The sequence below is a fragment of the Amblyomma maculatum genome, chromosome 3 (assembly GCF_055883805.1).
Source record: "Amblyomma maculatum isolate TAMU_Amacu chromosome 3, ASM5588380v1, whole genome shotgun sequence".
Classification (NCBI taxonomy): Eukaryota; Metazoa; Arthropoda; class Arachnida; order Ixodida; family Ixodidae; genus Amblyomma; species Amblyomma maculatum.
Genome location: NC_139346.1, coordinates 204,018,804 through 204,071,952, shown reverse-complemented (window position 1 = coordinate 204,071,952; position 53,149 = coordinate 204,018,804). Strand labels below are relative to the sequence as shown.

The 53,149-nt window shown below is 45.1% G+C and overlaps 3 protein-coding genes across 3 annotated transcripts; 2 read left to right on the top strand and 1 right to left on the bottom strand.

The window, feature by feature from the left end:
• Positions 1 to 7,867: 7,867 nt before the first annotated feature.
• On the bottom strand, positions 7,868 to 19,844 carry Arpc3A (Actin-related protein 2/3 complex, subunit 3A). Its single transcript, XM_084599312.1, has 7 exons — positions 19,709 to 19,844; positions 16,477 to 16,576; positions 15,894 to 15,970; positions 13,000 to 13,068; positions 10,394 to 10,520; positions 8,104 to 8,198; positions 7,868 to 7,978 (listed from the first exon to the last, which is right to left on the bottom strand). The coding sequence occupies exons 1-7, from the start codon at positions 19,712 to 19,714 to the stop codon at positions 7,907 to 7,909; spliced, it is 546 nt and encodes a 181-aa protein (XP_084455438.1). The 5' UTR covers positions 19,715 to 19,844; the 3' UTR covers positions 7,868 to 7,906.
• Positions 19,845 to 35,993: 16,149 nt separating this feature from the next.
• Positions 35,994 to 44,829, top strand: LOC146197477 (uncharacterized). The gene is made up of 6 exons (XM_084597188.1): positions 35,994 to 36,332; positions 36,899 to 37,059; positions 39,674 to 39,938; positions 41,393 to 41,601; positions 44,399 to 44,756; positions 44,812 to 44,829. Exons 1-6 carry the CDS (start codon positions 35,994 to 35,996, stop codon positions 44,827 to 44,829), a joined length of 1,350 nt encoding a protein of 449 aa, XP_084453314.1.
• A 692-nt stretch (positions 44,830 to 45,521) lies between these two features.
• Positions 45,522 to 47,942, top strand: LOC146197476 (uncharacterized). Its single transcript, XM_084599311.1, has 2 exons — positions 45,522 to 46,110; positions 47,204 to 47,942. The coding sequence occupies exons 1-2, from the start codon at positions 45,644 to 45,646 to the stop codon at positions 47,574 to 47,576; spliced, it is 840 nt and encodes a 279-aa protein (XP_084455437.1). The 5' UTR covers positions 45,522 to 45,643; the 3' UTR covers positions 47,577 to 47,942.
• The last annotated feature ends 5,207 nt before the right edge of the window (positions 47,943 to 53,149 follow it).

Here is a 53,149-nt window from a genome sequence, read left to right as displayed (position 1 = left end):
GAAGGCATCCAATCTTCCAAGGCGGGCAGCGCTAAGTATTGGAGCGAAGCAAACTCGAACCAAGTGCGTTGACCATATACTACCAGCAATACTAGTCACAACTGCGCTAGCAAAGCTGGTCAACATGGAAGCCTCATGCCACATGGAGCACAGCATAAACCTCTGGGTAGTGAGGGAGACGGCCAACTTCAGGCCGACATGAAATGACTTGTAGCATTTGAGTGCCTGAATCGCATCTTTGTTTCCATCATTTCTAACATATTTCTCAGATCCCTTTAATAGGCACCTCACAGATGGCTATATAAAGCAAGCAAACCAGAAACAGATATGATGCACTACACATTAATAGTAGTAAGGAACTTTATTTTGGACACAAATTAAGCGTCCAGCAGATAGGAGGCTAGTTGGTCCTTTGGTGAAAATTCTAGCCAGGCACGCCAGAAGACAGGTGGGGGTAGGAATAGTGTAAGGATTGTATGGCGGCAGGACAGAACAAAAAACAGTGTTCCAAGATTCGCATAGATGGAGGGGCAGTTGAGGCACGAGAGGTTGGCTCACATGTAATAAATCTAGAGGGGCGCTGAAAACATTTGATTGAATTTTGCGGAGGGCACAGGAAGACGGGCAAAATCTTCCTTTAGCTGCGTATAGTGCTGTTTCAGGGTGTGCTCCTCGTCACTTGGTCGGTGAGCTGACCCAGTGGATCACCGGAGCCCGGTTATGGAAATCGCGGGCAATCTGGTTACACAGCTTATTTTTGGCGATCCCTGAATGACCAGGGATCCACTTTCGAGTGACTGCCTGGACCTAAGGTGAAAAGGGCCCTATCGAGACTATCTCGTAAGTCAGCAGGTATGGTGCAGTTGTGGATGGATCGAAGAGCATTTTGCGAGTCCATGCATGTGATGTTTGTGGAGGGCATTTGCATGAATGTCTGAGCGGCGTGCATGATGGGCGCGATCTCAAGCGTGGTCAAGTGTGAAGAGTTGCTAAAAGGTCCACATGTATGGCATATGGAGTCCGGAAGATGTGGGGAATGAATGACATCGCACATCTTTAACGTGCACTGACATCGCACAGCACACGGGCGCCTGGCTTTCTGCCACCATCGAAAAGCGGCCGCCACAGTCGGGGTTCGATTGCGCATCCTTGGGCACAGCAGTCGAGCGCCCTACCACTGTGCTACCATGGTGGGGCATGTTTAACTTCCTAAAACTGGGCACTCAATTGTGAAGGTTGCAGCTCCAACACTTTTAGAGCTCGATTTTTCTTTTTTTTTTTCTTATGCTATCGAAAAAGGCTCATTTCAACCTTTGATATATCAATTTTACACTCCGCTAAAATTTTTCCAAGTATGTTTTGGCCTAAAAAGATCTTTATATAAAACAGTACTTGCAACGATAATAATCAGTTGTCTAATATAGCTTTGGAAAAGCCAAAAGATTACACAACCACACTGCCGCGACCTCAACTTCAAAGGCATTTCAAAAATTGCTGCAGACCGGAAAAGGTGCTAAATTCTAACAAAATAAAAATATTTCTGAACAACAAACTCTATAGTGCAGGAACTCCAGAACAGTGCCGGTGACATTAAACTTGAACTTCGAATTCGTTGATTGCCGGTGATCGAATCCAAGTGGAGTGGTTGAAAGAGCTAAATGGCAGAGCCTATGCATAGCTCAAAGCAGTGAGAATAGAAGCAACCAGCTCCTAAAGCTGAGGCAGGTGCTCTACCTTGAGGCCAAGGGTGACAGTGACATACAGTGCTGCCATTGTGGAGATGAGGTGAAAAGCAGCGCATTTATTGTGCTCTATGAGCAACTGCTTTAACTTTTTTTGTTTTATGTGTGTGTATGCGTGCATGTGTGTATGGATCTAAAGTTCTGCAAAACATTGTCTTTTATAATTGTGGGCAGGCATCACACATGGCTAGCATCAAGTTCTTAAAAGCACTTGCACTTCTTTTACTGCTTATTGTCATTGGGCTGGGCATGAAACAATGTGCTTATAGTGTAAGCAATGTGCTGTGTTGTCATTATTGACACAGAGGCACTTCTTTTCAGCAATGTGAGAGCTGTCTAGTTCCCTTGTCATTGATATAGTACCTAAGCTTGTGGTTTGTCTCCCAGGTCATCCCGAAGCTTTTTAAACAGATTTTGGCTCAGGGCCATTTAAAAGAATGCAAAATGTGTGTGTGTGTGTGTGTGTGTGTGTGTGTGTGTGTGTGTGTGTGTGTGTGTGTGTGTGTGTGTGTGTGTGTGTGTGTGTGTGTGTGTGTGTGTGTGTGTGTGTGTGTGTGTGTGTGTGTGTGTGTGTGTGTGTGTGTGTGTGTGTGTGTGTGTGGAGGGGGGGGCGGGGTCTTTACAAGAAGGATCCTTGTACAAAGCCTTCAAGCTTAAATGATGCAAAGTGCATGCTCAGGAGAATACTACCATTCCATTTTCACAAATGATGGACACAGTGGTATAAATGGCTTTGCTACTGAGTGGCTTTTGTCAACCTGCTGTGGTAATTTAGCATCTCTGTTGGATAGCATGCTTACAGTATAATTATTTATCCACCTCATGTAAAACATGCTGTGGAATCATTTGAAGGCACTGAAGTCTACCAAGTAGCCCGTGTACCCATTTTTCAATCCGAACACTATGGCCAAAAAGTGTGCAATGTCATGTTTGTCCACCCATTACTTTTTTGTGTGTGTGTGTGCATGAGAGAGAGTTGTGCGGCTAAGTTTAGAGCATCTTGCAGCTGGACTTCTTGGAAGCCAAGTCTTGCTATGTGGTAAGCATCCACAGACTGAAAATGGGTGCATTTAAGAGGCCTCTGAGTCAGCTCAGAGTTTGGAGTTCCTGTAAATGAATTGAAATGATGGATCACAAAAATCTACCCAATGCCATTACATACGTGAACTTTTTTTGGTTACTCTGTCTCTGCCTGTATACTGTGATACTGTGCGCTGATGTGAGCAAAAAAAAAGAAAAATTGACTTCTAGGTGCACAGGTACATGATTGATGCACACATTGAAATACAGACCAGAAGAGTGCACAGTATTTTTGGGTCAAACGAAAGTGTAGAGCATTTTGCCAATACCAGTGGTAATATTTAGTCAGCCGACTACAAGTATGCTGCCAGCATTCATAAGAACCACATTTACATTCATCTCTGCACTACATGCTATGATCAAGAAGCATGGAAATGCATTGTGCTACATAGCATGAAGGCTGCAGTCTGTACATTGGACTAATAAATTATCAATACAAAAGCATCAAAAAGAGTGTTATTTCCCACTGGATTTTTTTTCTTGCAATAATAAATTCAAAATGGTTAGCATTCTTATTTAAGTGTTTTAGAAAACACCGATTGCAGTGGCAAGTCACTGCAGTATACATTCTGTGTGCAGTTCAGAAGTTTTCTTCAGGTGTGGCTAGCAGCTGGCAAACAGCTACCTGTCCAAACTACAGTCATTCCATTCTTCATGCCCACTGATCAGCTTTTTATAGGCTCATTATTCACACTTTCATTTCATAATGAAAATCCTGAAGGCATCCAATCTTCCAAGGCGGGCAGCGCTAAGTATTGGAGCGAAGCAAACTCGAACCAAGTGCGTTGACCATATACTACCAGCAATACTAGTCACAACTGCGCTAGCAAAGCTGGTCAACATGGAAGCCTCATGCCACATGGAGCACAGCATAAACCTCTGGGTAGTGAGGGAGACGGCCAACTTCAGGCCGACATGAAATGACTTGTAGCATTTGAGTGCCTGAATCGCATCTTTGTTTCCATCATTTCTAACATATTTCTCAGATCCCTTTAATAGGCACCTCACAGATGGCTATATAAAGCAAGCAAACCAGAAACAGATATGATGCACTACACATTAATAGTAGTAAGGAACTTTATTTTGGACACAAATTAAGCGTCCAGCAGATAGGAGGCTAGTTGGTCCTTTGGTGAAAATTCTAGCCAGGCACGCCAGAAGACAGGTGGGGGTAGGAATAGTGTAAGGATTGTATGGCGGCAGGACAGAACAAAAAACAGTGTTCCAAGATTCGCATAGATGGAGGGGCAGTTGAGGCACGAGAGGTTGGCTCACATGTAATAAATCTAGAGGGGCGCTGAAAACATTTGATTGAATTTTGCGGAGGGCACAGGAAGACGGGCAAAATCTTCCTTTAGCTGCGTATAGTGCTGTTTCAGGGTGTGCTCCTCGTCACTTGGTCGGTGAGCTGACCCAGTGGATCACCGGAGCCCGGTTATGGAAATCGCGGGCAATCTGGTTACACAGCTTATTTTTGGCGATCCCTGAATGACCAGGGATCCACTTTCGAGTGACTGCCTGGACCTAAGGTGAAAAGGGCCCTATCGAGACTATCTCGTAAGTCAGCAGGTATGGTGCAGTTGTGGATGGATCGAAGAGCATTTTGCGAGTCCATGCATGTGATGTTTGTGGAGGGCATTTGCATGAATGTCTGAGCGGCGTGCATGATGGGCGCGATCTCAAGCGTGGTCAAGTGTGAAGAGTTGCTAAAAGGTCCACATGTATGGCATATGGAGTCCGGAAGATGTGGGGAATGAATGACATATGCACCGGTGCCATTATCTGAAAGGCCTGAGGCGTCTATGTACGTAACTGTACGAGTGGAGAAAGGAGGGTTGTGGTGGACAGCCTGGATTTGTCGAAAACCGTCACGAAGCACCGGCTGCATGTACCGAAGGATGGGTGTAATGCGGAGGTTAGAAGGGAGTGCATGACCGGGTAAGTGGAGAGGAAGATCAATTGGAGGTATTCCAGCCTGCCGCAGAATTCATCGACCCTGATGCGTGGCAGACAAGCATGCTATCCGGCGCTCCCAGTGGAGGTTGATGAATGCAGGAAGAGGCAGGAAAAGGTCGGTTTCATAGAGGCCTTGATTGGACATGTGAACTGGAAGAGGCAGTGCAGCTTGGCACTGAGTTTGGTAAAGTGTTGCTGCATAAGTGTAAGGTAAGGTATGTAGTAAAGGATTTTGTTTTAGACTAAGGCATGTGCTAGCAATGTGGAACGTGACTCATTTACTCCAGCATGACGCCTAATACGACGTGGTAATGGCTTGGAACGGAGGGCGTGCTTTTGTTTCGTGCGAAGGTGCATGCCGAGAATCCGGCATGAATTGTAGTGATAGGAGTGACTGGGTGGGTATTGCGTGTGCACAAGGAGGAAGAGTTCAGATTTTTCTGCTGCTGGCTGAAGTGGTTGAAGTCCGGTGCGAGAGAGAAATGAGATGAGGCAATGCCTTGCTGTAGTGTGTTCTCGACATCTCCGGGGGACCCACGGGTGCACCAGAGTGTGATGTCATCTACACAAAATATATGATGCAGGTTGGGGATGGAGGCGAGCTTTCTGGCGAAAGCAGTCATGCCAGTGTTGAAGAGGGTGGGGGAGAGCATGGCACATTGCGGAGTGCCACGTGTTAGGGTGACTGGTTCAATAAGAGTATCTTGTAGTCGAAATTGGCAGTCCCGCCAAGCAAAAAGTTATGAAGGTAAGTATATGTCCTGTGTCCGCAGTTAGTGCACTGAATGGAGTCAAGCTTGCGATTATGACCAATGCTGTCGAACGCCTTGCGAACATCAATTATGTCTAGGGCATGTACCAGAGCTGAGGGGGGCTGGAGAAATGTGTGTTCGAGGAGGAGGAAAAGGTCTGGCATCGAGACGTGAGAACAGAACCAGATTAGAGTGTGAGGGAAGAAGTCAATGGCGTCGAGATGCTCCTAAAAGCAGCTCAAAACCATCCATTCCATAGTCCTTCCCACAGATGAAGTAAGGGATGGGACGAAAGTTATGGAGAGTAGACGGCTTACCTGGTTTTGGAATAAGAACAATGGTCGAGGATTTCCACTCGTCGGGAAAATTGCCCACAGACCAGTGTTCATTGACGTAAGAAAGAAGAGTTTCTTTGTAGAGGCTGGGTAGGTTTCGAAGAAGAGTCTAAATGATGAGGTCCTCACCTGGTGTCGTGGAGCGGGAATTTCGTGCAAAAGCAAAATCAAGTTCGTTGAGAGAGAAGGGTTTGTCGAGATCTGGTTGAGAGGTGCCTGTGTTAGCTGGAGGATAGGTTTATAGAAGAGGTGGAGGAATGTAGAGGTTCAAAAGTCTGCTGTAGTTAAGCGGAGCCCTGCAGGTATAAATTTATCGATAGTGGGGGTGGGGTGTGGTTAGGGACCGAGAAGTGAGCGGAGGAGATGGCAGGTGGATTTTCGGTAGAGGGTGCTATTGATACGGTTACAAACTTTATTCCAATTAGATGTTTCAGTGGTTGAACAGTAGTGTGTTATGTCAGAGTGTAGTCAGTCAAGCATTTAAGCTGGAGGTTGTGTGGCTGTTGAATCGTTCTTCTGAGGAGTCGCTTGCAATGCTTCCACGGAGGGATTAGGTGTGGGTCAGGAGTGGGTGCAGAAGACTTTTCTGTCGTAGTTGCAGACTGCTGTGCCGAAAGAAGAGGTTGGAGCCAATCTGAATACGATTGAGTTTGGGATGAGTTGGAAGTGTGGATTTTGCGGAACACTTCCCAGTTTGTAAGGTGTCGGGTACTTTTCTGGTGGCGGGGAGAAAGGTGGAGAGATAAGAGCATGATATAGTGATCGCTGAGGGACTCTGTGTCCGTGCTGTGCCAGGTGGTGTGTGTGGAGCCTAGAAAGAACGCAAGGTCTGGTGTGGACAGTTTTTGTGTCATTGTGGCTGCGCATGTGGGTGTCAGGAGTGTGGAGTACGGTGAAGTGATGCTGCGTAATAGTGTGTGCAGGATGCGGCCAGGCTGTAATGTAGTCAGGTAGCCCCAGCTGACTTGCGAAGCATTGAAATTTCTTGCCAGTAGATGCTTATGCATGGGAGATAGTGATTCAGTGAAAGAGATAAGGGGTTTGAAAAGGCAGTATTCGGTGGGTCTGTTGTAGAGATTGTGGAAGCATATAGGGGCGTAGTTTTGGTGAGGGGTAAAATTTGAAAGCAATGAGATAGGGTTGTAGCACTGTTGGGGTTCGAACTTGAGATCTCTACAGATGGAGGAGGAAACGAGGGGTTTGGTTGTGTTGCGGGTGTGCAGCGCATGGTATCCAGGGATGTTATGAGCGTGGCGTGTTTCTTGAAGTAAAAGGAAAGCCGATAAAGGGATAGTGAGAAGCCATTGATAGAGGGGAGTTTTGTTCTGAGGCTGCAGCAGTTCCATTGCACAATTTGGGGTGCCATTGTATTAGCCATTACAGAGCGCTAGAGGTGGGAGAGAACAATGAAGACGGCGGGGTTGAGGTAGAGGACCTACCCCAGGCGCTGGAGTTGGGTGTATATGTTTGAGAGATTGGGAGGTGGCTTGCATAGGGGTGGGAGTGTTGAGGTGGAGGTTTTTTTTGAGGGAGACGACGCTGTTGGTGAGCTCCTCGATGCGGGAGACTATGCACTACACAAACAGTCCACCAACATGCCGTCATGTCTGTTCTTCACAGTGCGCGGGTCAATGCGGACCTGTGCCTTCCCCACCTAATGGGGAGGCAGGGGGTAACATAAATGGCACAAGAGAAATGAGATTCAGCTGTTGCTGTCCTTATCTGCTATCATACCATATAAATAGACTAGACTGCCTTCTTCCCAACCATGTTTAATTTTAGGCAAAGTTTCCTGAATTATATGACATTCAATTATTTCTAATTTCTTGATTCCCACTTGTGACAGATGAAAGAATGCCCAGAACTTAGAATTTCAATCTGAATATACACATTATTTGATGTCGCAACTTAATAATGCAACCAAAATAAAGTGGGTTCTCTCTTTTTACCCATCTCAAGAAATATTTTTACACACACTACTGAGGAGTCAAATATTTATGCATTCGTGGTTGATTACATTTTATTCTTGGAACCATGCATGTCACTGGTAGGCAGAACCAAAGCCAGACAGGCTCTTGTCCATGAATTTCCTCTTCGCAAAGCATAACCACCACTGCAAAGAGAAACCATACCATTAACCTCCTGGAAAAATTTGGCTCTCCAAGCCAAGGCCTGCTTCAGCACATGCATTCACTCAAATTTTCAGGCGAAATAGCACTGAAAAATTTTAACACATACTTTGCTCGGCTTTCCAGTCTCGCTGTCAAAAACCTTGTCACACAGACGTTGCCCACATTCTTGCCGCAGCTGTGTAAGGTATGCCCTCATGGTCTCTGATATGAAATAAGCAGTTTAATCGCTTTAAAACATCTGACAAATAAGATACTAATATATAAAGTATGTGCACTGCACGCTAACTAGAAGCTGCAACGATGAGGATGGCAGATAAATCAATTTATTTTTTTTGCAGTGACAATAGGACAGTACCCACTTGTACAGAACAGAAACATTCCCCCCCCCCTTCGAAATGAAAACTTTGATACAGAAAGTTGCCTTGTAACACTCGGCTGTTCAGTAGCATATCACAATAGAAGCCACAATCAAATTTCTTCAATGGCAAAAAAATAAATTCACAGTCATCATCACTGCCACCTGCTCATAGAAAGCAGTGAGCATTTTTCAGAGGAGGTCGCACGTGCGTCATATATGAAACTTATCAGGCTCAGGCATCGAGAAAACATATAATGAATGTCAATAGAAAACTCATTCCTGTGAAGGTGCACACAAAAACGTTTTGCTGTTGAGAAGAAATGAAATCTTTTCAACCTTATCAGCATCAATAATTTCATTGAGCATTTACTGGCATTTGCTACTGACAAAAAATTGTGTCTAGAACGTCATATTCACTGGATTTTGTAGTAGTGGGGTTCAGCTGCAAACACCAAATGAGGAAGCACATACTCAATTTGAGACCATCTAACGGAAAACTTGGGGAACAATTAGTCTGCATTTTTAAAGGTCAAGTCCGGTGGTTTTTTCATCATTTTGTGTTTTTGGTTGAATGACATTCCTCTGCACGTCCTGACTCCAACACAAAAAACCGTTTTTCGAAATTCCAATTAGAAGTGTTTTTAAAAAGGAAAAAGAGCAAATCGAAATCGAAACTGCTTTCACAGCCAGAAACAAAGTCCCACTTGACGAAATGATGACGTCACACTCAGTATTAGAAAAACACACGTACGTGCGTTGGATGGTGAAAATAACGTATGGAAATTATGAAGCATTGTATAAAATGTCTGAGGTAGTTCAATATAAGCCTCACAATTTCATAATCATGCGGGAAGTGGACAGTAACGCCGGTATACTGTTTGTGACGTCAGCAACTCAGTGTTGCTGGCAGAAATAGTCTCAACTTATGCCATGAAAACAGCATATTTTAAAGTCGTGTTGCGCGCGAACGGATTATTGTACGGCGCCCAAATTTTGTAGAATACGTCAGGACGGAGAGGAGAATCTACAGTAAAATTTTTATTTGAATATTCGAATGTCAAAAAACCTCCGGAGTTGCCCTTTAGGGCTTTTTGAGATGACAGTGTTAAGGATTCACTTCAGCGGCTTCCATTACGAACCCTTGCCTGCATACATGCAGTACTATGCCACTCGCTTAACCACTGATCCCTTAATTTGCGCCTCTATTATCTCACATATGCTCATTAGCATACTGCAATAACCTAGTACATTAGGTGAAAGACCATCTGACATAGATGCAAAGCCCCGCTTTAACCAAGTTGTATGAATGGTGGCCCAAGTGCAGCATGTCTTTCCCATCTCCCCACAGCTATCCGAGCTGGCAGCTTCTGCCAGCTTGAAGTCACGGTCTCATGACGTCACACAACCTACCGAACAATCAGCACCTGGTTACAGTTGCTCAGAAATAGGCAAGGGAAAAAAAATGTGTACAAGAACTAAATGCCCAACATACCAATGTTTACAAAACTCTGCCACATGGATCTTGCTCACATTGAAGTGAGCGACACTACAGTGGAAGAAAGTTGGAGCCAGGCAGTACTACTAACATACACTAGTACTAACTTATAGATTTGAAAAGAAGAGGTAACATCATCACATGCTAACTGACATGTATTGTCCATAATCAAGTGTGGTGAATTCTTCACCATCAATCCTGGGCACTGTTATGTATATGACCCTGTTTATATACACAAATGTTGCTAGGTTCTATGCTGCTTGCACCATTCATGTTGATTGGGAACACAGCACACAATGTTTTTAATCAAGCATTAAATGATAGCGAACCTCCAAAACTTATCCTGCTAGCCTGATTACCTTCATCAACACTACTTAAGCACATACCAAATGGAAAAGAGCCATAAACCATGACTGTACAAGAAGCTCAGCAATTCAAACATTTGGAAGTGCAGCTTGAGAGCTAACTTATGCATCAACGAGGCTTACTGAGGCATACAGTGCACGAATGGGCAAAATCCACTAGTATAACAAGTGACCTCACCTGCTTCTGCTGGGGATGAAGGCTTAGCATAGACGGGATTCAAAGGGAACCCTGCCTCTCCTGGAATGTCAAACTTGGAAATGGCCAATGCTTTCATGTCTTGGACACCCTGGTTTTTGTTGGAACACTGTTGCATATTAACGAAAATAAGAAGTCAAAATAGAATACAAGTGAAAGTTTATACCAGACAGAGACAAATGAAAAACTATAAGCCAGTACCAGAAAATAGCTAATGGCTACTGATATGTTTCAGCGCAAAAGCACTATTCACGGGGAAAATCGAAAAAATACGAGGTATCTGGAAAATGTCCACCTTATAACTTCCCGCCCCCCAAAAAATCTATCAGAACTGATTCGAATCCAGGATTTTCTTTTGGGAAGCAAGCAAAAAGCCTCAGAGCTATCACCAGATTCTATCATCCCATATTTTTATTGCCAGTCTCTCGCACTGAACTGCATGTTATGTTCCGCATGTTCCATTGGTGTGCGATATGTTCAAGCACTCAATGCAGTGCCTTTTTAAAGGGATAGAACACTGCACCTTCGCCGTCAATTGTTTTTTCAGCGCAACGGAAAGCTTCCTGTCTCGAGTTGTCGATTCCGTAATGGTTTGATCAGACATGCTGTAGATAAATTGTACCGAAAATTCTTTTATCAGTGCATGTGCTCGTTTCTATGTAGTCCAATGCTGGGAACCATTAGTAGCGAATCCAATGATGACTGCTGTCAACAAAAGTGAGGTACCAAAAACTAATATAAATCTCACCTGCCAGACCGTAATTAGACATTTTGTTTTTTAGTATACCGTAGCATCCGTTTTAATTTCTACACCCAAGGTCCCTATGGCACAGGAGCATACGCCTCATTAACGGATGGTTTACTGAGCCACGGTCACCACTTCATCCAAGGAATTCAAGACTCTGCTGCACATCTAGTAACAAACTCTAAAAGCACATCATAAGCGATGTGAAAGGGTTGTTTTTGCTGACAGGAACACCGGATAGAGTGCAAAATATAGTTAAACAAGGCATGCCCTCTTCAAGAAAATACATAGAGAACACTGAGGAATTACAAAATCAGCGACATTTTCCTGTGATGCGGCCACATGGGTTACTAGAGATAATTGTGGCATTTCCACCGCAAGAGCCACTTCACTTGTCTTTATGCGATTGCCAGTGCCAAATTAAAATTACAAATCCTCGTTCCTTGAATATTGTAGCTCTCATTCTATATTGTACAAGCAATTTTACTTTCACAATAATTCCACTACATATTTTGGTCAGTGCTGTATCCCTTTAAGATGCATTAACAAAAGTTGTTGTCGGTCTAGTTGGCTTGAATCTTGTTATGCCATGAAAGGTTGTGATAACCACAAAAAGGATGACATGAAGACAGGAGACAAAGCAGGAAGAGCGCAAAATAACAATTAGTTTATTCACAAGTTCACACCTAAAAATAAGGCAAGTAAGTGCATGCGTGGTGGGTACCCCCATAGCATGCCTGGTAAATGTGAAGTAGCTGCATATCATACCCTACAAGACAGATTTTAACAATGCTGACTCACTTTTGGATAAGGCGAGCGACGTACCGCTAACGCAATTTTGTGCGCTCCTTATAAAAAAAGATTCCTTTATTTTGCGTGGCCCGGCGTTGCCGCCCCGGTCAAGAATCTTGATCTCATTCAGTCGCAGCCGGCATTTGCATTTTCGGCAACATTCAGTCAAATTCGTGCTACTTGTCCTATCTTCAAACGTGCATTCATGTAACTCTGCATGACCATTAATGCATTGTTTATGAAATTCCATTAACATATAAACAAGACCCCGTGTTAATGATCCTGCAGAAGAGCATGAGCGCATATTAAACGATAGGGAAAGTAGTACGAATTTGACCAAACAATGGCAAAAATGCAAATGCCGGCCGCGACACTCAATGAGATCAAGATTGTTAGCCAGGGCAGCAACGCCATGGTGCACAAAATAATTGAATCCTTTTTGAAGACGAGCATGCAGAAGTGCATTAAGCGGTCCCGAAATTTTATACCATGCTACCGCAAAGTTCCCCAGTCACCGACATTGCCAATCTTTTCCTGAAGCTCAAGCTTCAAACAGTAGCCTCAGACAGAAAGCAAAATAAACATAACCTCCTTTTGCACATACTTTGCATCTTGCCAACTTAGCTAAATAAATTGCAATGTATATAATATAAAGTGACCTTTATGTCTAGTCATCATCAAAAATATAAAGTGTAGTTTGACTCACAAAGCTTCAGTAAGAAAATCTTTCCGATTATTCACAAGGAAGCTAGCGTTTGTGATGAACTCCTTCATATATAGAAGCATAAGTAAGCATTCATTCTGTCAGCAGCATTAGTCTGAACAGTGCTTTCTGAGCTAGCAATTTTCAATGTATTTCATTACAGCGACATGTTTTTCCACTGTCCCTACTGCAATCAAAAGCAGCTGCCAACATTATATATGCACTAACACCTTTAAGGGCAAGCTTTTGTCTCTTTCCCGCTATTTGTCCTCACGCTTAGCGAATCGAATGACATGAGCAGTATGAGCTAGTAGAAGTGCAAAAACATTTAAAACAGTTCACACTTGCCTTCTGAAGCTTTTTCAAACATTCGGAAATGTACAGTGTCAAGTATATCAGCACACGATCAGCTTCATTCTGAAACCATGGAAAAGGCAATTTTACTAACTATTACAGCAGCTATGTACTGTACACTGCCAGCACAACATAATAATAAGTAGGAAAAAACAAACAGTAAGCGAAACCTCAAATAATGACGTAAATACTCTTTACAGCTACCTAAATCAAACCAATACAAGAGACTGCCTTTACTATAGTTACACAGTTGTAAGTCAGTGTCTCTTCATTTATTTTAAAATATGCAGTGGGCGGACCAACTTACAGCCGAAACCAAAGCATGGCACCACCAATAGAGACGAGGTACCAGGTATGCTACAGTGCAGTTACAATTTGAAGTTTTTGCTATGCGCTCCCTATAGCATTTAGCCATCTCGTGCATTTGTTCAAAACAAATTTTTTTTTTTTTTTTTTTTTTTTTACTTTTGTTGTGCGCAGTGTTCACAGGAGTATTGATAATTGATGGAAGGGCCAAAACCACTTGCATGTCTCTTGGTTTTGTTTTACCCTTGACAAGCTTGACTAGTGCTTTTACTGTGCGCACACCAGCTCTGTTTTTAAACCACTATGAGTGTGTAAGGTCCAATATAAATTCAGCTCTCATTCGCAGCAACATCTAAGGGTGCCGTCATTGTTTACGTAAAAAAATTTCAAACAATCAATGAAGTTCATGAAACACATAATCGAAAGCATTTTTTTTTTCCTACAGTATGGTACATGACTCTATTGTGTTCAGAGAAGGAGGCATTCCTATAGAAAAAAGTGTCTGATGACAATGTCGACTGTTTGAAAGCTCACAGCTTCAAAAAATCATGAGCATGACTCTGGCAGGTGGCAGCTGACACAGGTGGACACCGATTGGTCGAACGTTTTCTAAAACAAAATTACCACACACAATGATTTCTCACTAAGCATTAATGTCCTTTAGATATGTTTTTGTTTTACACAGACAACAACATAATGACTTGGCATGCTGTAGAAAGCTAGTGCTCACGTGTATATGCTGCGTGCATCTCAATGATTGTCTATAAATTTTCTTCATTGTGGAATAAGGCTGTGATAATAGCCTTTATTTTTTTCAATGTGATTACAACGGGGGTCGACTTTCAATTTTAGTCGACTAACAGTCGTGTAAATACAGTATTCTGTTCTCTTGTTTGCACAATTCTGCGAACAATTGTTACAACTGACTAGAAACTAGAAAGTCTCGTGTAGATTCATTCAAATAACCACACTGCATTTCCCCTGGATATATATGTTAAAACTAAACCCAGAAATTTAAGAAAATAGTAAAATAGGGTAAGCAATACAGGCATTTAAGGCATGCAAGCACATCTAGAGAGAGACAGCAACTTATCTGTTGCTGACTCCCATAAACAGACAGCAAGATATTGCCTATTGAGAGACATGCCGTGGACACGATATGGACATACGGCAAACAAGCCTGGCACCTCATAACACTTTGTTGCAGCTGTGTGTCATTAACTGCTCCCAAATGAGGTGGGCAAGGTGAACAATTTTTTTCCCTTTGTAAAGATCATTTGTCTGGTTCTGTGAGTATGCTGATGTCTGTGCAGCAGCAAAAAGTAAATTTTATTGCCGAAAAACTGAGTTTATACATTTTCCCAACCCACAATTCAAGCTTGTACTGTGCAATATCAGCGCAAGTTAAACAAACATGGGCATTCAAAATAATTCCTGAGGTCTCCTTTATGGCATGATAGCCCGTGTCACTTCGGGATGTTAAATCCTATACAGTATATACCAAACTAAGATCCAAAGTCGTGACATACAGACAGAAGAGAAGCCCATAATCACTGTTTGGAAGTTAACTGAATGGTGGTGTAGCCCAGCCTCCAGGAGCTGTCTTTACACTGCAACTCGCTTTCAATAACTGGCAGCGGTGGAAACACTTACACGTATTTAAACACTAGCGTATACAGCTTGTTCAGCTGAAAAGTGGCCGACAGCAGCTTGACATCGGAAAAAATATACACGTGGTTTCTTATCAAAATTATGATGCAACTATTCTTTGTGCATTGTTCAGGGTGCTGTCATACCATTTTGTTTCACATTTAGCATTCATCTGCTAGTCACCTTGGAGACCAGTTCGTAACAGGAATTCGAAACAACAGCATATGCACATTCCTTTCCCCAGAAATCAAATCAACTAAAAAAAAACACCAATCGCAGAATGAAAATGATGTGTTATAGGTGCTCTTGCATCTACTTTTAACTTAAAGCCTAAGTGTCGTCTTAATTTTTTTTTACCCCGTCTAGCTTATGCAAGCCCATTTTCCAAAGAAAGTGGTGTATCTTTTTAATTCAAATGTGGTAATCCATTAATACACGCCAACTTCAACTTGCCCTCAGTGTTCCTTTACAGGGCAACTCTGGTCATTTCTGACCTCCATACATTTCACAGAAATTTCTGCGGAGGTTCTCTGGAGTCTTCCCATCTTTTGTCTTCTGATACCTCAGCTATCATATGGCATCTCTCATTATACATGTATCGCTTTGGAACACTGAACTCTACAATTTAGAATTTAGTACCTATAATAAAAAAATATGGCAAAATTCTGTTTCAGTTCCATAGTTTTAATGTTTATATGATCCTTTATACCAATACCTTTAAAACCTATCCAATAAAACTATGACAAAAGAAGTACAAGAAATATAAAGCAATGCTAAATTTGAAATGTTAAAAATCCCCCGGAGCTGTACTTTAAACACACAGTAGACGTGAGAAGGCACACTTTTTGTTTTCACACTAACGAGTACAGCAGGCAGAAAGTAGAAGATTTCCGAATAAATATAAATAGTTTGGCAAATGCCGATCTACTTACCTTTATTTCATATGTTCGGAAGAACACATTGGCTTTGAAATAGTAGAGTGCTTCATCAATGATATCGGTTTCATCAGCTGAAAACGAAGTTCCATTTCGATGAGCATTCGATTTTACTTGCAGAATTAGTTAAGTAAAACATATTCCCAACACTTGAGCATTTTCAAGATGTTAAATTCATCCTGTACCAAGTCAGCACTCCAAGTGCTCATAATAAGTGTCATGCATATCCTGTGTGTACGGTCGCATTACTGCTCACATCTGACAGTTACAGCAACAGTCAACTTCAAGCAATGTTACAAAAGCTCAATTATTTTAGTTCCTGCCCTTTTCATTGCACAATGATTAAGTCTTCAGAGCTGTCACCACTGCTTGCACTGCATCTCCTGATTTGACACCAGTGCAGTGACCTTGCTTTTGCAAAGGATTACACCAGCTGTTGTAACAAAAACTTCAGAATAACCAGGTTGGATTAGTTAAAGAAAAATTTGTGCCGAAGGCATAGCAAATACAGCATGCAAACTGCGTTCGACCTTAAAATTCGTAATTACAGTCAACTCTTTGTGAGGCTGGAAATACCCACTGCTTTTTGGAGCTGGGCCCCTGTACTGGGACCTGATAGGGAGGATGACCATATTGCCCACAGACCCAGCCGAGCCATTTGTGAATTGGGAGTGGTAGGCCTGCAAAATGAAGCAGCACACATAACATGAAAACAGTGTTTAGTTTAGAAAACAGTGGCTAGCTGGCCCAGACTCTATGCAAGTAATAAAAGAACTTCAGCATTTTGACATGGTGTCCTTGTGTCCCATGTCGGCACACTGCTATGTCTTCGTGTGCACAGACGACACCTCTAGCGATGTACACCAGCGACACTCAATAAAAGTCATATATGCATATGTGAATATATTATAAAACTAAAATCTTGCGCAAAAACATCATGCCATCAGAGAATACTCTTTAATGATGTTGCCATCGAAAGGATGTTTGACAATACTGCTGATGCAATGGAAAGAACATGCGCAAGATAATGGTGCATGTATTAAAAGTACTATATGTAAGCCTGGAACGGAGCCATTATAGTTGAAAGTCGGACCTTCTAGTTTTTATTTTTTGAAAATTTGACAGACTTTTCTGGTGTTTATTTCACTGTTTCCCTTTTCTTGATGATTATCATATTTGACAAGATTAATTGCAGGCCTTTTCCAGTGATTTCATGTGGCAAATCGATATCGTATTTTTCTCTAACATGGCTAACAAACAATAATGAACATGCCCGGGTTCTCAACAGCCATCAATTGCAGCAGCTTAAAAAAGAAAGCAAAAGGGCGATAATTCTGCAAAATATTGTAAAGAATTCGACCATCTTCAAAATTGTTGAAAAATTTTCAACTGAAATGAAATCCACTCTTCCACAAACTGAAACTAGAATCCACTTTTGTCTGCTCATGTCACTAATTTATTTATTGTTAAAACCACTTGTCTTTCGCGGGTTATATTTGAGGACGTGCTGCTATCTGAAGGTCACTGACATAGACTGAATACATAATAGATTATGGTGTAGGTTGGTTTGTGGGGTTTAACGTCCCAAAGCGACTCAGGCTATGAGAGACGCCGTAGTGGAGGACTCCGGAAATTTCAACCACCTGGGGTTCTTTAATGTGCGCTGACATCGCACAGCAAACGGGCGCCTTGCTTTTCGTCTCCGCATCCTTGGGCAGAGTAGCCGAGCGCCGTAGCCACTGCGCCACCCCGGCGGGGTATAGATTATGATGTAGCTTTGCTAATGAAATTTATTTGCAGAATAAAAAGTGTTGTGCTTAAAACACAGCCTTGAGGAACGCCGTTTTCCTGAATAAAGGTTTTCGTCAGGACTGAACCATGATATAGGTGGACAAAAAATTTCTCAAAATACGGTGTAGCTTTGCTAATGAAGTTTATTTGCAGAATAAAAAGTGTTGTGCTTAGAACACAGCCTTGAGGAACGCAGTTTTCCTGAATAAAGGTTTTCGTCAGGACTGAACCATGATGAACTTTAAATGTATAGCTGGACAGAAAATTGCTCAAAATTTTCACCGTCCTGCCACATATGCTAAGTCACGCAGAACTCCAAATCTCCAAGTTGTGTTTTATGCAGTTTTTAGGTCGAAGAAGACAGCAAGACAGTGTTGTTTGTATATGAATGTGTCTGTTTTTTCACGCCGAACCAGCTGGTCTGTAGTTGAGCATGCTTTTTCTTAAACCATAACGATGAGCATAGAGAAGTTGATAATTCTAGGACAAAGGTTAGTCTGATGTGTAAAACACTTTAAAAAGATTTTTTTAGACAGGTGGTGATAGCTATGAGGCTGTAATTATAAGGGGAGGTAGGAGGCTTTTCAAGTTTCAGGAGAGGTGCAATTAGCTCAAATTAGGTGCAACAGCTTGAAGAACTAGTCCATCACAAAAACTGGATCACCTGGCACCTTCTAAAGAAGATCCTAATGAAAGTGCAACAATTCACCTTAGACTCTCAAATACTGATATTGGGTGCAAACTTGTGCTCCAACAAATAAGTGTGGATGGCATTTTCAGACAAATTATGATGCTGGCCGGCATTATTCATAACGGTCCATTTATGGTTGCCATGGAAAAGTTTGATAGTACTGATAACATATATGAGTACCTAGGAGTTGACCCAGCAGATGCTGTTCTAACCTGTTTTTTTTTTTTTTCTTTTTTTCCCAAGATCGTAAGCCATCACTAATACGCAAGTGCCATTCAAAACGCTTGTTAAATCATTCGAAGCGTCTCTGCTCGTGATTCATCACGGCATATAATTAGCGCTTTCCTTTGCAGTGCAGCACATGCATAAAGTGCAAGTGCACACACAGACATGGACTCCAGATATAAAACGCCAGCCAATGTCCACAGAAGGACACCTTTGCACAATCGCTAATGTGGTTTGGTGCCTGCAAGACCTCCCTGAACTTGGCAACTACCACAAATCTAAAGAACAACAAAACTAGTCTTCACCTTTCTCAATACATACGATTAATCCATTGACTCTTGTAAGCAAACAGCTGCAAAGTAATTCGTACGAAGTCATTATATGGCAGAAAGTACAAACACATTGAGGACCATATGCGAAAATTCCAAGCATCTGCGGAAAAAATAAAAGCGAAAAGCTCTCATTTTAAGTGCTTTTTAGAGTGGTGACAATCAAGAGGATGGTCAAACGCACCTTAGTGGACTTGGTCCAGCGTTCCACATCCATCGACATGACTAACACGTTAACAAACTGCTACTACTTTTGGCGTTATTTCCCAGTGTTCATTCGCCGGTAAGCCGTCTGCAACTGAGGTGCGCAAGGCTCGCACAGAGCGCTACGCAGAATGAGTAATCGCTTATTCACTCAACCGAGTCCAGACTTCGGCCTTCGCACGGGTCACTTGATGCGATCCGCACCACGCTTCACGGGCGCTGCTAGTTTAGAAAACACTTCGCAAATGCAAGATCTCGCTACGTTTGTTTAGAGAGTTAGCTGAAGTGGGCAGCCGGCGCAGCTACGGAACGATGACGCATTAAGGTGTGGCTTCCAAGCTCACATCGCCACACGAAAACAAAATACTTATGTAGATTCGTCATCCCACGCCTAGTAAAAAGAAAATTAAACCACAAAGTAAGAACGGTACACAATGCATGCCACAAAATAGCAGCAACGTTCACTGCAGGACCGGCAGGAAACTGCCAGTACATCCGAGTGCAGTACTGCGCACCTGTAAACACCCACTGGCAGCAGATAACTGGAAATCACGTAAACATCGTTACCTTACCGGCATGCCTGTATTCGTTTGAAGAGGCGAAAGGCAGATCCTTGTTTAAAGCGGGTTGTGCCGTTCCCACCCACAGACCGCACAGGAAACTACTCGCAGATTGATAACAATTCCGGATTGGATTGAGTTGGATAGCCCTGCCAGCTCTGCCTCTGTGCGATTCTGCCGAATTCTGGCTTGGTAGTGGCGGAACATTCAAATTTGGAATAGTAGCCCACCCATAGAGTTTCTAAATATCAATAAACGCTATGAGGCCACTGACTTACGGCAGTGGGAGTGGTACCCCCCCCCCCCCCCCCCTAAAAAAAAAAAAAAAAAACATTCTCTATGCTTTCCTTTGTGTCGGTGGGTGCTGACCCCCTTGTCTATTGCATAATGAAGCTGTCTAGTTTCCTTGCACTTGTTCACATGGCTTGAGTGGTTTCACCAAAGGCACAATTTAATGATTTGGTTTCGTTTATGAGGGACGGCATGGTTTACGGCTCCGGAAATTTCGACCACCTGGAGTTCTTTAACGCACGTGCGCTGACATCGCACAGCACACGTACGGACGCCCTGTTTTTCGTCTCCATCGAACGGCTCCTTTCAAACCCAAGGCCACGACTACCTTCTCATTGTGAGGGAGCTCTTTGGGCTCTAATATGTCATGACGGAGTTGTAGAAGGCTATCTTGTGCGGATTTCTGTCGTAAACCGAACATCGTGTCCGCAAAGGTGTGACGTGAATTGAAGTATGTGGACAACCGATCTCGCGCCATAGTCTCCATCAATTTGCCGACAATTAAAAGATGTGATATAGCGCAGGTGTTCCACATCATTTGACGAGTAGCATCCTCCACTCGTTCCTAGGCTCGATAATAATATATGTAGATGCCAGCACTGATGGATGTGAAACGACAACTGCCTTCGCAGAACCTCCTTCTTTCCTGAGTTTGCTGCCATCCAAGGCGCGCTTCGCTCTGTATCCGCCATTACCTTACTACCTACGGCCAACATTGTCATCCGCACCGACGCCCTTAAAGTAACACGACTGCTACGACGCGTCGGTCGCAGCCCAGAAATCTGCCAGAACGTCTGTCGACTCGCATCCCGCAAACCATTCGAATTAAGTGGGTCCTACGTGACCTATAGCAATCCGCCAGGCGACCCTACCCTCATCAATGCCACGCTTCCTCAGTATGGGTGGTGCCACCCTTTTTTTTTTTTTTTTTTTTTTTTTTCACAAGAAAGGAAACTCTCCGGCGCCGCACACGTGCTCCTCCCCAGCGGTCTTACCAGCGCAGAGGAGGTTGCGCTACGGAGGATCCCGGTCGGGGTTGCCCTCACAGCCGCTGTGACTCGAACATTAGTATCTATATACACGTCCAGTGTTTCCAGCCTGTAACTCATAGAATAGCGAGGCAGATATTCACCACCTGTGGGTTTGCCCGGCACTGAAGCCGACTAGAATTCGGCACCTAACAGCAGTGAGTCATCAACCCGTCATCTTACATTGCTTGGACGCAGGGGCCTCATCATTGTTCCCTCTTGGACTTTATTAGAGCTGCTAACATTTTTCTTTCATGTATTACCCCTTTTTATTTTATTTTTACATATTCCCTTATGCCCTGAGGCAATAAACATTGTTATTCAAACAAAACATTGCCCAGCCTGGCTGATTTATGCTGGAAGCGCGGGAACCTGGAAATCGCCAATTTACTAAAATTAGGGACGGCATATACTATGTAGACGCATTAAGGGCCGATCTCGCTAAGTAATCAACTACCTCGTTTGAATGAACAACTGCATGGCCAGGGACCCAGACAAAACGAACTTTTCAATGTACGCGAACAAAAAAAAAAAAAAAAAAAAAGCACAGAAATCGACTTAAAAGATTAAAAAGCACTGCAGAATCTGCATTGGAGTAATGCGGAAGCACGGATTCTGCTGTTGGTTGCTTCTGGTTGCTTCTAGTTGAATTAATTCACTTCTTGTTTACCCATTTTAGTCTTCAGTGCTTTCAAATTGCGCGCCAATTCCTTCCTATGTTCGTTTTCGGCTCTACTTCCGGTTGCGTGAAGTCACATCCTCTACGTCACATTAATTCACTTCTTGTTTACCCATTTTAGTCTTTGGTATAACTTTCAAATTGCGCGCCAATCTCTTCCTATGCCCTTTTTCGGCTCTACTTCCGATTGCGTGACGTCACATCCTTGACGGCACCTTAATTGACTGATTTAATTGATTATTTTAGTATTTGGATAGATTCAAATGTGGCGCCAAGCCATTGTCTAATGAGAACATTTTCGCCTTTACTTTTACATTTTTTGCCTCTAATTAATTACCTAATTAACTTATTGGCCTAATTATTTTTGGACACAACATTTCACCCCCTATCGATTGACACCACTCATTAACCTCTGCGGACACGATTTTGCGGACACGTTCTGCGGACACGGTCTGCGGACAGAAATCTGTGAATATAGCGAAGTAATGCTTTCGCATTAAAATGTTTTTGTGAGGTTTCAAGCGAGATTAACACTGATAAACAATCTGCAAGAATGATAACTTGTGATACATGGCCATGGCATTATATTGTGTACAGAGCAAATCCAAGAGCTAAGAATTCCGCAAATAATGTAGGAATATATTCTGCAGTGCGGACGGAATGGCTCCATGACAAATCTTGCGAAGAACTGCAGCTTTTTTAGTGGCTAACTGATGCGTAGATAACAGTGTGATGGGGGTATTTTCTTAAGTGATCAGAAAGAAGACCGTTTAACATGTTTGCAGGCATATATTTCGCGTGAGAGAAGAAAATGTTGTCATAGTGGAAGTCTACTGCGGCCTGCGTGTCGTCAAGAAAAATAATAAAGTGTCGCGACGCACCCCAAATTTTTATTGCTATTCGAATCAGCCACCCAAGAGAGCTCTCTTCTTTAACCACATTGTTTTTAATGGAGTCTCCAATCCAATGTTGGGTCATATGCAGCACCTAAATATTTAACCGAATCCACCTGCGGAATCTAGAGCGATGAACTAAATAAATGTGCAAGGGTGTACATATGCGGGGAAATACAAGCCCATTGCATTTATTGACATAAATTGATACGTTTCAAAAACCAGACTTCAATCTCAGCCAAATATACTTGCAGCCTGAGTGTGGTATAGGGCACGAATATCCACAGCCGAGGCGAAAAAAACAACTATGTCTTCTGCATAAACAAAAACTGTTACGTTTGGACGGATGGGGATGTTATTTACGAAATGTTAAAAAGCTGCGGTTAAAGAACTGATACTTGTGGCACACATCTTGATTGATGATACGGATTAGAATAGAGGGTCTCATGTGTACAGTAAAAAAGCCTAATTTTGGAAACCCACATATCCATTCCATAGCCTCTAACTGAACAAGCTTATTAAGCAGGATCGTATGTTCTACGTTGTCGTATACTCAGGTCTGGTGACACATCAAGTGTCACCAGAGCTGAGACTTCCCTCCTGCTTAGCGACAGACGGATTCGGCTCTCTAGATTTATGTGCCCGGGCCATATGAAGCAACCGCGTCGAAAGCCAATCTGTGCTAACCTGAGAGAGTTAAAGGGACACTAAAGACACCCAAATATGCTGTAAAAATATAATAAGCGGCATTTTGTTGACACCGTAGCCGAACAAAAAATCGAATTATTGCCGAGATATTGAGATAAGAAGTTGAGGTTTTTTTTTTTTTTTTTTTTTTTTTTTTGTTCCCGCCGGTCGAATTCAAACTGTTTTCTCCTACTACGTAGTAGGGTAGGATGACGCACATTATAACGCAAGAGGAGACTCCGTGATTGCTGGCGCGCGGGAAGCGGAGAATACTTCACAGGTGCGTGATTCGATACGCACTTAGGGTAGGCGCATCTGCTGCTCCGAGAGAGAGAGAGAGCAGAACTTTTTATTTATTCCAGCGGATGAAGAGGCTCCGGCCCTCCGTCGCTTGGGATGGATGGCGGGTGCCCCGCCTCAGACGCAGGCCGGCAGACGTTGTTGGCCGGCGGCGTCCCACAGGCCAGTTGGATGGCGGCTAGCTGGAGCCCAGGGTCCGAGCAGCGCAGCATGGTCTCCCAGAGTTGCGGCGTCAGATTTAGACCCCTCCCGGGAGAAAAGGGGCAGTCCCAGAGGATGTGTTCGAGGGTCCCTCTCGAGTCACAGTTTGCACAGAATTCAGATCTTTCTCCTGGGAGCATATGGCTCACCAGGAGCGGGTGCGGAAATGTCCCAGTCTGAAGGCGACGCCAGGCGACGGCCTGCCTGAAATTTAGGGTAGGGGCTGGCGCAGCAGCCACCCGTCTACTGAGTCTATAATGCTGCAGAATTTCTGTGTATTTCAGGCGCCGCGGGCCCAAAACGAAATTATCCGAGCACGCACGAAGTGTCTGAGCCGGAACATAACCGAAACTGAAGTGGACGCCGCCAAGTGTATTTATATTTGCCTTGCAGCATTTACGTTGTCTTTTCGCCGTCGTTACCGTGTGATAAGAGCATGTCATCATATTCGAGACAAAACCTACTGCCGCATTCAAACGGGCTACGTAATTCGCATTTGTCAGACTCCGTGATCCTTTGCGAGTCACGTGATTTGTAGTTGCGAGTCTCGGCCGTTTCAGGTGTGGCCGCGATACCTGTATTCATGTTCTGCCTCTTTACTACCTTATAACAGCTCTGTTTTCAGTAAGAGTGGCTTTTTTGTAACCCAGAATTGGCATTCTATTGATGCAAGCCCACTTCATTGTCTCTTTAGTGTCCCTTTAACCTCATGAACATGGTTCTTTAGACGACTGTTAATTTGGCAAAATGTGAAGTTAATAAATTGGCCGAATATTGCTATATGGACGAGGAAGAAGCGGGCAGTGGCGCGGGCAGTAATGCTCGCGCTAGGCCCGCTGCGACTCATTAAATCACCTCTCAGTCATCGACCATCTTCTCTCTCTGTTCTCTGTGTTCATCAGCTTGCCGCCCTGTAACAATATTATCTAAAACGTATCCCTTCCCTGCATCTTTCAACAACAAAATAATTTTCGCCATCTTCCAAATGCGTGGAATCCAAGCATTTGCCAACAAAGAGCTCACAATATCTAAAAGGTCACTTGTAAAATATTGGTCTAAAATTTTAATAATTCCAACAGTGACACCATCACGTCCTGGAGCTGAACATTGCATCTTTGTCAGGATTGATAGCAGCTGTGGCGAAGTAACCTCGGCAAAAGTCTGAGCACTGAGCAGGTTGAGAGCGCACACAAAGGGACCTCTCTCTGTTTCTGGAAACGCAATGTCAGTCCCTGAGCAATGCACTTCAGTGGTTGCTTTGTATTTTGTGCCGAAAGCACTATTGAATAAGTGAGGTTGGCGACTGGAGAAATCTTGTTATGCTTCTGATTACATGGACTAGAGAGATGTGTGTTTAAATTTTGTTTATACTCCTCATTTGCTTTTGCTATTATTCTTTTGAAAGACGCAGAGAAGAATTTATAATTTAACCAATTAGCTGGACTCTGGTTGCAAGATAGGCTCTTCCAGGTAGCCTTTCTACGACGATATATGCTTTCTCGCATTCTTGTGTCCACCAGGGTGACGGCTGTTTGGTAGAGGCTGCCGCGCGTACAATAAATACCAATTGCTTTACTGCATTTTGCAGAAAGGAAACTGTCCGCTGAGCTCTGTCGGACCGGCTTGTACTATTATTTATTTTTTATTATTTATTTATTTCATGCAAGAGAAGCGGATATTAAACTTTTAAGGTAATGTGGTTGACAAATTTGTGGGTTGCACCAATATTTCTGAGTGGAGATAGAAGCATTTTGAAGATTATCGGAAAAATTATCACAAGATGTGCCAGAATACCCTGTAGACTAATTAGTTACCACTAGCCCACCCATTGATAAGGTCAATGACTGAGCTGGAAACTCCTCGCATAAATGTAACAGCTCCGGTACTGCAGCAGCGCACAGCATTTGTAGACATCCACGGCCAGAGAAGCTGGTCGCACGCAGGAATCGCGAATTTAAATCTCCTGAAATTACAGCACTGCAAGCTCCGGCCAATAGCCCATCTAAACAGTCTGTCCTGAGTATACGTCTAAAGGGAAAGAGATATCAGCTATCGTGGCACACCGTGGAAGCGAAATACTGATCTCTAGAAGGTCACAGTCAGAACGAGCTATAATGACATAAAGTTTTGGATATCATTGTTAACAATCCGCCACCACTGCCAGTACTGCCATCGGCTCTGAGGATCCTGAAATTCATCCGAGCAAATTATTTATAGGGAGATTGCCTCGTTCCTTGTAAAAGTACGATATGGGGGTTATGTTTGCGAGGAAGCAATCCTAAATCAGGAAGGAAAGACAGAACGGAGCGATATTGCCATTGTGAAATTTCAATACCTGTTATGATTACTAATCAAATAAAGAGGCAGTAAGAGCCTCTTTAGGGATATCAATGTGAGGGAGAACTTTTAGTGATCATGTTTTAGCTTTTCCTAAAGGAAGACTAGACCTTGACGGTGACGAAGCACTTCGTCGTCTCTATCAACTTCTATCTGTGCGCGAAACTTTCGTACTTCTATTCGGTTTAAGCACAATAAAATCCTACCTCTTTTTGCTATAATAATAATTTAATGCTTGAGAACTAAAACTTTCAATATGATGCATACAGCAAACGTACGTTATAATGTGTCACTCTCTCGGTTAAGCCAGCTTAGCCAGCCAACAAGAAATACCATGCCAAAATAACGGCTTGAGGGGCTAGTTGGTGCTGCATCGTATTCAGATATGTGGCGCAACAAACACAAACACAAGAGAAGATACACAACACACGCGCGTGTGTTGTGTATCTTCTCTTGTGTTTGTGTTTGTTGCGCCACATATCTGAATAGGATAAAATACAATGCTCTTCGACTTCACTCCCTGCTATAGCTGCTCCATTTAGCTCAAATTTTCACGTCCTTCATAATATTACTTACTTTTTAGATTGAGCTGTAGAATCGAATAAAAATGTTTAGTGTGCAATTTTTTTATTCATGCTCAAAACTTTTAAATATGTTCTTCTCTCAAGAGAAGAATGAAGGCTGTTTGCGTTTCACCTTTGGCATCCCATGTGCACCTGCTTTTATTAAATGTGGATGGATAGTCGAAGTTTGGCCGCTTTCACTAGATAATGCGTTCGTTATTTGCGGAGTAAAACAGTCTGGCAATTTCTAGTGATAGTGTACTCATTCTTCGTATGCATGCCATAACGAGCTGATGATTTCTCTACCTCAGCTCAAGGTCATCTCGACTACGTTTAGCGATGTTTAGTCTGCCGAGCTCGTAGGATGATTTCTGAATCCTTGAGAAAACGACGACTGGCGTCTTTATTCTCGAGGGCACGCGCGAACTCACAAAAACGCGAGAGGAAGAAGAAGAATAAAGGCGTTCTCCCTCGTAGGCGTTTGCATCGCAAGTCAGCATGACACGGCCCGAAAAGTACGCCACGAGCATAAGCCGAAGGGTAAATATACTTTCTTCTTGCTTGCTTGGGGTTTCAGCGCACGTGCAAAAACGTTTTCTGTATAAGTACACAACTGTTTCGAGGAGTGGCCACCTTCAGGAAGCACTTGGCTGCAAGTGCCTGTTTTCTGCCAAGTGCATATGAAAGGCAACGGGGCGTGGTTTCTCTTCAACTCGCTTAAACAGGGATGTGTGATTGCTGAAATGATGTGCTTGGTACGCACCCCCATTTGTGCGCAAAATTAACGCAACAGTGTGAAGTACAATGCGGTAACACAAAAATTGTTAGCCGAGGTTAAGTTAAACCGATTAAAGTACGGTTTGGCATGGTTTAGCGCGGTTTTGGTTGGCGGTTTAGGATTGAGAAAATGCTGAACGTCATTCCGCACGGCATACAACTTGAGGGACATGACTAATAGATGGATGCTAAAGCAAAACGTTACGACACGTTCCTGAACGCTGCACAAAGAACGGTTATGTCACAACATGGACGTCTGCTATTGGGGTACCGCGCGAGAAAATTGCGCGCAAGCGACATGGGAAGGGGCCCTGCAATAGAGGTTACCTGCTGTGCGTGCCGTCTCGCTAGCCGCTTCGGCGGTTATGTACTGGTTGGCGTCACAGTTGCTATGGCAACCGGCGAGGCAAAATGCAACGCCTTTTCTCGGCTCTGACGATCGTATGAGTGCTTTCCCACTGAAACTCGGCGCTGCAGTTGTGAGACATCAGAGAATGAGAGCTGGATTAATTCAGTGAAAAACAAGATTAAACAGATTTTGGAACTGCGTTGAAGATAGAAAAGGCAAATCAGTAGGAAGTGTACATGTTAGTTTCAGAGGCGGCACCTTGTTGTTTGCAACAATTAAAATCAGGATGTCTTAGCACTCAATCCTGCAAAAGGAAAATCGGCCGAGATAAAGGCGCAAGTGTGATGTGCGATGAATATGTAGAGATAGTTGAGTACATTTTGCCACAATGTAGAGGTGTCCCCCCCCCCCCCCCCCCCCTCTTCCAGGTTTTGACATAAGCGCGGTCACTGTCACCGAAGATTTAGGCTTTAGGGGTAATGAAGATAACCAGAGTGCAACCGCGGCAGACGTTAAGTAACAGTTGTAGCGCAGGTAGCACCGAAGCATTAGAAAACGCTGCTTTGTGCTAGTTCGCTGTTTTTAAAAATGCGACAACGCTGAATTCTTGTTTCACCAAATCCCGCTGCTGTGAGAGACTAAATGTCCCAATTGGTCAAGATAGTGTTGACGGCGTAGTGGTCACATGACCACGAAAGACCACTCACAGAGTACCCCTACAGAAGTCAAATCCAAAAATGGCCCCATTGCCCCCCAAAAACAACCGCAGTTCATGCAAACGCGGATCTCGGATGATGTTCTGACCAGTAGAGTAATGCAACTGACGCACACAAATGAAATAAAATTGATGAATCGAATGCTATCGCATTTTCCCAATTTCCTCTCAATTTTTCCCAACCCACTTTTCCCCACTGGGTGATATTTTTTGCTCTTCACAAATTGTTATTTTGAAAACACAGAGCGATAATTTGGCGCGGTCTCTGCAGGTTAGCTTACCATAAGGCAGATATTATGACCGTGAAATAGCATAATATTTAGACGAATAGTTAAATTTATGTACACACGAATTGTTAAAGGGGCCTGACCCCCATCAAACTGTGTTTCCCCTGCTTTTAGTCCGCTCTCTTGACCTGGTACGACGTCGTATAAAAATGAACTAAAAATTCAACTAATGAAATTTTATGTTTATTAGGCAATATCATTCAATTTTATAAATTTGAAAGCGGTTGATATGAAAGGTGAGCCCAGTTTTTTAATTTTCCTAATCGGTATGTAGTACAACAAAAATGCTCATTGGAAGCCCGTAATGTTTTCCGAGATTAAATATCTGAAATAGCTCCTGTGCGCGTGATATAATCGAGATAATTATGCTATAACCCCTTGTGCACCAACAAATACACAAACGCGTCTGTATATGATGCATAATTTCGCCATTTAGTACGCAATATGTAATACGAAAAAGTCAACCAAACGAGTTTTCTGCATTTCTTTTTTTTTTTTTTACATTCGATATTTCTAACCACACTGCAGACTCCGCAACTTGATAAACTGCGCTCTAAATATAAGCATTGCACCTAAAATAAAAATGAAACCGGCTATGAGCAATTCACTTATCGTCTAAATCACTACGTTTTATCACGTGTATGATGTTCGCTTTGCTATATACAAGCCGCCTTCACTGGCCGGATAGACGTATCTTTTGTAGCTTGAAAAATATAATTCTTTAAATGTTAAACGCATACACTCACACTCATGTATGCAACTTTCGCTATAATGATAATGTAACACTGTAAAAACAGACCCGGCAATTCGATCCGACCCAGTTTCACTCAATACAAGCATCGGACAACGAATGCGACATACACAAGAATACAGCAAAACGGACACATGCAACTCGAGCATTCACCTTCGCATGGACGCATTTATGCATGTATAACTTTATTAAGATGCCGGTAAACGACGGTTTAAAGCGTCGTGACGCTGGCCAAGCGTCGACCCACCACACCACCACACAACAACAAGGAAAAGAAGTCGTTATCAAGAATCTGGAAGCCAAGTATCGCCACACGCGCCAACGGAAACCTACCCGCCATCCGCGGGGCTGCCCTACGCGTGGCTCGACCGAGATAGAGAGATTTAGCTTACCGGAGACGTATGACGTTTGCCAGAGACGTAGAGACGTAGACGTACCGGACGCCTACTGCGCATGCGTGAAAACAGCCGATACGTGCAGGCGCTGGAGACGTACTCCGGAGCACGGCCGGTCTCGAGGGAGAGCGCGTTTCTCTCTGCGCTCTCTCCCTCGGGACCGGCCGTGTCCGGAGACGTATGCCGCGTGACTTCCAGCTTGCCGTAATCTCGCGAGATCTCACGAGATTTCAGCAGCCATGGAGCCAAGCCGCCAAGCCAAGCGCCGATGGGGTGGTGCTACGAGTGCTTGTAGAGTGCTGCTGTGCGCAACGGGCCACATAGTTCTCCCGTTTTCACATAGTTTTCCCAAGCATCCCGAAGGTAAAAAAAGAAGGAATGGCGTCATCAAATGCTGCAATACCCTTGCCCGTGCCAAGAAAACATGCGCAAGCGTTTCAGTGCGGCGGACGACCACCAAGTAGCTCGAGATCGCCACCATCCTGTACATACACTGTACAGCGCAGGGAGAGGGCGCCGTCGAAAGAAGTTGCAACGATTTCTAGGGATCCGCCGACGGTGAACGAGCGCTCGCTCCGCTGCGCAATGAAGGCGTTCGCAAAGGCCATTGCAAGCCATCCAGCGTCAGAAAAAAAAAAAAATGATTCTGATAAGTCACTACCCACTACCTTCTCTGTTCAGACGATCGGACTGGACAGTGGACTGTCCGAGCGGAACAATTAGTTATCATATGTGACGAAAACGGCACTTTCGAGTAGCTCGGAATGGCAGTGACTCGGCGCCTGCCGATCGCGTGCGCTCCGAGTAGGAGTGGTGGTGGATGATGCTTTCCCACGATACATACGGGCAGCGCTACAGAGGTACGGGTAGCGCTGCACGAGCGCAACACCCGCTCAGCAGCCGGCCCCGATCTTATCACCAACAAGATGTTACGTAACCTCGACTATGCATCGATCGAGGCCTTAACCCGCTACTACAACGAATGTTGGCGTTGAGGCAAGCTCCCCCGACAGTGGAAAACGGCAAGAACAATCCTAATCCCGAAACCGGGCAAGCCATCGGACATCGGCAACTTGCGTCCCATCTCGCTCACGTCCTGCGTGAGCAAGGTGCTGGAGCACGTGGTTGCCAACCGGTGGCAGGAGTACCTGGAGAAGGAAGGCTATATCCGTATACGATGATCGGCTTCCGGCGCAGACTCTGCACACAGGACGCCATCATACAACTCAAACAAGAAATAATCGACAACAAGACACAAGACAGCAAGGCAATTCTGGGGCTTGATTTACAAAGCGCATTCGACAAAGTCAAACACTCAGCCATATTAGCACAAGTATCAAGACTCAACATGGGGGTAGCGAGCGACAATTACATTCAAGACTTCTTGACCAACCGCACGGTGGAACTGCACGCCGGAGCCGAATACAAGCTCGGCAGCACGGGTACCCCGCAAGGCTCAGTCATCTCGCCGTTGCTCTTCAACCCCGTCATGGTCGGGGTAGCGAGGGCAGGGGACCGGCTTCCGGCTTACGACCTACGCCGACGACATTACCCTGTGGGCGGCAGGTGGCACTGACGCAAGCATTGAGCAGCAGCTCCAAGAGGCTGTTACTGCCATCGAGCAACACCTTGACGGCACAGGCCTAGTGTGCTCGCCCGCCAAATCCGAGCTGTTTGTCCTCACATCATTACGAACGGGACGGAAACAAGCTCCCAATAAAGATCGTGACTGCATCGGGGCAGCACATCCGCGAAGTTCCCAAGATCAGGGTCCTGGGCCTGCTGCTAAACAAGAACGGCCGCAACGACGAGACCATTAACAAGATTACCACCAAGGCAATGGACGCTGTCTGCCTCATACACCGAGTCTCGACACAACGGGCAGGCAGGCGTGAAGACAGCCTTCTGCGCCTCGTCCAGTCGTTCGTGATCAGTCGCATCGCCTACGTTGCGGCCTACCTCAACTTGCAGGGCACTGACAGGACAAAGATAAACACGCTGATCAGGCGGGTTTACAAGACGGCGCTGGGATTAATGGGAACGACGAGTACGGCTCAGCTCCTGCAGCTCGGCGTCCCCCCCCCCCCCCCCCCCCATAACACTTTAGAAGAAATAGCTGAGGCGCAGCTCACTGCGCAAATGGAGCGCCTCTCTACCACCAGGACAGGTCGCAGTATACTGACGTCCCTGGGTTACAATCCCCGTACTCCCAGTCGGCAATCGTGCAAGATCAGCGATGAGGCGCGGGCCCACATCAACGTGGACCCCATCCCGAAGAACATGCACCCCGAGTACAACCAAGAACGGCGGCAGGCGCGGGCCAAAGTCCTCGTCGAACAACACGCCCAGGACCCGCGCACGCCCGGTACGTGGACGCAGCGGAATACAAGCGAGAAGGATTCGTGGCAGTGGCAGTTGCGGCGGCTACCGGCATCAAGACAACGGCAGCAAGCGTGCGGTGCGCGAATGCCACAGACGCCGAGGAGATTGCCATCGCTCTGGCGATCTCGGAGACCGAGTGTCGCACCGTGCTCAGCGACTCGAGGAACGCTGTGCGCAACTTTGCCAAGGGGCTAGTGGGCGCGCCGGCGGCCGCCATCATGAGTAAGCTCCAGCTCCAAGACCGCGGCAACACTATCCGCATCAAGTGGTTCCCGGCGCACGCGGGAGATTGTGCATCCTCACCGAATCACAACGAGACAGCCTATTCGGCGGCGCGAGCGCTTACCTTCCGCGCCCCCGAGAGTGACCGTTCCAAGTGGTGGTTCGAAACAAAGGACCGAATGACCAGCTACGAAGAAGTGACTAAGTGTTACCGCCTAGCTCGACGGACAATGCCGCCCCCTCACCCGGCACTTTGTCGGGAGGAGGCGGTCATCCTAGGGCAAATACAAACCGGGTCACTCCTCGCCCCGGCAGTGCTACACTTCCTCCACCCAAACATCTACACGAGTGATATGTGCAGTGTATGTCAAGTGGGTGCGGCGGACCAATGGCACATCATGTGGGACTGTGCCAGGTTCCCGACCGAAGCTGCATCCAAGACATACCTGCCGGAACTTCAAAGTGCTGTGCAAAGTACAGTCAAGGGCATTCAACTATGGTCCCAGCAGGCCCGGGTTGCGCTCGAAAAGCATGAAGGAAAGAAACCAACAGTCGGCGAGGCCAAGGAAAAGCGTAGGGGATGTTACTTTATGTCCTTTTTTTTTATTGTTTACTTGAATAATCACAGAAATTAGTAATGTAATCTTATTAGGGGAAAGGTAACTAAACACAAAGTAGCAGAAAAAACAACGTGCCGATGGTGGGAACCGAACCCACGACCTCCGAATATCGTGTCCGGTGCTCTTCCAACTGAGCTACATCGGCCGCTGTCCCCCCTGCTACTTGCTTGGGTATTTATGTTATCTGTATACGAACCTTGAGAGTGTTCACCAGCGCCACCCTCAACCATAGCGGCGGACGTAGAACGGCCTTTGTTACCGCCAGCGTCACGTAGAACGTGATCAAGAGCGAGGGTCTCGGTTCTTACGGGGGCCTCGGTTCTGGCAGTCTTGAAGCCTTAGGTAGCGTAAGAGGGTTCTAGCACAGCTTTCGCCCTCGCTCTTGATCACGTTCTACGTGACGCTGGCGGTAACAAAGGACGTTCTACGTCCGCCGCTATGGTTGAGGGTGGCGCTGGTGAACACTCTCAAGGTTCGTATACAGATAACATAAATACCCAAGCAAGTAGCAGGGGTGACAGCGGCCGATGTAGCTCAGTTGGAAGAGCACCGGACGCGATATTCGGAGGTCGTGGGTTCGGCTCCCACCAACGGCACGTTGTTTTTTCTGCTACTTTGTGTTTAATTATCTTTCCCCTAATAAGATTACATTACTAATTTCTGTGATTATCCAAGTAAACAATAAAAAAATGACATAAAGTAACATCCCCTACGCTTTTCCTTGGCCTCGCCGACTGTTGGTTTCTTTCCTTCATGTATTATAACGAGCACCCTCGTTTCCCCTTAATTGATCTGCTTGTAGCTTACGGGGGTCTCGGTTCTGGCAGCCTTGAAGCCTTAAGTAGCGTAAGAGGGTTCTAGCACAGCTTTCGCCCTCGCTCTTGATCACGTTCTACGTGACGCTGGCGGTAACAAAGGACGTTCTACGTCCGCCGCTATGGTTGAGGGTGGCGCTGGTGAACACTCTCAAGGTTCGTATACAGATAACATAAATATCCAGGCAAGTAGCAGGGGGGACAGCGGCCGATGTAGCTCAGTTGGAAGAGCACCGGACCCGATATTCAGAGGTCGTGGGTTCGGTTCCCACCATCGGCACGTTGTTTTTTCTGCTACTTTGTGTTTAATTATATTTCCTCTAATAAGATTACATTACTAATTTCTGTGATTATCCAAGTAAACAATAAAAAAAAGGACATAAAGTAACATCCCCTACGCTTTTCCTTGGCCTCGCCGACTGTTGGTTTCTTTCCTTCATGTATTATAACGAGCACCCTCATTTTCCCTTAATTGATCTGCTTGTCTCGAAAAGCATAAGCCACACAACCCACCACAAACGGACCAAAGTGAGGTAATGCAGAGTAGGGCATAACCTCGCATGAACGCAATAAACTCATAATCAGTCTTGAAGTGCGCCATAAGTTATAGGGGCGGATGGGTATCATGAAAAGCTTGCCAATTATATTTTTAGGCTGCACGCAGGCATCACCACAAATATTTAACTGCTAAGTCCTGATGACTCAAAATATATACAAAAAAGTTAAAAATTGTTTGAAGATATATAGTGCTCCAAAATATTGGTAATGTTCTTGCTTTCTGGTTACAATTTTAACATTACAATGTCATTAGAATTCGTGATGTTATTTTGCAGGCATGTGCAGAACATTTAAATATCAGTTTAAACACAGCGTTAGCATAATGTTCCCTTTGAATGTTATTTTCACGTCAACCATGCACATATTACATGTCACCATTTGTTTATATGTACGAGACGTGAGCAAAAGCCCGCCCCACTTCCTTTCCGGTCTAGTTACTGCTGCAGAGACGCAGGAAGCTATCCGCGAATTACTTAAATAACTTCATAGTAAAAGCTTCAATTCCTCTCATCAAAGTGCACGACTCCTGATCCCCACCGACCACATACACGACCGGCCTTCCTCGTTTGCTCCAACCAGTTTACCAAGCTCTCTTCCGTGTGCATCCAACTTCTCAATTTTTTCTAGCCCTTCCCGAAATATAGCACAGACGAATCGGCGCCCCTCCGTTCAATGTCCAAAGGCAAGAAAGCGGTGAAGGGGTTCCGCAGACTGAAATGAGAAAGCGAAGGCCTACAGTTCTTGATGCGGCAATCGGTGGACCCATTAATGGACTTTAAAGCTGGAATAAAAACAGCGCAAGGGAGGGACGTCAGAAAGGGGCAACCTGTCTTTTCTAGAAGTGTGTGATGAGAGGCATAGTCTCCTGCATAGTTTTATGTCTTCAGAATCTCTCTTTTGTCGTCGTTCATTTGCCCTCTTTTCTCAGTGCAATGCCAACTAACCTGCCATCTCGCTCTCGTGAGCGGGGCTGGTCTGGACCAACGTTTATGTAGGCCAATGTCCCCCATGGTTCAATGTCCGAGCCGTCTTTTTGTATGAAAACGGTCATTTTCCTTTCTGTTCTCGGAAAGAGTCGCTCTGCTCCCATTGCTTGAATGGCTGGAGATTAGCCCGCTCATTGTGCAGTGACGTCTTCAAGACAGAATTGGTCGAGGAGCAGAAGGCTTTCTCGTGTGCCGACGACGCGTCTTTACTATAGGCGAAAACCTGAAATCGCGCCGTGAGGTGCAGAAAATAAGTGAATCGTGTACACGTCAGGACTCGAACTGCCATCATTTCGCGCCTCAGCCTATAGCCCGATGCTAACCACTACACCACGCCGACTTCCTGAGAACGAGTTCGTAATTCCCCTGTCCGGAGCCCCCCGTTTCTAATTATGCACTATAAATGAGAACTTTATCGAGTGATTTCCACCGGCGCGGCGCAGACATCCGAAGGGGCGCACATGACGTCGTTGAGCGGTGTTGAGATGGGAGCACCGCGCAGGCGCACCGTCGAGTGGCACGAGTCGTTCCCGTTCGCCGGCCTCGTTCTCGTCGTGGTCGCCGTGCTTGCCATGCTGGTGTACATGCTGAGCGGCCCACGTCATGTGGAGAAAGGGGATCGGCCACCGTACACGGTGTGCGACTCCGAAGCGTGCGTCCTCTACGCGAGGCTGCTCAACGCCTCGGGAAGTGCAGCGCACGACCCGTGCGCCGACTTCTACCTGCATGTCTGCCACGACGCCATGATGGCTGCCCAGGACAGCGCAGTCCTGCCGCCGCCGGGCGCTAATAACGTCCCGGTTGGTAAAGTTGTTGAAATCAATGAGGCTGATTGAGCCACCTCATGCCCTGCCAGGAATTATTGCACAGAAAAGAACGAGCAATTAACCACCCTCCCCTTTTTTGTGTTTAGATGGGTACTCTGATCTCAGAAACATTCCGGGAATCCTGTTCGACAGCTTAATGGCGGTAACGCCCACAACGCCTACCGGGTTGAATCGAGTGATCAGATAATATCATTGCTACCAGATTAGTTCGTCCTCTGTTTTGTCCGCGCATGAAAACGACCGGCTGTCAAGATGTACCACCGTACGTAGTAGCCATACCGCCATAGTTAGCAAGGGTGTGGAGATAATGTGCATGAAACTACCACGTGGAAGGATTTCCGGGTGAATCTTGGAGGTAAAAAGATAGGTATATAAGGAAAGGTCCTATTTACAGTACATTTAGCTTTGAAAAGTCGTGTTTCTGACGTTTTCTTTTTTCTTATGAAAAAATTTCTAGCCTATAGAGGGAACGATTCCCTCTTTATTGTGCCACTAAATCACTGTCACGCCGCTTAAGTGCCGTACATTACCGGTTGCAGGACCGAGTGGGCATACTGATGCCTCTGCTGGAGCGATCACTCATGGAGAACATTCCCCGTAATGGCGACTCCCAGAGCGCCGTCCAGAAGGCGGCCGCCTACTACGCCTCCTGCCACGAGTTCGCCGGCACGGTGAACAGTACTGGCATCGAGCAACTCAGGTGATCAGGCCAGGCAAGGCTGATAGGAGACGAACACGCAGGCGAATTGGGGTGTCACAATGTGGAAATTTGAAGTACGATGCTGTGGAACCCCGAAACGGTGCAGATGGCAATATACGCCTGCTCTGAATTTATTGACTAATTAGAACCAACCACACGTGGATGTTAACATTTCGCCTGCATCGAAATGTGACCAGTGCAGAAGAGATCGAATCAGTAATCCAGGGATAAGTGAGCGCTAGAGCTACTGTGCCACTGCTGCTTGTCGAATAGAGCTCGAAGTCGAATCATACCTCACCCACACGGGCACCTTCTATTATTATCGAGACGATCGAGATTGAACTCGATGCAGATATTACGTTGCCGCATATAAAGTGTAATCATGATTGCGCTTGATGCTGCTCGACCTAAGTGATCGAAGGGTGCTACCCTTTGGGACAGGCAGAAAGGTATACCTATAAAGCTGTTAAATTTTAAGCAGTCAATTCATTTTATTCGGCGCGGCTTGATTCGAAATTTATTTTCACGCCGTTAAAGCAGCCCGTATGCCTGGACGATAACAAACAACATACACATCCACGCGCCAGTGCTATCACTGTTATAGTGTTTAGCGTGTTTTTATGAAATTCACTGTAGCTGCATCAGATTAACGACATTTCATGCCTAGCTACAAACCCATGTTTTTTCGCCATTTTGCAGTTATATTGTGCTCTTAAGCTCCACAAGTGGCGTCCATACGTAGCCGTAAAGAAGATTTACGTGTGTTAAAGAATGTACATACACGGAACATAGAAGTGCTGCATAGGAAAGAGGAATGCATGAGGCCAGAACTAACATGGAATGAGGACTATGGTACGCGATCACAGCCCCGACGATTACAGTGTGAGGGGGTGCTTCCGGTTATTTTTAATTTTGCTCTTCCGTCATTCCATCCATAGAACTCCACAGCGTTCTTCTAAGGCACATGTGGTGAAAAGCTGATTAAACATTCGCTTAGAGTGCTCCTTGTACAGTCGCGGTCAATTTGACGTGCAACGTTCCGGCAGTGACCTCATTTTGGGCGAGAGCAAATAAGCGCGCAGCGATGCACAGCATCATATCACACTATAGGGATGACCAGAATAAACGTTATGCATAGAATCGGGGTCGCATTGTTTCATAACATGTAACACGTGATGCATGGTGCAGATCATACCAATCGAACGTGATAGTACAGCAAAATAGTGTGCACTGTGAAGTAACTGAAGATTTTCTCTTTGACATAGCCGATAAAAATGCTACCTAGGAGGTTCGTCAGCGGGAACTATCAATAACGCACCTTTTGCGGTATACAGGTGTACGTTACGGAGGCGGAATGTGATGTCTGGCAGGCATCACGTGACTAGGACCTGAGCATAGAAACAAATTTAGTTCGAAGCTTTTCTGCACCAGTTCTTTGTATTCAAGTAAAATATGCTTGAAATGAGCCCATTTTAACCGTTTGAATTAGTTAAATAAAATTATAGTCAGCGACACGCTCGCACACCACGTCGTTTAAAAAGGCATACCTGGCCGCAGGTTTCGTCCAGCGCAGACATTATACGACCTAATTTTACTTTCTTATGCTTTTCTATGTGATTTCAGGAAGTTTTGGCCTTTTTGTGCATGGTCCTGGCTTTTTTTTTTTCGCTTTTTATATTATATTCCTTATTCCTGCAAAATTTTCTGGCTCTGAGACGACACAGTGACAGTACAATTATGTTTCTGTACAATCACTTATGTTTGCTTTTATACATATACGTTTGCTGTTCTCGCTGCGCCTGCTTTTTCACTTTCTATCCCCTAGGGCGGCAGCTCTCATTGTAGCAATGAAAGGTGACTGCCTACCCCCACCCCCTTCCACCCCGCCGGGTTGGCGCAGTGGTTACGGCGCTCGATTACTATGCCCATGGATGTGGATTCGAATCCCGGCCTTGGCGGCCGCTTTTCGGTGGAGGCGGAAAGCAAGGCGTCCGTGTGCTGTGCGATGTCAGTGCACCTTAAAGAACCCCAGGTGGTCGACATTTCCGGAGCCCTCCACTAAGGCGTCTCTCATAGCCTGAGTCGCTTTGGAACGTTAAACCCCACGAAACACAAACACACTACAACCCCCCTCCCCCCTTACCCTTTGATATACAGGAAGTGCGCTCCATTCAGTAATAATCCCATTTCGTTATCTATGTCACGCATGACCTCATACTTTTATCGGCCAAATATGACCGAATCTGTGTAATACGATAAACACTTCGCTCTTGGGCCGTTCTTCGGGGAAAAAAATATCGCGGTAAAGTTGCGTCGCCGCCTCTCCCAATTATAATGAGATGAAAGAAAGAACAGCTCTCGCTCCGAAGATTGCCTGCGCATTTCCAGTCTCTGCGAATCCGCTGCCAAACCGAAAATACGCTGGGTCCATAATTATATCTTACATCGGATATCTTTAATATCGATCAGTGGACAGGCCAGAGTTTTTGGTCATGACATGATACATAGCGACGCCGTTCAACCCAGAAAAACACCACTGTGCAGCTATCCCCGCATGCTGCCGGTGAATATGCATGCCAATATCTATGCTGTTCTCCGATGATGACGGACGCAGGTCGCTGCTGGACAGGAGCGGCTTGCCGTGGCCGCACAAGGCCCAAGTGCACGGAGCCGTGGACGCCCTGTTCGCGCAACTGCTGTTGGCCCTCGAGCGTGTGGGCCTCCCCGCTCTGGTCAGCGCACAGCCCGTGGCCCCCGAGACCCTGCGCGTTGGACCCGCAAGCCGGATTGGCGAGCACCACCTACGGCTCAAGTTGATGGGCCGCTGGAGGTTCCGCGATTACTACAGCCTCCTCGCCGACATGCTCGCCCGCCCTTCGGTGCGTGTGGACCTTTCCATCGTGCACACGCGGAGAGATAAAAGTTTATTTCACCCTCGGTGAAAGGGATTATGGGATAGTATCTTGAGCGATGGGTGGTCTTTTAATGTCCAAGATCCCAGCGGAGTTTGCTGCTGCTTCGGCTTGCATAACCACTATGACTTGGTCTTGCGGACCCGAGCTGGTCAGAAAGGTCTTCCCAGTGAGGACAGTAAAAAAAGAAAATAAGAATGGCATGCGTTTTTGAGGATAAGTAGAAGATAATTACAGTGTGTTTCAAATAAAAATTGTTATTGCGAAGTCTTATGCGACGCGAGAAAACTATAGGTTCACAAACAATTTCTCGTTGAAAAAAATTTGGAAGGATGTTATAAATTTCCAAAAAATGAAGGCGAAATCCTATAGCTGGACGTTTCGTTAAGCTTTTTACATCTTGTATTGACACTCTATAACAACAAACTCTTTCAGTATATACTTCAACCACAACAGCACGTATCTTCCAGATCCAATTCCCAACGCCGGTTACTATGAGCGGAATTTCAAGCTGCTCTATAGCCTCTTCCGCTGTAGCGATCTGTCACGGTTTATCCTTCCCGCGACTGCAGCGTCGTCACCCGTAGCGATGTGCATTGTAGCACTGAGCCCACGCAGAGCGCGCTGCCGCCGTTAGCATGTCCCTCAGCGGTGACACTCTCCCGCGCCACCACAGACATTTTCATCTTCCTCTTCAGCACCGCTGTTTCCCATTCCCTCAACACCCTCCGGCGTCCTTATGGAGAGTTATGCATCTGTTTTCTTAATTAAATGATCCCTTGCCATGGGACCACTGTTTGTGGACACCAGTTACCTTATTTTTTCACATTCACCACCACACACAAACACACACACACGTACACACACAAAAGAATTCCCCCATGCTTTTATTTTATGTCAGTGGCTGTTGGCTGCTTTTCTCTGACACTGCATCATAGTATACAGTTCACGGGACACTGCGGACAAGCAGAAGTTGCCGCTTTCCGATAACAAAAAGGCCGCTGCCACCGAAAATGGGGTGTTCGCAACCTCGAAACGACCAAACAACGAAACACAGATGTCGCTTCCACCGATCGATTTCGCAACTAAAACGTGTGTCCCTAGACGCCGATTTTGATAAGCGGATCCCAGGACAAACGCGACACCACCGTTGACGTCATAACGCTACCAACACGCCGTTTTCTATAATGAAAGGACATCACGGCTTTTAGTTGACAGGCGGGAAGTATATTTTTAAATCTGGCATTAAACAGTCTCTTGCCTGTGGGAAATAAAACTTCAGTATTACATAGCCGGAAACATCGAGAGGATCAGTCTTTAATTACTGGTTTCAATTTTCCTCAGGGTCCCTCTAGAAACAATGCTAGGGCACTTTCATTCCCTCATGATCTTGGCTTGCTTGTCTTGATTTTTTTCCCCAGGATAGCACAAAGCCGGAGCCTTTCAAGGAGTTTGAGATGGTTTACAGCGCGGCCGACAAGAAGCTCGAGCCTTTTCTTGGGGTCAGTGCATCCGAGATCGCCCAAGAGGAGCTGTTCGACTGGAAAATTGCTGCGAATGTCCTTGCATCACCTTTGCTAGAACCCTGGAAGAAAGCGGTCGTTGTCTACTTGCGCAACTCCGTGAGAAGGTGGGTTTGCGCGAGCGTTGATATACGAGGCTAATGCTCTTGGGATGTCAGTAGTCGATATATACAACCACAGATGTTGAAAAATGCTGGTGTTCAAGCAGCTCCACTCTGTTCTTGTGGTATGCGCAACCGAGGTATATTAAACGCTGTTGGGCTTCAGTGGGCCTTATATAGGTACTTGGGATGCAGCATGCACTCTCAGACCATCCAGCGAAAAATCTTGCCGGTGTCCTGAAACACACACAAAGCCAGATTGCAGTTAGTATTTTTACACTAGACCGCACACTCACAATCGCTATAGCTTTTCAGCTTTTTGCTGAATCTCTTATTAGGATAGTTTTGCTGTATCGCCTTGGTAGTTGCAGTTTCCGTTTCATGATCTCGCTCCACTTCCGTAAAGCCTAGCGCAGTTACGGAGTAATGAATTCTTAAGGCAATTAGACGTGAGAGCGTTATTTGGTGATGTCACCTGGTTATGTCACCTGCCAACCACCACCTGCCAACCACCACCTGCCATAGCCATGCATGCCTGTTCGGTTTCGCTGAATTTTATACAGAACGGGACCGTTAACGGAATGACGTTAAAATACTCAGAAAAGCGCGTCTGGCAATGACCTTGAAAGCCTAGTCACAGGAATGTGTGTGTGTGTGTGTGTGTGTGTGTGTGTGTGTGTGTGTGTGTGTGTGTGTGTGTGTGTGTGTGTGTGTGTGCGTGTGTGTGTGTGCGTGCGTGCGTGTGTGTGTGTGCGTGTGTGTGTGTGTGTGTGTGTGTGTGTGTGTGTGTGTGTGTGTGTGTGTGTGTGTGTGTGTGTGTGTGTGTGTGTGTGTGTGTGTGTGTGTGTGTGTGTGTGTGTGTGTGTGTGTGTGTGTGTGTGTGTGTGTGTGTGTGTGTGTGTGTGTGTGTGTGTGTGTGTGTGTGTGTGTGTGTGTGTGTGTGTGTGTGTGTGTGTGTGTGTGTGTGTGTGTTAGGAGCGTCCCCTTCGAAACGGGATGGTGATAGTCATCAGCATGCCCAACCTTACTTTTTATGTTTTTTAACGTAGATAATCCGTCAACTTTAACGCCCTTTCCTTTTAGTTTGGGGTTATATTTAAATACCCGGGTTTAATTTCGATTGAGCTTCCATGCACCCCCTCCCTGCTATTTACCCCAAAATAGCTTAGCGGAGCCATCTGGTGTTTCGGACTTAAACCATTCTTGTCAACGAACAAACTTTCTTCTTTAGGCCTGGGAGGAACAGAAGCATCCTCCGAAACAAACAAAAAAAATATATATAAAGAAATTTTGCACTCGTGGACGTTGTGGTAGGTAAGAGATCAGGCAAAAACAAAAGCCATTGCGTCGTTTATAATATATGAACATACTGTACCCAGTAAGAATGATGAGTTCACTGTGAAGTGAGACGTGCTTCGAAGCGCGCCGCCATATTGGCAACAAAATTTTGTCGCAAGAGCCGCCAACGCTGAACTCTGTAATAGTGGATGTAAGATGAACACGAACGCGCATATTTAAACATGCCATTCTGTATACTCGTTTGACAATTTCATATTGCTATTACATTCCGCAGCGTCGTAATGTCACCGCTACGTTCATCGCAGCTTTGGCAGTGCCGCAAGGAACTACTGGGATGTACAGTCTTGCCCCTTTAGTTTCACGATCCCATCCTAATATGTGTGGCAAGAACCAGCCTGACACCTGCGCGCATCAGCAGACGAATTCTTTGCTGACTACAAGGTGTTTCAACGAAATAGAACTAGAATTTATACAAATAGGTTTGTTGAGTTTTCAAGATGACTTCTGAAGAATAACCCTATAGACGTTGGCGGACATCAGAAAGCAGGTGGATAAATATAATTAATAAGCTGGTTAACTAATTGCTGATAAATATTTTAATTATAATAGTTAGGTACATAGCTGCAGTTAGAGATATATAGCCCGTCATTAGTAATAGCCGTATCAGTTTCTAGAATTTCGAAAACGTGATAGCCTTCGGCACTGTATCACAACAAATTTTGGATATTTTGTGACAAAAGGCGCGCGTTTTCGAAAAATATGCTCTCTAAACATCGTCCCTAGCGCCGTCAATTAATAGCGTGGATTACCCGTCACCTTCTCTGTCCCGCCTGCGCTGCAGTGCTAGCCATTGCTTGCTGCTTCAGCCCACGCGAGCCATAGAGTTTCTAAATATTATAACACGGGCCAGAGGAGGTAAGTGGCTCTTGTGCCGTTGATTGACGGCGCAAGGGGCAGTGCTTATAGAGCGCAGATTTTAGTGCGAAAGCACGCTTTCGCGGGCCGCCTCGCCGTCCCTATCTGGCTGTGACTTTGAATGACCTTGACAGAAGCCTAGCAACAGCCAAACGAAAAAAAAAAAATCGATGTGGAGCGGATTGGAACGCAGGCTAGTCTTTTGGCGCGAGGTTGCCAAACTTGTTGAGCCAAAGTCGTAGAGGCTAATCGTGGGCTCAAAATTCAAAAATCGGATGCAGCTGTTAGTAATGGCCGGCACATATCTCTGATTGCACCTGGACGCCGATCACATTTGAAACATTAATTATACGTTATTAGTTATCTAGCTTGCTGATTGCATTATCCACCTTGCTATGACGCTCGTCAAAATTGCAAGTGCGAATGTTCCTCAAATGACTTATTCATAACTCAATCAAACCTATTTTAAAAATTCTGGTTCACAATTGCTTAAACACCTGATATAAGTGGGTACTTGCATACTATACTAACTCACGCGAACGCGGGCGTTTATTAATTCTGTAACGTATATAGCTTGTTTACACTTCAGCCCAAGCTTCTCTCACGGCCATGACGGGTCCCTGGCCTGGGTTGTGGTACAAAACCGGAGCTACTTGGGTGCCCTGACGTCCCTGGTCGAGCAAATGGGCACGCAGTCTGTTCAGCTGTACGCTGGCTGGATGCTGGTGCAACATGTCGCGCCGCTACTGAGCCATCGCCTGGCCGGCTTGCTGTTCAGTGGCTGGGAGCTGAGCGACGTTCTCGTGCACCGACTCTGCCTCGAACATCTGGACCTGACCCTGGGCTGGGCAGCCGTGGGCCACGCTGTCCAGGACTTGGTGTCGCCCGACGTGCGACAACTGGCCGCGCACGTGGTCAACCTCACCGAGAAGCTACAAGAGTGGAAGGTGCCCGCAGCTTGGCATATATCTGGTAGCTATTTTCGCTGCTTGCTTTATTCAGACCGGCCAGGAGAATTAGACGCGCTCGGATGGATGCACCCCGTTCATTACATGCTGATCATTACACGCCGTTCATTGCACGTCTATACCGAGTAGATACAGCAAAAATTCGTGAAATGAGACCAACTGCAGTACTTTCTCTTCACTAAAGGTGGCTGTTCGCCTGCCGAGTAATTACTCAAGTAATTATGACTTCATGACGCGTCCCCTGGTAACATGGCTACACGTTCTGCGGAGTAAATATTGCCGAAAAAAATTCAAATCTGTATTTGTTTTTTTTTTTTGTTTTTTTCGACAGCCACCGGCATGCGGCATTATCACCCTGATTCTGTTACGCGGATCAGTTATGTATTCTTTGTTTGTTCATAGTCGTTGTCGTGAGATGCAGCTTTGTCGAATTATTTGTCGCGCAACATGCGCCAAGGTGTGTCTCGAAGATTCCAGGCACTCGCGTAAGTTTCTTCAATGTTCCAGGTTGTGCTAGTCACCGTTTGCGGCTTTATCTCGATGTTTCTTGGCCGCCTTTAAATTGACCGTTGACGGGTGCGACGGGCATTCATAGTTCGACCACCAGAGAGCACGCTTGCTGCTATCGCCGCTGCCGAGTTGCTTAGTTATTTTGCGGGCGCAAGTCAGACCAATAACGAGTTGATTTCAGTGCTGGTATGCCTGCCATCTCTTGTGCCTACGGTCTTTTTACTACCACGTGACAATATTCAGACAGTGACCTTGTAGGAGGTTAAAATGGAACTCCAGCATTAATAGAACTACCTCTGCGCACCGTTAACCCTTTTCGGTTTTTACAGTTGACAAGAGTGCGCTGCACTAAGAGAATGCGAAACTCGGTGTTGCTGGTGCAGTCTAAAGTTTCTATTTTGCTATTTTGCATCGATGATGGAACCTTCCATGCATGCGTAATGTTCGCCTCCGTGCAGGAGGTTCGCCTCAGCGTCTCAGACCGGCTGGTGGGTCTTTCGGACCTTCTTCCGAGCGGCGAGGCGCTTGACGATGCCTACTCCTCCTTTGCGGATATGCGCACTGACGCCTTCCTGGATAACTGGCTACGTGCTCTGGAAGGCCGTCGGTCGACCACGTGGCCAGGCCGAGCGGCCATCGGCGTCTCCTATCTGGCGCGACTGTCCGATGCGCCCTTCTTCGATATGGGCCGTGAGTGGTTGCACCAGCGGTCTCCACGCACCGTCGGAGGAGCTGATGGCATCGGACTGCGGCAGCTCCTTGTGGTGCGACCCCATCACGTCGCCTTTCCCATGTTCAGCGACAACGTCACGACTGCCGTCAGGTGAGAAGGCCCTTTCCGCTTCGTTGTGCACGCTTTGCGGTCAGTATAGTGAACTTACGCGCTAATAACCTCCAGCTCCAACATCTCGAACAGCACGCGCAAACTTCGCGTGATATTTGCGTCTGGCCGTTACTACGGGGCAGTATGCGTTTCGCAAATAATAATGTGTTCTTTTTCTCGCTCTTGTTTAATTCTACTTAAGTGCTGAAGCCTTGGTCCCCCTAAAACAGCTATAGGTCGGTTCTTGTCGCATGCAACAGTGCCCCTTCTGAAGCAGGAAGGAAAGTTGGGCTTATCAGTATGAGTACATTGCAGGTGTAGCACGCTGTGTTGGGCAAGCTGGAAGTAGTTCATATTGTAGAATAGCGCAAAAGAGACAAATGACAATGTGAGAAAGTGCAGTAGCGCGCACAGGCACACACGAACACACAAATGCAACGCTTAAGAAATAGCATAATAGACTTACTTCCTCCTCTGTAAAGTTCTCAGCCAGTTTGATATCAACGTGGACATGAACCATGATTGCAGCGAGCGAAATACTATATATCTCTGAGAAACTACTACACTGAAATGCTTAACATTCAAATGACATGAATGACTGGAGTGATAAGCAATTTCTCTGAAAGGTCCCTCACTTTTAAACAGAGGAGCGGCAATACGCTTCCGACGCTAAATCCACGTCCTTCCGTGCCACAACAAAGTACGAGGAGCACTGCTTTGCTTCACTCACCTTACAACCCGGACCTCACGCCATCATACTCCCGGCGGATAGCTCTTCAGGATGGCAGAATATCTGGAGGGCACGTGTTTCGTGTCCGATGAAGTGGTCATAATGAGGGAGCCTTTATTGGCTCCCTCATTACGCCGTTGGAACCAAACTGGTCATGCCAGCGCGTAGTTTCAGATAAATCGGATGTTTGTGTTAACGATGTGTCGCTGAATCACCTTTTTCGTTGCGCACGCCCACCAATCTGGTTCGACTCACTAGGCACCATTTGGCCCGCGTATCAGGACAAACGCGGGATTTCGCAATTCAAATTATTTTGCTGTAATTCATTCTCAGTATTGATCTCACGCTGTAACCACGAGGCAGGTTCGGGACTCTGGGCGCCCAGTTGGCCTGGGCGTTGGCAGCCAGCATCGACACGGGAGGCGAGCCGGCACCGACGGCCGAGTGTCCGCGCTGGCTGCGCCGAATGCGACTCGTGCGCGACCTGCAGTTCGCAGCGCTCGAGGAACGCGCCACTGAGGCCGAGGAACGGCTCAAGGACCTCGAGGGGCTCTCGGAGGCCGCGCAGCTCTTCTCGGTCGGCTGCTTGCTGCTTTGCGATAGCGACCCTTCCGAGCAGCTGGTCGCGCTATGTAACGAGCCTCTCGCTGGAGACGAGCGCTTCGCACGGGCCTTTGGATGCGCAGCCGACAGCGCCATGGCAGGCAGTCGCCATAAATGCGAGGCCGCTCGATGAACACTCGCTACCATGCCGGTGGAGTTGTGCAATTCCACGCAGGTGGTTGTAGTGTGGCTTCTGTTCGTTTGGATACAAATCGATGGTCTTAACTTATCATGTCCAAAGGTTTTCAATAATTGTACACAGTAAACATTGCATTTGGAATGACTCTTCTCCGCTTATGTATATTGGTAAGATGTAGATATAAAATAATAATAACAGTTTTATTTTCGCTGTTTGATACAAATGAACCAAACAGCCGCTCCACCCCAGCTTGAAAGCACTCCTGTCGCCTTTACATCAGCAGCAATGACATGACTGAGTTCATACGCCAAGCAATGCCTTTCTTTATCAAATGGCCCTTTCTAAGAAAAATGAATGTATAAACACGGCGGTAGCAACAAAGGTTGCATTACAATTCGCGAACAGAACAGCGAATATTTAATCGAAAAAAACAACAAATAGATAAAGTTGTCACACAACGAAGGATGGATATGTGTCTATTATGCGGCATATCGTATACTATGTGTGCTGGAAGTAAAGATTGTTTAAAACGGATGCTAGTGAGGGCTTAATTCTTTCAACCCCATAGGCAGCACATAGAAACAAGCGATGGTGGCTGGCACCAAAAATGTATGTTCTTGTTTTCTACTAAAATTTCTAAAGTTTTCTAAATTTGAAACCGTTTCTTGTCTTCTTTCTAATGTATTTCTGTAGATGCGCAGCCGTTTGAAGGCGTAGCTATTATCTGCTGTTCTATTTTCAGCAAATTGGCTGTGTATGTTTAAACTTGAAAGTTCTATTGCAGAGAGGGCTTTTTTTTTGTGTGTGTAGTAATGAAAGTTTGGTAATCTTAGTTACAGACGTGTCTCCCCACAATGCTCAGTAGTAAAGTGGTGACGTAAACACAGCGTTATGTATAAGTTTTTTTTATAGAAAGAACTCGACGACTTCCGTTCAACACGCAACGACGCACGGTTCGGATAACATCATTTTTAATATGCTCCTTTCATGATGTTTTCAGCAGAAAAATGACTGCTAGTAATTTGACATGTTTCACTGCTTTTATCCAGTAAGGTCATAAGGTAAACTTGTAAGCAGATATGTAATCGGAGTTCCTGGAGGGCGGGAAAGCAGGCATGTTGTTCTTTCATTGAGGATTATTACTCTATTCATTCGGCTCCATGTCTGATGCCTGTAACAAAAAATACCTGCTATTTCTTTTACTTGTATCAGGCCATTACCTAAAGCCAGAATTTTGAACTATCTGCAGAAGTTGTGTACTTACACGCGCGGGATACACTTACAATGTAATTTATTAGAGGGGATAGGGCCAGCAGTACATGCTTTGTTAGATTATGGATTTAATCGGTTTTTACATTCGATTTAGTTTGGTTTATTTCGGAGCACTGCTGTCATCTATAAAGATCGCATTGTGTTAGGGGCTGCGATAATCCGGGGAATCCGCAGAGTTTTAATTTTTCAAGGAATATCGGATAGTTACCGGAATGAGATGATCTACTATAATTTACGTATATCCCTAGTGTCGCCAATTTAGCTTTAAAGTTATCTAACCCTGTTTCTTATGAACTGATACAGCGTCTTCTGACGAGAGAAACATTCTAAATCTATATTGATATTTGATTATCAACTTGTTCTCTTGCACTAAATCAAGGATACGTGAATGCATTTTCTAATCATTTAGAAAATAATGACAGTATAGTCAGGGGACTATAATTTGCCAATTCATTCCTGTCTCCTCTCATGCGCATTAATATTTTAGTATCCTTTGCCCTCAGTGGAAATACTACAGCTCAGAAAGGCACGTTTTAAATGTGTGTTAAAATGGGCGCTATTTTTTTTTTAGTGGTGCCTTTATTGCTTTATATTTTATATTAACTGCATCATTAGCCACACTGTTTTTAAGAGCTTAAAAGAGTCTTCTTACTTCTCATACAAAAGCCGGGCAGGAAAATTAGTTTTTTTTTTTTTTCACTTCCGGTATACTTATGATTTCTTCATATCTGTATGAACTACTAACAACTTGTATAAAAAATTATTGTTCTTTTTTATCCAGATCCCTTCCGCTTACTTTTTCATCGTCAATGAAAAGGCTATCGATCTGGGTCATTTGGTTATTTTTTTTATTACGAATATCGATATAACATTTTCCTGTATTAGTGGCATGTCGACTTATTCGCAGGCAGCCGTTGTGAAAAATGTGCATGTAGCAGTCATTGCTTGCTTCCTTCAAAATCTTATCTATTTCTGAACTATCTGAATTCGTTCCATTTATTTATGTCGCGAGACTGAAGAAAGTTAAAGAAAGGTACAGTTAGTTTTTGTTTTCAAGCTTGACACGATTGCACGTGACTCAAGATCCTTTTATGTTGCGGACATGAATTTATTTGGAAGCAAGGTTATTAGTGCTTTTGAACGTTTTCATGATTTTGATACTCGTCGTTGGTACCAGCAAGCTCAAAAATGTCGCTCCAGTCATGTATATGATACCGTGCTGGAAGTTTCAGATTTTCTTTCACGTATCTAAATACATTTAAAGCATTTGGTATAGGCTGAGCGCTTTCGACAATGGAGAAAATTGGCAGACGACCACTAATATCATTTCTCGGCGTTCCCGATACGATGTCTTCAGTGGTATGATTTGTAATAAAGAAGCCAAGCAGTGTTGATGGGGAACAAGCTATTCGTGTCGGGCCACTAGTGCTTATTGTGGAACGGGTTCTTTGTATAATCGATAAAATTCAGTAACAGATGCTTATTTTTCGATGTATGAATTCAAATCACCACCTATTGTAAAAATACCTGAAATTGTGTTCGTGTTTGTTGCACTTCTGTATTTTAGCGATGAATGTTCAGGAGTTTTTTTCCTAATCCCGCTGTGCAATCTCTTTAAGGCGCTCTTGAACTGTTCGATTCCGAAGGCATGTTCTAACCGTCTTCAGTGTGAATAAATTGGGTTCTGCAGCGTTGATGGTTATTGTCAGCGTTGCAAAATCTTGAGGAGTGTATTAATGTTATTTGTCCAAGCACATTCTTCAGGTTGCGCTGGCGCTTTCTACCAATCGCCCATGGTCTGCGCGATGTCAGTGCACGTTAAAGAAACCAAGGATGTCGAAATTTCCTTAGCCCTCCCCTGCGGCGTCTCTCACAGCCTGAATCGCTTTGGAACTTAAACCCCATAAACCAAATCAAACCTGAGCGTCTTATACCCAGAGTGCAGGGGCGTTAACTGATGTAAATTTACTCTGTGGAGAACTCATCTGTAGAAATATTTTAGCAGGTCAACGTCTAGTTCTTGTTTTTGTTTTTTGTTTTTCTTCGAGCTTTCTCCAGAAATTTTTCAGGTCTCTCACGCTTCTGGGCAACAATGTTCTTTTCTTTCATATGTTTAGTGGCCATCGTGTGACAGACGTCTGTCTCTTTGCCTAATATCCGTTCACCGACAGCTCTGCCAATTTTATCTAGGATATCAGAGAGTCTTTCATTATGCTTTCAACGACGCTCCTGGTTTCGACATTGTTCTTATTTCGCCATAGTTTGCCATTCCTGAAGGTTCTTTTCTCTTGCAGCCATAGGGCAGTTTTCTCTAGCGACTTATTTTTGCACTTGCCTTAAGTCACTAGTTTGCCTACTCTTACTGATAAAGTTCGCATTCTTTAAGTCCGTACGAATACCTTTCTCCTGCTTATCAGACAGTTTCGTTCCACTACGAGTCACAATTAATGTCGACTTAGAAACGTTTAGCGATTTCTTCGGATGTTTTGAAAAAACAGATGAATCTTTGTGCCAATTTAGAGGCAATCTTAAGACCCAGAACCAATCCAACAGCTGCGACAGTAAATAGTGGAAAAAACACCCATGTTCAAAGTTTTGAATAGACTAAACTGTCACATGCAGAAGATAACTTAGGCTAAGTGTACGGCATCTTTTACCACTGCTGCTATATGCCGACAATGTGAACTCGATGATGCACAATCCTCCCCCTCCCTTAGTTTTCCAGGGCATACAAAATATTTGAGGCATAGTTGAAAGCAACCCGTTTGGTAACAACCTATAGGTATTATTCAACAACGAAGTTGTCATCATCAGCCTGGATACATCCATTGCAGGGCCTCTCCTCTATCCCTCCAATTAAGCCGATCCTCTTGTGGCTACATTCACTTCATTCCCTCAAATTTCTCAAACTCATCCGCCCACGCATAACTTTCTTCTGCCGGCTGCTACGCTTGCATTTTCTTGGAATCTCCTCTGCCACCCTTAGGGACCATTGACACATGGCCTGCTCAATCCTCTTGATTACTACTAAAGTCTCCTTAAATCGTGTTTGCTCTCTGACCTCCTGGGCCCAATTCCTCTGTCTTAACGTTATGCATGTATGTACATAGCCCCGTGCTTTGTTCTCACTTTAGGTAGAACCCTGTTCGTTGGCCTTCACTTTTCTGCGCCTTAGACGAGTATACAATACGCAACTGTTATGCATTTTTCGCTTGAGCGATACCGGTATTAGCAATAATTCATCACCAGACAGCACCTGCCAAATGCGTCCGATATCCTGTTTTATAGTTACTTTACTCGTGGTCGGGGTTTGCTGTCGCTATCTGCCATATCGCATTAAGGCATAGAATTGAGCGAGCTCACGGCGGAAAAATGCAAGCACAAGCAAACAACGGTACAAACAAACACGACACAACAGTTACTCGCAATTGATGATTTTTACTCAGGGGCTGCAATAAATACAGATTTGCTGGTGCTGGGTTCATAGGTATCATCATTATCATCAGCCTGACTATACACACTGCAGGGCGAAGGCCTCTCCCATGCATATTCCTCCAATTAACCCGGTATACCGGGTGTTTAACGGAAACCCGTCGCCTATATTTAAAAATTGGCTTTATGAGATATAAAGAGGGCTTCTGCGGCATAACCCTACACCGTTTGTCGACACTAGAAACAGGGTAATGCTAACCAATACTTGAAGTAACTAATTTCTTATAATAAACTTTTTATATATCTCAGGTTTTTAGCTGCAATTGGACATTTGTAGCTGTCCATTAGTAATAGATATAACAGTTTTTAGAATTTCGAAGACGCGATTACCCTCGGCGCTACAGCTCAACGAATTATGGCTATCTCGACGTGCGCTTTCGAAAAATACGCGCGCTAAATACCGACCCAGAGCTTTCACTCAATACCCGGGGGTGATGGTGCAGCGCTTAAGGCACTTGGCTGATGTGACCAAATATGCAGGATCGAATCCCGACCGCGGCGACCGCTTTTCGATGGAGGCCAAAAGCTAAGCGCCCGTGTGCTGTGCGATGTCATTGCACGTTGAAGAAATCCAGGTGGCGGAACTTTCCAAAGCCCTCCACTATGATGTCTCTCCCAGCATGATCCGCTTTGGGACGTTGACCCCGTGAACCAAACCAAGCATTTCAATCAATGGCAGAGTCAATACATGCCGATTTCAGTTCATATACTCCGTGCTCTTTAATATAAGTTACCAAGATTCTCGGAAGAAATAATGTCAAGTGGAATTTATTCTGGCGTTGTTGCCGTTGGGCATATAAAAA

Excerpts from the sequence above, each read along its gene's own strand:
- Arpc3A (XM_084599312.1), bottom strand. Across the intron at positions 13,069-15,893 it reads TCCGAACATATGAAATAAAG|AATGAAGCTGATCGTGTGCT; the intron begins GTAAGTAGATCG and ends CCATGGTTTCAG. Across the intron at positions 7,979-8,103 it reads AGACTGGAAAGCCGAGCAAA|TGGTGGTTATGCTTTGCGAA; the intron begins GTATGTGTTAAA and ends TTCTCTTTGCAG.
- LOC146197477 (XM_084597188.1), top strand. The coding sequence starts at position 35,994 with ATGACGTCGTTGAGCGGTGTTGAGATGGGAGCACCGCGCAGGCGCACC. Across the intron at positions 39,939-41,392 it reads ACATGCTCGCCCGCCCTTCG|GATAGCACAAAGCCGGAGCC; the intron begins GTGCGTGTGGAC and ends TTTTTTCCCCAG. Across the intron at positions 41,602-44,398 it reads TTGCGCAACTCCGTGAGAAG|CCCAAGCTTCTCTCACGGCC; the intron begins GTGGGTTTGCGC and ends TTTACACTTCAG.
- LOC146197476 (XM_084599311.1), top strand. The coding sequence starts at position 45,644 with ATGCGAAACTCGGTGTTGCTGGTGCAGTCTAAAGTTTCTATTTTGCTA. Across the intron at positions 46,111-47,203 it reads AACGTCACGACTGCCGTCAG|GTTCGGGACTCTGGGCGCCC; the intron begins GTGAGAAGGCCC and ends ACCACGAGGCAG.